Here is a 60,979-nt window from a genome sequence, read left to right as displayed (position 1 = left end):
GATATTCACAGATTCGGAAGGCAGACTTTTTGCAACCAACGTGTAAAATGGGACAAAAACTGCGTCGAGAAACTAAACAAACGCTGATATTAATATGTAGTGAGGGCAGTAGAGAGGGGAAGATGGTTATACCCCAAATAATAGTCCGACTACGCCACCCCATGGAAAGCTTATACCAGTAAGCCCCAGGGAATACTTAGTTTCAGTATACTGTTTTATATACTGTTATTCTCAGTTTAGACACAAAAGGCAAAAACATCGAATGCACGAGGCGACAGACGAGGATTCCAGCTCAAGAATGTTTATTGATAACTGAGGGAAAGGGGAGTGGGAGTAAAGAGGTGGATTGTGAAATAACCTGCAAACAAGACTCACCAGTTAGCAAGATACAAAAATAATATATTTATTGGATAGTATTTATGCCAGTAAGGTGTGTTCTGTAATTAATGTATATGAGTGATTTATGTGTATGATTGACTGCTGGTATCTCCTGGAGCAATAATTGTTTTATTTTCATTCATTTAGCAGTTGCTGGTATCTCCTGGTGCAATAATTGTTTTAGTTTTATTCATTTAGCAGTTGCTGGGTGCTTCCAGAGGGAGGCTAGGCACCTGGTGGTGGGCCCCTGTCACTGCATGTGGGTGTAACAAGCTGGTTAGTGTGCTGTGCTGTGGGTGTGCAGTGTGCCGTGTTGTGCTGTGTGTGCAGTGTGCTGTGGGTTGCTTGCCGTGGAATAGTTCACCTTACAACCACTTCTTTGAGTGTGTGTGTGTGCACGTGTGAGCGGTGTGGACCCAAGAGTACGCCGTCTGGTAGTCTGTCTTCCTCAGGTAAGTCCTACCTAGCACTGTCTATACTCCAGTCTATTATTTTCCCATGTTTCCCTGTTTTAGCCTTACTGGCATAAATAATATCCAATAAATATATGTTTGTATCTTGCTAACTGGTGAGTCTTGTTTGCAGGTTATTTCACAAATCAACCTCTTTACTTCCACTCCCCTTTCCTTCAGTTATCAATAAACATTCTTGAACTGGAATCCCCGTCTGTCGCCTCGTGCATTCAAACCTGTTTTTGCCTTTGTGTCTAAACTGAAATTAACAGTATAATAAACAGTATACTGAAAATTACTTTAAAGTATTCCCTGGGGCTTACTGGTGTAAGGTTTCCCTGAGGTGGCATAGTCGGACCATAACTTGGGGTATAACCATCTTCCCCTCTACTGCCCTCACTACATAGGCAAGCCATTCACACTGCACTATGGACTATTCTATGTCACTCATACACATATAAATACAAACAGTTTCACTTTTGCAATATTAGGGTGGGCTGGTAGAAATAAAAGGTGGGCAACTTCAGCAGTAGGTATAGCCCAGAGGTTAAAGACACGGACTAGTAGCCCCAAGGAATATGCGCAGTAGGCTATGTCAGTCATATATATCCATTTCTATCTATCTATCTATATATTAGAGCTGTGAAAAATAACGCGTTATGATTAAATTACAGGATTAATGCGTTCTTTTTTTTTTACGCATTTAACTCATGCGCAGAATGAGCTTCCAATATACCCACAATTCCACCCAATCTGCACTAGTCGCCGTTTCTAATGCAGTCAGACGGCAGCTGCGATCCAAACAAACAAACAACATGGATAATTCTGATGAACCTGAGGGCTTTCTGGATGGGAAGTTCGTGTTCCAAAAAAACAAAAATGGAACATTCAATAAAACCAAAGTGATATGTACACTCTGCGGGAAGACGTTATCGTTTCACCGTAGCAAATGCGTTGTTTGGCGAGGGGAGTTCAAGTGGAATGCGTCAAACCACCCTCACTTAACAACGTAGGCCCCTGACTAAATCTGCCTGTGACATGTTGACTAGCACTGCTGCCAAATTAATTGCAAAAAGCTGTAGACCGATTCATATTGTTGAGGACGAGGGGTTCACCGAAGTTTTGCGAGCATCAAAGCACTGCAAAGACGCACAATAATGACAAAAATCCACGAGCTGTATGAAGCTGAAAAAAAAAAAAAGGAAAATGACTTGGCTGCTACGAAACATGTGGCGCTGACAGGGGATCACTAGACCTCTGTGAGTAACGATAACTACCTGGGTGTAACGGTGCAAACCCATGACAGCGACGCGATACGCTTCCATCACTTTGAGTGGGCGTGTTGTAACGTGTGGAAATAGCATTTTCAAACTGTCAGAGACGACACCAAATATTCTGATTGGCCGCTGCGGGAAAAATCGCTCCTCATTTGCATAGGATTCAACATTTTTCAACTTTTATCGGTCGCGTCGCCCAAAAAGGTGGTCTACGTCACAATGGATTGGCTCCCGTTGAAATGCATGGGATTAGAATATCGCGTCGCTCGTAACGGTGTCATGGGTTTACACCGTAACTGCACATCTAATCACCGACGAATGGAAGTTAAAGTCGTTTACACTAACGTGCATGAAAACAGAAGAGCGCCACTTTGCAGAGGCATGTGCACAATAGTTCCAAATTGTTGCAAGCAATTGGGCAATTGAAGACAAAATGACCACTAGGGCCTTTAGAAGCATTAGATTGTGTCATGGTGTGGTTAATGGTTGTTTGACAAAAAAAAGAAACATTTTCATTTATCCTATAAAAACAATGGCTAAGAAGCCCAAATTCTGTTTAGGATAAAGATAATATTAATGTTCATATGCAATAGCAAAGATAACTGCTAAAGAACTGCTGAGATGCAGCACCATTGTTTTTGTTTTATGAATAAAAAAAGAAAACATGTTAAATGTATATATCCGTCTTTTGTCATAAATCTTTTTGTTCTCACAAAAATATACCGACAGAAACCTGTGATTAATTTGATTACAAATTGTAATCATTTCACAGCCCTACTATATATATATATAGATTATATAACAAAGCAAAAAATCTATTCATCCATGTCTAAGATAGTGTATTTTTATTGATAGGCCAAGATCACCAAATTCCTCTTTCTGACGTGCACCCACCCAGAACTAGACCCAGTCAAGGACAGAATATTGAGCCTAGTCTTGCCACAGCTACTAGAGCTTGCATTCGCTGGTCTCGCTGGCAGCTCCTGGAGGCGGGGGATCACAGCTCACTGCTGGTGAAGACAAGATGCTGCTGCCGGCGTCATCCGATGAGGCTTGTCAGACCCCGGAGTCGGGTATTGAACCCGGGTCGCTGGATTGGCAGACCAGCGATGAACCTTGTGAGCTAAGCAGGACCCATGTGTAAGATGTTGTTAGACTTGGTTTCTATATTTTTTGAAAATGGTATTCCAACAACGGTAATCCAAAAACACGGAAGATAATTCCAACAGCGGTAATTCCAAAACACAGAAGATATTTCTACAGGGCAAAAGACAAAAAACTAAGGAAGGTACAAAAAGGAGTAGCTAGCGCTCGGAAAGTGAAGGAACTGAAAACTAGAAAAAGGCAGGCTAGACTTTATGAAACAAACAAACCAAAACGGCTGAAAACAGCGCAACGAAAACCGACTTGAGACTTGAGACAAAATACTAGAGACTTTGAAGTTTAAGAGTAATCACTTGCCTTAATGGACGAACCAACGACGCAGTGATGAGTCTAGAAAATAGCCAGGTATACCCTGGCTAATAGGGTCAGGTGATCAATTAAACCACAAGTGATAAAAAACAGGTGAGAGAGCAACACAAAAACATAAGCACAAGTCCGGAATTCTGTCCCTTGGCCACCAGAGGCCGCCAATGTCACAAATTGTGACAGCCAATGTCCCAAATCGTGACAGAGGCAGCTTGCAGTGCAGCTACCACTGGAAGAGCAGTGCAGTCTCCCCACTGTAACGGCTGCCCTCTCTGTGTCAGTCGATGGCTATTGTAGTGAAGTCTTGAACGAATGTTGAGGGCATCATCGATGCGGGGTAAGGGGCAGGAATGTTTCTGGGTAACCTCATGGAGATGGCGGGTGCTGCCCGCTTGGCTAGGGGCAAATAGCAAAGGCATGCGTGTCTGAAGTCGATGAAGTGCTGGACCAGGCTGGTGCAAGTGCAGTCTTCGATTCTGGCAGCGAAAGTGTCCTGAAGTTATACACTTTAGCAAAACAAGAGGCTATGAATTCACAAGGTGTTTTGCCTTCCTTAAGAAATGCCCTGCCTAAATACTGCCACCTAGTGGACAGTACAAACGATGGAGGACGCACGGGTTTGGTTTTCCTTATATTGTTGAGTTGATATACCATGGGAGAACACGCTGATTTAGATTAAGCTGAATTCCTTTTTGAAGAGCCTTCTTTCACGCTCGAACTTTGGACATTATTTGTTTGTGAGTACATATGTTGTGTTGGTATATTTAATGCCGTTTAGAGAATTTGGAAATTATGTTGAATTTATGTTTCTAAATGTTATATGAGAATTTGCTATTTAGCAGCTAAACTATGCTAGCTCTCTTGGCATCATGCTACCCTTATGCCACATTATTTTACGTGATATTTATGTATCTCTTTATTTTGTCTGTTCCAGTTTTACAATAGTAAAACGTCCTGTATGGTGAAAACAGTAAACTCAAGAGAAGCAAGACTTGAAATTCATCATCTTTATTCACAAGGACAAGTGTTAGCTAGCTGTCTAGTCCTGCAAGGTAGCAAACACAGTATGAGGACAGCATACAAAGCTTACAAAAAACCACAAGGCCGGTGACTGGCGACTAGGAGACTGGAGACTAGGGAACTTGGAAACTCGAGATCAGGAAACTAGAGATCAGAAAACTCGAGATCAGAAAACTACAGACCAGAAAACAAAACGGCAGAAAACAATACGACAAAGACACAGCAAAGAACACGACAAAAAGCCAGGTATAAATACCCTAGCTAATTGGTCATGTTACCAATCAACCAACAGGTGACAAGACAATGGCGGGAAAACAGAAGCAGGAAGTAAACACGAGCACATGTACACACACAACAGGCATAGAGTATTTTGTTGGCGGCCTCTAGAGGCCCGAAGGTCCCAAATCATGACAGGACCCCCTTCTTTAGGAACCTCTCCTGACGTTTCCCAGACGATCAGGATGATCCTTGAGGTAGCCTTTAACCCTTAAGAGGCCCTGTTTGACTTTTTTAGGAAGTCTCACATGCCTTGATGTTTTTGTATATTTCCCCTAACTAAAAGTATTGATGCATAAGTGGCATATATGATTATGTTATAGAAGACATCAGCAATAACAACATTAGAGTAAAAGGAATGTAGTAAAATTAAATTGTATTTAAATCAAATGTAAAATCACCCTTACAAAAACCTTCATTCAGAGCTGCTCAGAATTTATACAAAAAAACATTGTAAAGATTTTTTAACTCTGAACCTTGTAAACATAGGTGTTGGCTATACATATGTGAGTTTAGCATTCAGAAAGTGTGTGTGGTTTCACTACTACATATTTATAATAGCAGAGTGACCTGTGCCTCTCCAAAATGTGTGTCCCTACAAATGCATATTGATGAGTTACCTGGGACACCTCAGACAAAGACAATGGCCATTACGTAATGGCCCTGGAATATCTTTGTGGCCCACTACCCCCACAGGTTTTCTCGCCACACTATGGCCCAATAGAGATCACTGAATCACCATTACTTATCATATGAATAGCTGTCATTTGCTAATGGGTGGATCCTTAGGAGCAGAAACCTCACTCACAGACTGAAATGTGCAAGAGATCAGCTCTTTTCTCCTTACAAAGTGCTTATTTATATTTTATTTTCGAACTGTATATAAAGTAAAGGGTTCAAGGTTGCTGTGGGTGTTCTTTTTATGTCTCTAGGACAAAAAATCACGGAGCTTTAACAACAAGAATTTTTTTCCCACCAGTGGGTAAGGGCCTCCTAAATGTAGAGACCAGAAGGTCCCAAATCACGACACCGTGAAGACTTGCTATATGTACAAAGCAGATTAAACCTAGTAACAGTTGGCAATTAGTTAAAACTAACAGTATGTTTGAAATGACCAAGATAGCAGTAATTTAAGCTACCGTTATCTAACTGGCTAGCAATATATGTCGTAACAAACGTGTTAGCACCATGACCAAAAATGACACTCATTGGCTAACATTAATGAAGAAGACCCTTTTTCATATCGACAATATGCCCCTTCATGCAGACTGGAATGGTTTTGCCATACATGCATAACCCTTAGCAATCTTGCTCCTACAATTGAAAGTGGAGGTCTTTCAACAATCCATTGCTCTTCCTGCAATACCTGGATCTAAAGACCTGCTTTTAGTATCTGAATTTGTGATGGTGAAAAGGTGCCTGTCTTATCTTTGGAAGACAGAACTGCATAATAGTTCCATACAATTAGTTGGTTATTGAAACTGTTGATGACATTATCAAATCCAAGTTAGCCATGTGGAGAGAACCCAAAGAGATGGCAGAGCCAAACAAAAACATAGCTAGGAGATGTAAAATATCAGAACTGCACATTTTAAATTAAATTTGTTGAAATCCCTCATATGTGATGCCTGTGCTTGACATGCAGTTTAGGATGAAGCCCTTCTAGTTCAGTATGCAAAATATGATCTCAAGGTTGGACGTTAGCAGACCTTCTCTGATGTGGAAACTGTTTACCAGTAAAGAGTTGCATGCATTGTCTGCTGCAGTGTTAGAATTCTGATGTAGTTCAACAGCTAAAGCAGTCTCATAGAAGTACCAAGGACTGTGATATGACTTGTGAATGTGGAATCTAATAGGTAAGATAGAGGCAGCTTCCTATAGAAAAAACTACAGTCCAGTTATCAAGTCATAGGAAAATTAGCCCCCTGACTAAAGTAAATGAATGAACTTGTGAAAAAAGACAAACATTCAGATTCATATTCAGATATGTAAATATTTATTAGGTAGTATGCATTGTTGGAATAATCACATTAACCAGGATTTCTTAATCCAGATGAAAGTGACATGGATTCAGAGGTTTTACTCTGCAGCCTCCTTGCCCTTTAAAAGAGAACAATTAACTAGATGACAAATAAAAATCAATGACACTTTCATTTTCAAAGTTTATTGGTGAAATAATTGTAATGTTTGTTCAGAAAACATTATCTTACCTTTCCGCCATCGCGGCTCTTGGCCCTGAGCTTGTTGACCTGGGACTCAGCAATGTCAGCACGCTCCTCAGCCTCCTCCAGCTCATGCTGAACCTTCCTGCACTTGGACAGGTGAGTATTGGCCTGTTCCTCCTGTTGTATATGAAATTGAGTGCAATTAATACAGAACAACAAAACAAGAGTCAATGGGCCTCATTCTCGAACGCAGTTAAGAAGAATTTAAGAGGAATTTAAGAGGAATTTAAGAGGAATTGGATTTAGGACAACATTTGGCATTCATGAAAGTTCTCTCATCTGGGATTTGCTCTGAACTTCAGAAGACTTTCCGAACTCGAAATAGCAGTCGTAACTCGGCCAGAGTTCTCAAATGCGATTCCTTAAAAAAACCACAAGATGGACCCGTGGGCCATCTTGTGGTTTTTTGAGGAATCGCATTTAAGAAAACTCTCCGTGTTAATTAATTTGTGAGAAATCGTTGGTGATTGCGTTCACATCAACTCTACAGATCCTCGGATTAAAGTATCATTAACAATTACGTTTCACATGTAGGCCTATAGTCATTATTCTACGAGGCACCGTGATGTCATAAAATAAATAAAAGGACTACACCGGAATGCTGCGCTCGTCTAGTGAGCGTCGTTTGGCACTGCCGTCTGTGCAAGTACGGCAATCCAGAATTTTCAAGTAGTTCCACGTTGGTGGAACGAACTGCCTAGCACTACCAGAGCAGGCGCGTCCCTCTCTACCTTTAAGAAGCTTTTGAAGACCCAACTCTTCAGAGAGCACCTCCCTTCCTAACTGGCACTTCGACTAGTGCTTAACTTGCACTTATAGCAGTTACATTCCTGCACTTCGTTTTTATTTCCTATTTCGTTTTTCTATTTCTTATGTAAAGTAGTATTTATTGTTACACTAGGTCTCTATTGCTCGTAGCTTGACTGTTCTATCCCTTGTACGTCGCTTTGGACAAAAGTTCTGCTAAATGACTAAATGTAATGTACACGAACACTGCAAATGTAAGTGAATAAATAAATAAGCACTAAACTCAATCACGTTGATATAGCTATAGTGGAATAGAATGGACACATCTACATCCTGCAACAGTCCATCTCTGCACCGTTCAAGTCATAGACATATATAGTTGAAGTTAGATCTGCGTTTACTCTTGTAGGCCTTGACCTTCAGCTGCAGCTTGTCAACCAGATCCTGCAGTCTGGTAACATTCTTCTTGTCTTCCTCAGTCTAAAGAGAAAAAAACTTTGTCAAGAAATGTCCTCCCCTCTTAGATTTTGCATTCAGTTCTAGAGGAAGAGGAGAGCTTTCTTACCTGGTAGGTGAGCTCCTTCACCCTCCTCTCGTATTTGCGGACACCCTTGACAGCATCAACACCACGTCTCTGTTCACCCTCAACCTCACCTTCCAGTTCACGAACCTTAACATGAAAAATATTTCCATTTCAGATACTGAGCCCTGTTTTGTTATGATGAGTTAAACATATTCATTCAGAGTCATATTGTGTTACCTACCCTGGACTCCAGTTTCTGGAGCTGTTTCTTGCCACCCTTCATGGCCAGATTCTCTGCCTCATCCAGGCGGTGCTGCAGATCCTTGACCGTGACTTCCAGGTTCTTCTTCATCCTCTCCAGATGAGAACTGGTGTCCTGCTCCTTCTTCAGCTCCTCTGCCATCATGGCTGCCTATATGATAGAATAGGGTATTTTTAAATAATAGAAATAACAGTACTTTAAAAAAAAAAACTTACATCAGTGATGGCTTTCTTGGCCTTGTCCTCAGCATTTCTTGCGCCCTGGACGATGTCATCAACTTCACCTTGGACCTGAAGGAAGTCAGCCTCAAGCTTCTTCTTGGTGTTTAGCAGACTTGTGTTCTAGTGTGGAGAAATAAATAACCTCAGTTATATTTTTAATGTTGGAACTGTTTGTTTAATGTATCGGTTTAAACAACCTTTTTTTATTCTCTACCTGGGAGTGCAGGAGGCCAACACGCTCACTGGCATCTACCAGCTCCTGCTCAGCCACTTTGCGGCCTCTCTCTGTCTGCTCCAGGGCAGCTCTAAGCTCCTCAATCTCAGCCACCATCAGATTGTTCCTGCGCTCCACCATGGCAGCCTGCTCCTTCATGTCTTCCTGTCCTCTGACAGCATCATCAAGGTGCAGTTGAGCATCCTGGTTGACAGAGAAATGTGTGGTGTTTGCTTCATTGGTATGAGCACTGTAATATCAAAACACTGAATATTTATACTACTGACCTTGAGCTGACCCTGGACGGTCCTCAGACTTTTCTGGGACTCAGCAGCCTGGCGGTTGGCGTGGCTCAGCTGAATCTCCATCTCATTAAGGTCTCCCTCTATCTTCTTCTTGATTCTCAGGGCATCATTCCTGCTCCTGACCTCAGAGTCCAGGGTGCTCTGCATGGAGTCAGTCACCCTCTGGCTATTCCTCTTAATCTGCTCCATCTCCTCATCCTTCTCTGCAAGCTTCCGGTCAACCTCACCCTTGACCTGGTTCAGCTCAAGCTGGACACGGAGAATCTTGCTCAAGAGTTCCCTATTTTTAAATAGAGTGTAAAACATAGAATTTTAAGATCTGACCAATTGCTTAATTTATTAAGATGTCCTATTGAATCTCTTCACTCCATCCTGTTGGATTTTGTATTTGTACCTCAGCCTCTTCCAGGGCAGTCTGGATCTCAGCCTTCTCAGTCTCAACAGTCTTCTTGGCCTTCTCCAGCTCATGAATGCTCTTTCCAGTCTCACCAAGCTGCTCCGTCAGGTCAGAGATCTCCTCTGCAACGAGACATTTAAAACCCTTAACACAAAGTCAGCATCTACCAATGTACTATTGATTTGTATTCCGGGATAAAACATTTTGTTTTTAGCTTCTCTTAACAAGCTTTGATTTGGAAGTATTTTAAGGCCATCTTGACTTACGTTGGAGATTCTTGTTCTCCCTCTTAAGAGTCTCCAGTTGGTCAAGAGCCTCCTCATAGGAGTTCTTCATCTTGAACAGCTCATTGCTGAGAGAGCGAGCCTCTTTCTGGGCACCCTCCAGCTCTGCCTGACCCTCTTCATATTTCTGCTTCCATTCTGCCAAAACCTTTGAAAAACAGTGTGTGTGGTTGGGTTAATTTCACATCTGAGACAATGCTACCAAAAATCCATATTATGTAATATGATTGCTAGTTTGTCCTACAACATCACAAACATTCCAGATAGAGGTATAACCTTGTCAAAGTTTCTCTGCTTCTTGTCAAGGTTGGCAGCCAGACCATTGGCTCTCCACATCCACCATGAGGTCCTCAACCTCACCCTGGAGTCTCTGCTTGGTTTTATCCAGAGAAGCACACTTGGAGTTGATAGCCTCAATTTGTTCCTCAGCCTCCTGTAGACGCTGGGCAAGCTTTTTCCTGATAATGCAATCGATTTAAGTTAGAGGACGTCGACAGGTTTTAGTAGACAACATAAGCATCAACAACATCAGCATCAATACTGACTCCTTGTCTCTTGTTCCATCCAAAACAGCAAGAAACCTCGGGGTCATTATTGATGACCAACTGACTTTCACGGACCACATTGCCTCTGTCTCTAGGTCCTGCCGCTTTGCGCTATTCAACATCCGCAAAATCAGGCCGTACCTAACCCAGTATGCCACCCAGCTGCTGGTGCAAACCTTGGTGAATTCACGCCTTGATTACTGCAACGCCCTCCTAACGGGCCTGCCGGCTTGCGTGGTGAAACCACTACAAATGATCCAGAACGCGGCGGCGCGTCTGGTATTCAACCAACCGAAGAGGGCACACGTCACCCCGCTACTCATTGAGCTCCACTGGCTGCCGGTAGCTGCTCGCATTAAGTTCAAGTCACTTATGCTTGCCTACAGAGTGCTCGATGGTTCTGCTCCCACCTACCTAAATGCTCTTGTAAGGGCAAATGTTACACCCAGGATGCTGCGCTCTTCTAGTGAGCGTCGTTTGGCACTGCCGTCTGTGCAAGTACGGCAGTCCAGACTATTCTCATTTGTAGTTCCACGTTGGTGGAATGAACTACCCAGCACTACCAGAGCAGGGGCGTCCCTCTCTACCTTTAAGAAGCTTTTGAAGACCCAACTCTTCAGAGAGCACTTCCCGTCCTAACTGGCACTTCGACTAGTGCGTAACTTGCAATTACAGCAGTTACACTTCTGCACTCCTTCCTTCTTTTTATTTCATTTTGTTATATTTCTAATGTAAAGTAGTATTTATTTATTGTTACACCAGGTTCTATTGCTCGTAGCTTGAATATTCTCTCCCTTGTACGTCGCTTTGGACAAAAGCGTCTGCTAAATGACTAAATGTAAATGTAAATGTAAACATAACAACCCACATTCTATGTGTTTCTTTGCCTGTTTGGTACATACTTGGACTCCTCAAGCTCTTCAGTGCGCTGGATGGCATCAGTTTCATACTTGGCCCTCCACTGAGCAACCTCGCTGTTGGCCTTGGACATGCCACGCTGCAGCTCAGTCTTTGCCTCCTGCTCCTCCTCAAACTGCTCCCTCAGAAGGTCGCAGTCGTGGCGTCAGTGTTAATTTTGGCAGCTATTTTAGATTTAGTCTTAGTCTTAAGACGAAAATGCATATTAGTTTTAGTCACTTTTAGTCATTTTTATCCTCCTTAGTTTTAGTCTAGTTTTCGTCGACGAAAACTCAGAACATTTTAGTCTAGTTTTAGTCGACGAAGTCTCATTACATTTTAGTCTAGTTTTAGTCACATTTAAAAGTCCATCTTATAGCCACATTAAACTCCTTTACTTCCCTTCTCAGGCCCGGGGACCCCTTGTGTTGTGTCTACAACTGCATAATAGTCAAGCTTGCAGTACTTAAACTGTGGATGCAATTAGTCTCTAAAATACAGATCTCCTGGTATATGCCTACAGCTGAATTCCAATGAATTCAACGTAAATAATAATTTAACAGTATTCTCATTAAAATATAAGAGAATATCAAGTCTAGATTTTGAAGATTCAAATGATGTGATAACACAATACAACTACTATGCCTACCTGGCCTTAGTTAAATCAACCACATATCCTCCATATGAATTGCTGTGCAATCTGATAACCAACATATTTAGCTAGACAGATAGTTTGAGAGTTGAAAGTAATGCCAATGATAATAACAATTGCATAAATAGACAAGGATATGTAAACCAATCACGTATTCATTTATTTTTTCTTGATTAATGTCATGCGTGGCCTGTCCTATAGTCCATTCTGCAATGCGTTTACTAGCTAGTTATCGATAGCTAGTATAACTTAGCTAGCAATCGATAGCTAGTATAACTTAGCTATGCTACCTCATAGTTAGCTAACGTTAGCTAGCTAAACGTTTTGGAACTCATTTGCCTAGCCAATAGGCCGCAAGGTGAACCACGAAAAGTCCTTTAGAAATCAAATCCCGCTCCACAGGCGTGCATCTACACAATATTTAGTTCAGAAAAAAGAAAGAGTCGTGCTTAGCTACCAAAAAAAAGTTCGTCGCTGACTTTCCAGTCGATTTTTGGTGCGTCTATGTTTTATGCCGAACTAGTTTCTTCAGAGCGTAATAGGATCTTGGTCGCGAGTGCCGGCACGTTTCGACACGTGATAATGTTACACCAATAAGGTAGCTGCTTTTTGTCAACAGAGTTGCAAGATGGCGTCCACCATGCCTTCATCGAGCAGTACGGAAGACGAAGAAAATACACCGGAATGTCTTAATAAATCAAAAAACAAACATTGTTTTATGCATATTACTTCAGTCAAGCACGAAGAGGTACATTATTTCACCACTACACGATGGAATACATACAGGACAAGCCTACAAACGTGGCTCGGCTCTGTAGGTGCAGTACCACAAAGGCTGTTATAATCAGTACACCAGGTTTTTTGACGAGGCCTGAAAAACCAGAGAAAGAACAGTAAGTTGTTTATTAAATTGCATTTCAAGGAGCTACTAACTTAACATTATATAAGTAAACATTCAATCTGCATTCTGTTGTATGTGCACACAATCACAACCCTTATTCATTTCTTTCCTTCTCATTTATATGTTCTAGGAATGAGCCCACGTTTGATGTCAGCTATAAATTATTCTGTGATAGGATCATTCGCCAAAGGCTGCTTGTCAACCAAGAGGTGCAGAGAATGGGCCAGCTGAGGAAGGCCTTCATTGAACTGGTGAAAGCAAATGAAGGTCTTGATGCTTCAAACTACAGGTAACTGCAATGCATTTTTCTCAAATCTTATTATTTGTCATGTGCAAGTCTAGCTTTACACAACATGTGTGTGACAGGCCTGAGAAACTGTTTTAAAGTCTTGCTGTTTTCACAGACATGTACCAGTTGGCAACAAAGAGAAGGTGTGTGTGTGTGTGTGTGTGTGTGTGTGTGTGTGTGTGTGTGTGTGTGTGTGTGTGTGTGTGTGTGTGTGTGTGCGTGCGTGTGTGTGGTGAGGTTTGTGATGTTGTGTGCCTTTCTTGGGCATCTTTGGTGTTAAATGTGCTGTATGGCAGATAGGTTCTAGACTGTAATGTCTTGTACCACCTTCACCACTCTCTGCTTTTCATGATACTCCTGTGACTCTTAATTGTCACTGTTTTGTTGTGTTGCAGACAGGATATGTTGAAGAAGAGGCTGACTCGTGATTTCCCCCATCAGTATCAAAAACCTAGAACAGTCATGTATAGAGCTGATGCAGGGTCACAACGCATGCAAATCTTTGGCCCGGATCAGAGGACCCCAACCCAATGGAAAAAGTTTCTCTCAGAAGGAACAAATAAGGAAGCACTTGCCGAATTCCTGTATGTTGTATGGAAAAATGCAGACCTTACAATAGTGGGCAAAAACCTCTGCTTGCACATACAAATCAATGTCACTGTGTGACTGTTAAGGAGGGTGTACAGTCTGTTTGTGTTGTTGAAGACCTGCAGTGTGATCATGAAGAATGTGACACAAGGGTGTTTTTACATGCACAACATGCTGCACGGGAGCATAAAGCTGTCATTATCAAGAGCTCTGACACTGATGTGGCAGTCATTGCTGTAAGTGTGCAGACAGATTTGCCATGCAGTTTATATGTTTTCACAGGGACTGGCAACAGGACACGTATCATTGACATTACCAAGGTGTCATCAGCTCTCGGAACCAGTGTGTGTTCAGCCTTGATCGGAATTCACACATTCTCTGGGTGTGACTCCACAAGTGCCTTTTATGGCAAAGGAAAAAGAAAGACATTTTCTGTTGCATGTGAGAAAGATGAGTACCTAAAGGCTTTTACAAGTTTAGGTACTAACTTTAACTTGGAGCAGTCAACATTTGCACTTCTTTGCCAGTATGTATGCCACTTATATGATCAGCCAGCTGCCGATAATGTAAATGAAGCTAGGTACAAGGCTTTCTGTATAGCATCATCAGCCTTGCCAGAATTATGCATTCCCCCTACTGCTGATGCCCTCCATCAGCATTGCAAAAGGGGAAACTACTAGGCTGCAATAATGAGGTCCTGTCTCAAACAAAATATAAGTGCTCCATCACCTGCTGGATATGGTTGGCAAATAGAGGATGGGACCTTGCACATCACCTGGATGACCAGAAACCCTGCCCCTGACTGCGGCTGCAAAGGTGCCTGTGAGACAGGCAGATGTTCCTGTTTTTCTGCAGGATTGTGTTGCACAGACTTATGTCGTTGCTGTAATTGTGCCAACACAAAAGAAACTGAGGAACTGGAAGATAACTGTCCTGACACTGACAGTGAGGACTGAGTGTCCTTAATCTGTTATTTCTTATTTAGTTTTGTACAGTTTTATATATCATATTTCATATTTTTCATAAAGATTGTTTTTATGGTTCATCAGTGTTGTTTTCATTTGTGAATGAATGAATGAACGAACGAACAAATGGTCATTGGTATAAGTACAATTACTGCCTTTTATTGATACAAACATACATAGAAATACTTACGTAAAGCATGTAGTGAAATTTCGTTTGGTGTTAAGCTTTTTCTGTGCGAGTGTGAAGAAAGAAAGATCAAGAAATATTTTTCATAAATAGCAAGAGGGAGTATTAAGTGCAGTGTGTGTACAGTCCATGTGCAAGTGTGAAAAAAAGTGTAATTGCTGTTTATATAGTCATTGTGTGTGTTCAGGATACGGAATGCTTGAGGAAAGAAGCTCCTTCTCAGTCTCTCTGTTCTGGTCTTGTAGCAGCAAAGACGTTTGCCTGACCTCAGTGTTTAGAAAAGTCCATGGTCAGGATGTTAGGAGTCTTTTACAATACTTTGGGCCCTGGTACGTAGGCTAGTCTTCTCTTGTAGGTCTGTAGGGAGAGGTGCTCTGATGATGCGGTACTGCTGTCACAGGCTGTACAGTTCCCATACCAAGTGATGATGCTGTCAGGACACACAGCTGATGGGTGCTGATGCTCTGAACTTCCTCAGCTGACGTAGGAAGTACAGTCTTTGCCTTGATTTCTTCAGTGTGTGCTGGGTGTTCACAGTCCATGTTAGATCGTCAGTAAGGTGTATTCCCAGGTATGTCAAACTTGATCTAAATGACTTAACATAAGCATAACATTATCGTATATTTGCCTCATTGTTCTTCTTGGACGCGGCTATGTATACAGCACTATTTAGAATCCATTTAGCCCACTTTTGAGGATGTTCGGGTGTTTTCCTCTTGATCGGTAACGTTGAATCTAACCACGGGAGCTGCCATCTTGCCATTCTGTTGACAAAAAGCAGCTACCTCATTGGTGTAGAACGATCACGTGTCGAAAAGTGCCAGCACTCGCGACCAAGATCCTATTACGCTCTGAAGAAACTAGTTCGGCATAAAACATAGACGCACCAAAAATTGACTGGAAAGTCAGCGACGAACTTTTTTTTGGTAGCTAAGCACGACTCGTTCTTTTTTATGAGCTAAAGATTGTGTAGATGCGCGACTGTGGAGCGGGTTGAAACAAAAACAGTGTTCACCTTACGGCCTACAAACGGGAGGTTTCAATCGAAAATGACTAGCTAGTTGTACAAGCTGACACAACATATACACTCGACTGCCCTTTTGAAGTTAACTTAACGTTGGCAAATATATTCTAATAACTAGTTAACATTAGCTAATTATCATTGACAGTTACTAGCTCATTTACCTTGGCATAAATGGCAGGGTTGTCTTGTGCGCTTTCAGGTGACTCTTGTTGTGTTCCTCCCACCTATTTTGAAGCCACAAGGTTTCTCTCCGGTTATTGCGGTGCATTGTGTTTTATTTTCTGTCAAGTTATAATTAAAGACTGTCCAGATATCTATTCTTATTTTTTTTCCAGTACCGAGTGCTTGAACTTCAGCCATCATAACGTCTGTTAGGGCGTCACTTGCATGTCGGGGCATCTCAGGGAGTGGAGGAGGGATAGATACAGGACCGGGCAACATTCAACCAATGATGTGCATACAAGTTTAGAAAAAAAAACAATTGTGACTTAGTCAACCACCAACATCTTCGTCTCGTCTCGTCTCGTCAACGAAAGTTAAAATAGATTTAGTCATAGTTTTTATTTATAAAGATCCGTTTTCGTCACGTCTTAGTCCCGGGAAAAAGGTCGTTAACGAATATTTTTCGTCATAGTTTTCGTCAACGAAATTAACACTGCGTGGCGTGCAGACTGAACAGCGTGGGCCAGGGCAATCTTGGCCTGTTTGGGAACAATGAATGGTGTTCATTTAGGGCTTCACAGAATGTGGGTTATGTACTCCAATTTCTTCATGTCATTCACAGGTATCAGTACCTTGACTTCCTCCTCATTTAGCCTCTTCAGCTCCTCAATTTGCTGAGTGAAAGCCTGTTTGCTTCTACTCAGCTGAGACACAAGAGCATCTTTCTCCTCAACCTGGCGGCCGAGTTCACCATTTTCAGTCTGAAGTCTTGCTCTCTGAGCACTGAGGTCGTTGACCTGGCGCGCACCCTCATCACTCTTGGACTTGATTTCACTGAGTTGGTCCTCAAGGGTACGGGACATCTTCTCAAGTTTTCCCTGTTTGTGAAAGTAAAATTAATAAGCAACACAAAAGTCAGAAATGTTTATGGCAATTATTACAATTTTACTTGACAACATTTAATACAAAACGTACAAGAATATGTAAGTTTTGTATCATTGTTTGCAGTATGATATTGTTTGAAGTTAGAGTCAGCTAGAGCATTAAGGTTTACATGTCACAAACCTTAGCTTTAGCGATTCCCTCCATGTTGCTGGAAAGATCATCAATCTCCATCTTGTATTCACTCTTCTCCTTCTCAAGTTTCTGCTTGACACGCTGTAGGTTGTCGATCTGCTCTCCCAGCTCGGCTACGCTATCAGCCTGCTTCTTACGGAGAGCTGCAGCAGTGGATTCATGCTGCAGAGTGGACTCTTCAAGGTCACGACGCAGCTTCTGGAACTCAGCCTCACGCTTCTTGTTCATCTCAATTTGAGCAGCAGTGGCACCACCAGCCTCCTCAAGCCTCTCACTGATCTCCTCAAGTTCCCTGGAGAGATCAGCTCTCTGCTTCTCAACCTTAGCACGAGCTGCACGCTCAGTCTCAATCTCTTCTTCCAATTCTTCAATGCGGGTCTATTGGTTGTTAAAAAGAAATAAATGATACTAAGAAAGAACAGGCAGATGATAGTAAACACTATTCGGTACTGAAGATGTGAAACAAACCTGAAGCTCCTTGATCTTTTTCTGGAGCTGAGCACCCAATGATTGTTCATCCTCAATCTTGCTAAGGAGCTGGCTTGTTTCAAAGTCCTTCCTGTATAATTTTAAATTAAAATAGTTGTTAACGGCTGCTTATACCAAAAAAGGACTAAAAAAGGAGTACATGTTTGCATGAATCATTAGTTGCTAATAGAATTCTACATTACTTCTTCATCTTCTCATCAGACTGCTGCTTGTCATTCTCCAGATCCATGACACTCTCCTGGGACAGTTTCAGGTCACCCTCAAGCTTTCTCTTAGCTCTCTCAAGGTCCATGCGGAGCTTCTTTTCTTGCTCCAGGGAACCCTCAAGCTGCAGATACAAAGCATAAAGTAATTAAGTAGCACAATGATATATGTGCATTTCTTTACACAGACAGGCCCTTAACTCACATCATCCACTTGCTGTTCAAGCTTAGTCTTGGCCTTGGTCAGAGTGTTGACTTTGTCTTCCTCTGCCTGGAGATCATCAAGAGTCTGCTGATGGGCCTCTTGGAGGGCTTTCTTCTCTTTTGTCAGCTTAGCAATGGACTCATCCTGAGAGGCCATCTCCTGTGTCAGGTTCTTGACCTACACATAGAATGTTTTATATCAATATCCAGTAAACCTCACGAAGACTTCTTGAAAGTAAAACATTATTCTTTTTTTTTTTTTAAAGAATATAAACCTTGTTCTCAGTGGCATGTTTCTCCTTCTCCACTTTGGCCAAGGTCAGCTCCAGATCATCAATGTCCTTCTTGAGCTCAGAGCACTCATCCTCCAGTTTCCTCTTCTTGGCAGTCAGCTCAGCATTCATTTCCTCTTCATCCTCCAGTCTCTCGGTTGTCTCCTTGAGTTTAGCTTCAAGCTGGATCTTACTCTTGATCAGACCCTCACACCTCTCCTCAGCATCGTTGAGAGTCTCAGAGCTCTACCGTAAATACAAGATGAAAGGATGAAATCTGATTGGTATTGAAATCATAAATCTCAGACAGGTTAGTGATTTGAATATTGCAATGATGTGAAGAATTGTTACCCGTTGTACAGTTATACACTTACAGATGCCATTTGCAGATGCAGGTCATTCCTCTCTTGCACAATAGACACCATCTTCTCCTCAAGCTCCTTCTTCTTGGCATCAACCTTTGCAAACATGTCTTTGAGTTTTGCATGGTCCTCCTTCAGGCTAACCAGCTCCTTCTCAGTTTCAGCACTCTTAAGCAGAGGCTTGATCTTGTAGTACACCTTCATCCATGGCCAGTGCTTACATTAATGAATGAGCGGACATTTATCTGGATAGTGAAGATTGCATCTCTGCAAAAGAGGTTGATTTGTTGATTAAACCGTGTTGAAGCTTACTGAATAGATCAGAGGGATTCTGTCAAACACTGACAGTGATTAGTCCAGTCTTTTATATACATCTGTGTTGATGGAAATGATCTCAGTTTTGTACGTTTGTACTTTAAATTATAAGAGATTGGCAATTAATTCAACACAACCTATTGTGTTACAATTAAAAAACCTGCAATGCTATATTTTATGGCAGATCATTTAGTTGAGCGTGATTCCACCAAATACATCACACATTACCTCCTTTCCATCATCGCGACAAACTCCCTCATCAGGTATGCACGGCACAGAGCCTGAGTCATTGTGACCAGGGAAACCAGTTTCTCATCTCGCATCTTCTCAAGGGTACCAAGCAGACCAGCTTTGAAGAACACCTAAAAGAGAAGAACAAAATATTATGAGGTGTGTGATTGAAAGCAGAAATGGACACGCTGTATGTAATTCAATATTTATCCATAATAACAGATATAAGATAGAAACATTCTCCACCTTAGTGTGTCCAAACTTGTACTCATCGTGATTAAGATTAACATCGATGGATCCCAAGAGCTTCTCAGCCGCCTTCTTGTTATCAATGAACTGACCCTCAGGAATAACACTGGCATTCAGTACTTTGTATCTGTTGTCAATAATAAGAAAAACATTATTTTCCCCATATATTACATATATGAAGTGTGTATTATAAGTTATTGTTGTATATTGTTGTATGTTTACCTCTGCTTGAAGTCAGCATACATGATTCTGCTTGGGAAACCCTTTCTACAGATTCTGATACCCTCCAGTACACCATTACACCTGAGCTGGTGGATGACCAGGAGGTTCTGCATATAACCTGTGAAAATACAGAGATGTAAAATTTTCAAGCAAATACAAGGTGTTGAATAATGGACGTGTCTTAATTTACTAAAAGCCCTTTACCTGGTTTCTTAATTTCATTTGGAATCAGACAACGCACAAAGTGAGGATGGGTGGACCTCAGGTTGGTCATCAGTTTACCCAAGTTCTCCTGTTGAGGCAAGAATGTATACAATTTTAATCATACAGTTAACTGTGCTGGGAAAGTTATTGATTGATTGATCATTTTCTTCTTGATATTAAAACACATACCCTGAATTGTGAGGACACAGTCTGCATGGAGCCACCCTTCTTCTTACCACCCTTCTTAGCACCACCAGTCTCTGTTGACATACAAATAATGAATCGGATAATTGAGTTATATACATAGAATCTAATATAATTACTCTTTGTGTATTAGCCTTTTGACTTGAACAGGTTATTACCCTCAACAGCAGCTGGATACAGGACAGGCAAAAGTTTGACTGATGACTTCTGGTACAGCTGCACAACAGTGTCATTCAGTGGATCCTTGTTCTTGTCCAACCATCCAGTAACATTGTAGTCCACAATGCCGGCATAGTGCACCAGGGAGAAGTGAGCTTCAGCTTTGCCTTTGGCAGGCTTGGGCTTCGCAAAGGCTTGGTTCTTTCCAAGATGCTGGGCATACAGCTTGTCCTTGAAAGTGGTGCCAGAGGCCTTGGGGACAATGTGTAGAGGGGCCAGGGAATGATCAGAGTTTCACTTGTCGACTACGCCACCCAGAGGAGTTATGCTCCCCTTAGGAACTAGAATTAGACCACTGCTAACTGAAAGTCCTCAATGCACATGATCATTCAGTGGCATATGCATACACAGCACACAGGTTCGTGCAAGGATGAAGCAGAGACAGGATTCTATTACAAAAATAACATATTTCTTTATTGCATAAATTAGGTTACATGGGTTTTCTTTTATCTACGGGAAAAATTCTCCGCTGGTCATCACACACACAATGACACGATAGACACCACAAAACATAGGCAGGAGAGGGGCTTACCAGAGGGGGGCAATCTGTCTAGGAGGGGGGTCCAAGGGACCACACGTGAACACACTGCACTGCACACCCGGGTGACCCTACACTGCAAAGATAGTCAGACACACATGCGGATACCCACCACCAGGTGCCAAGGCCTCCCTGCTGATGTAACCGGACAGGTTGAAACGTTAGACCCTTGAATACACAACAATACCAACAATGTATTCATGAAAAGGTTTTATTGGTATTAACAACGTTTAAAACAGGACGGTCATCCTATAAAATACTAGCAGAGGAAACACAAAAAGACAACTCATCAATTCACAATTTGAACAGGGTGGCTAGACTAGGCGCCGACAGTGGGAATGGATATTATCTGCAAACCTGTAAAGAGGGCTATAGCAATCTAACCGACCATGTGGTAACCCTATAGTGGTGAACGTCAAGATGTGCAAACTTTAAGCAGTGATCCCCACTGAGATCAGTCTGTGCAAAACATGCAAACACTACAACACGGCAGTCATTATGTGCAAATTACAAGGAAGGTCAACACTGTAACTGTATGTACAAACGTGTAAACAATGACACTGCAAACGTACGTGCAAAAATGCAAACAATCTGGCACTATAATAGCATGTGCAACATACAAACAGCTGGAAGCTAAATGAGCCAACGGGTAAGATCACCACATAGTATTATAACACAGAGCCCTAGGTATGAAGATAATCAACATCAATATGGTGACACTGCGGGCAGCCAGTGGAAAGTCTAACCACAATTTAAAATACACAATTCCCTACTTTAACGGGGGAACGGATTCGAAGGCCAATCACCTTTCGACAGTACTCACGGCCCAACCCACGGCCTAGCCAACCGAAGTCCAGGAGGAGGTTGAGGGACAGATGCGAGCCTGTCGGCCACGCCTACGAGGCACTGACGTTGTTCCCCCGTGCGTTAGCAGCCCAGCTCAGGCTGGGGAAGCAGGAAACTATAATCCACACCAACAATAGTTCGTCTCGGAGTAGTCGTCCACACTGCGGATGGCGTCTGCTTCTTCTGTGTGCTGGGGAAGTGCAGGAGGTGTATAATCAAACGCAACAAAATGTAATGATCACGGTTGAAGTTGTCCTTACACACATAAAGCAATAGCGGGGCTACTTCCCTTTATGGCGTGGCGTTGAGTGCGTTGAACAATCTGGTGAGGCTTGGAGGCACCGTGCTGACCAATCATCCAGGACTCGGGGAAGAGGGCGGCTGGCTCCGGATCTCGCCTCCGTGTGTAGAAACCGTTGTCGCCCGTAGTCGGGTGCGAGCCTTGAGAGGAGATCTTGGTTTGTTCTTATGCCTTTACCCAGCCAATCCCGTAGGTGGTCAAATCAGCCCGCAGATAAGGAACACCTGTAGAGAGATGTCACACAAACACAGCAAACATACAGAACGATATCGGCTGTCCCGCCCCCAAACATGTGTTCAAATGAATGACATTTGCTCCCGTTACAATTCCCCCCCACATTAACAGTGGTCGTCCCGAGCACTGCAACAATGCCTTCATTGTGTCCAAGTGGCAATTCCCCCCCTCGTTTACAGTGGTCGTCCCGAGCACTACTGTCTGGTTCAATCCTCAGGGCGGTACCGTGCTGGAGGTTGACCCCGATTGTGGCGAGCTGGGTACCTTGGTGGGGTACCCGTTACAGTTCCTTGATGGTGTGTAGGGGTTGGGCCATGATCTACAGGTACATTAAGAGGAACTACTAGATCGTATACAGGGGCTTCAGGGGCCGGGGCGACTGGAGCAATGGCAGGAGGTGGCGTTGCTGTGGAGGCCGTTGGCGCTGCGGCCGGTCTCAGCGGTGCGGCTGTGGGTTCCTGCTGCTGTTGTGGCATCAGTTGGTGGCGTGCCAGTGGGATGTATGGCCAAACCGGTTCTGGTTGCCAGGTGTCGTTTCTATGTGGGTTCGCAGGGGTGTGGTTGGTTGGTGGTGGATCACCAGGACAGGATCTCAAGTTGTTACGATGGATTGTTCGAATAGGACCATCTTTACCCTCTGGCCGTATAGCAAATACTGGCCGGTCCTGGTAAGGCTGGGAGACGACTACAAAGGGTAATGGGAGCCACTGAGGGGCCAATTTACCTTGAGCCCGACGGCGAACATTTCTGATTAGCACCCTCTCTCCAGGTAGCAGCGGCAAGGTACGGGCATTGCGGTCATACCGTTTTTGGTTCCAGTTTACACGACGCTCCGCATTTCCCCGTACTGAGTCATAAGCTTGTAGAAGTGAGTGATAGTGCGTTCGGACCCACCCGTCTAGATCAGCTCTTTGTTGAGGTGGTGCGACTTCATGTAGCATGTCCACTGGAAGCCTGGCGTGGCGGCCAAACACGACGTAGTGTGGTGTCATCCCGGTGCTAGCGTGGGAGGAATTGTTGTATGCTTGCAGGAGGGCTGGAAGATGAACTGGCCACTGGGCCTGGTGCTTAACCTCGATTGTGCTCAACAGGGACAGAACTGTGCGGTTAAACCTTTCGCAGGCCCCGTTGCCCTGTGGGTGGTACGGGTTAGTATGTACCTTCCTGCAGCCATACATGGCACATAGTTGTTGCATTAGGGCCGACTCAAATGCTCCCCCTCGGTCGGTGAGGATCCGTTCTGGGCAGCCAAATGGGAGGATGAGAGCAGTCCACAGTGCCTTCACCGTTGTAGCGGCCGTCTGATCCTTAGTGGGCACGGCCAGTGCGTAGCGTGAGAACAGATCCGTGATGACCAAAATATATTGGTAAGGGTCCGCGGGCCTTCCGAGTGATAAAAAGTCCAGGGCCACAGTTTCAAATGGAAAGCTGGAAGGAATGGGGCACAGGGGGGCTTTTGGTTGTTGCCCCCGCTTTCCTACCACACATGTGGTACATTCGGTGGTCCATGCCCGGGCACTTGCACTCATTCCCACCCAGAAGAACCTCCTCCTAAGCAAGGACATCATCTTGTCGCCGTGAGCGTGACCTGCCGCTCTGTGGTATTCCTCCCATATCGATCGAGCTTGGCCCTCATGATGACAATTTGTTTTACTGGGGCCCCAGTGTCAGGTTCAGTGACGTGCCTCACCAAGGCTCCATCTTGAAGCTCCAGATGGTCCCACTCTTGAAGCAGGCGACGGAGTTGTGGGGACAAGGCCGAACGGTTACCGGTGACTGGAGGTTCTGCCTCTAGCCTCCAGGCCTGGAGGAGTCGTAGGTCTGGGTCCTCTATTTGACGCGTCGCCCATAGGTTTGAGCCAGGGCAGGGTTCTACTGAAGTCGTGCATGCTGTCGGTAGCGTACTTCGTACGAGTAGTTGGCCAGTTGGGCCACCCATCGTTGTTCGGTTGCCCCCAGTCGTGCAGTCTGCAGGTGGACTAGCGGGTTGTTGTCTGTGAACACAGTGACTTGGGCCCCCCACAAGTAGTCTTTGAATTTGTCTGTAATTGCCCACTTCAAGGCCAAGAGATCCAGCTTGAACGAGCTGTAATTTTTGTCGTTGCGCTCAGCCGGAGCGAGGCTATGGCTTGCGTATGCTATGACCCGCTCTTTTCCATCCTGGACTTGGGCCAGGACCGCTCCTAAGCCATCCAGGCTGGCGTCTGTGTACAGCTTGAAAGGCAATTGGAAGTCCGCAAAAGCTAGTATGGGGGCACTAAGAAGAGCCTGTTTCAGGTTGTCAAAAGCAACTTGGCAGTCAGCTGTCCACTGGATTGGGGCAGAAGGTCTATTAGCCTGGCCTTGTAGGAGCTGGTGAAGTGGAGCGGCGACTTTGGAGAAAGCAGGGATAAATCGCCTGTAGTACCCAGCGAAGCCTAAAAATGACCTCACTTGCTTGACGGTCGTGGGCGCAGCCCTATCGCGGACAATGGCCGTCTTGTCTGGGTCGGTTGCCACACCCTGACTGCTAACCACATGCCCCAGGTAGACCACTTGCTTCTGTAACAGATGACACTTACGTGGTTGTAGTTTCAGGCCATGTTCTTGAAGGCGGGGAAAATACCTGTTCTAGGTGTTGTAAGTGGGTGGGGAAGTCCGGCGAATAGACTATGACGTCATCGAGATAAATCAAGAGGTGATCGTACACTTGTGAGCCGAGGCAACGTTGCATTAATCTCTGAAACGTAGCTGGCGCATTGCAGAGTCCAAAAGGCATACGTTCAAAGTGGTAGAGGCCAAAAGGTGTAGTGAACGCAGTCTTCTCCTGGTCCTCTGGTGCGACATCCACTTGCCAGTATCCGCTCGCCAAGTCGAGCGTGGAGTACCATTTGGCTTGGGTTAGGCTCGTGAGGGACTCCTCAATGCGCGGCAGGGGAAAGGAGTCTTTGTGAGTCACGGAATTAAGCTTGCGGTAGTCCACACAGAATCTCCACGACCCGTCTTTCTTTTTTGCCAGGACCACTGGAGCTGCCCACGGACTCGAGCTTTCTTTCACCACCCCACTGTCAAGCATGCCCTGCAATAAGGCCCTCAACTCTGGGTAGAGGTTTGGAGCGACAGGGCGGTAGCGTTCTCTTATTGGGGGTGCTGTGCCAGTGGGTATCTGGTGGGTGACCACTGAGGTCCTTCCAAAATCTTCATCGTGTGCAGCGAATATGTGTGACCACTTCTGCAGGAGGGCCTTCAGTTGTGCTTGTTGATAGTCATTCAATTCCTCCCCACGTAGTGCCAGTGCCGGGTGCTCCTCGGTTGAAGTCTGCCCTACGTGCTGTACATCGACCTCAACTATCTGGGGACCAGTATTGCGCAGCACCAACTTCGACCGCCCTTGTACGTCTCTGGGGTCAACCTGGGTTACTGTAGCCAGGGGGCGTCGTTGAGGTAGTTCCAGCGGGAAAGGATTAGGGTTGCAGATGCGCAGGGGGACCCTCCCACCACGGGTCCAGCTCAACGATCTGGCCACTCTCCATTCGTGCCCATGGTCTTCTAGGTCTTCAACCAGGACCAGGCAATCCTGTAGGCCAGCTGCTTGTGGAACTTGTGCCCAGATAATAGTCTCTGTGGTAGGAGGTAACCTCACTGGGGACTGCCGCTGGAGTCTAGCCACCCCTTGTAGCTCCATCTGGCCCATCGACGTATCCGCTTTCTGGCAAGCGGCAAAAGCTGCATCCCAAGCCTTCTCTGCATGAGGAGAGAACACAGATTTAAATGCCGTCACTCCTGGATGCCCCCTACGGAATACCTCTGTCCAACAATCCGCCACCACATTCATTCCAAGGAGGCCATATTCTGTGTTTATACAATCATCCCTCACAATAACCACACCCTTTTTCTTAATGTCTATTCCCCCAATACTAAAATCCAAGACAGCATAACCCACATAAGGAATACGAAGACCATTGGCCGCTTTCAAGGTTAGCCATGGTATACCACTGGGATCTTGTATGCACTCCCCCCCAAAATAGTGCTGGAACAGTGTTTGGCTGAACATGGTGACTTGGGAGCCAGTGTCAAGTATAAATGGAACCCGTTGCCCTTGAACAAACACTTCCACTTCAGGGCATTTGCCCACCATTGAGGGCCTTTGTGGGGGTGCGATCTGGGGCCCCTCCCGGTTCACTCGCCCTGCTGTGACCGGGGATACCGAAAACCCGGCTGGTGCGGGCGTCGCCGTGGGCAAAACCTCTGAATATGCCCAGCCTCCCCGCAGTCGCGGCAAATGGCTCTCCCTTGGCCATCCCATTGGTAAGACGTATTATCCGGGGGGGCAGACCCTAGCCTCTGTCGTCTCGGGTCATGTTCTTGACGCCAAGCCTGTTGGGGGTTTGCACCCATGGCCGGCAGTGCTGTAGTACCGGTGGCTGGTGTGATGTTTAAACGCCCTTGCAGCTGTTCGACGATGGATTTACTTAGGAGGCTCACCTGTTCTGTCAACTCTTGACGCAATTCGGCTCGGAGGGCTTCCTTCATTTGCTGCCAATCGGAGGTGACCGTTGAGGGCCTCTTGGATGTTGTGGCAACAGTTGGGCAAACTTGGGTTTCTTCTGTGTGGCCCAGTTCACGCTCCAATGCTTTTGCCTCTGCACAGACCTGGACAAACGTAAGCGTTGTGACCCTTCTGAGCTGTCTTTGCAGTTCTTGTTTGGCTAATCCCTGCCTCAGGCCCATGGAAAACTGGGTGCGCAGCAGTTCGTCATCCGAGCCCGCGTCCTGGGGATCTCTTGCTCTCCACCTGTGATGCAGCTCCCGCAGCCGAAGAGTGAACGTGCCCACATCCTCTCCAGGTTCTTGTTTACAGTTAAAGAACTGTACTCGCAGCAGGGCTACTGGTTGCTGGCCCCCATACAGCCCTGCCAGGGCATCCAGAATCTTTACATCCGTATTTCGATCAGCCTCTGCCAACAGCGCCACCCTTCATTCCCTTCCAATACGCTCAACAAAAAGTCTACCCGCCGTTCGTCATTTAGCCCCTGGGCCCGAATAAAAGCCTCAATTTGGGTTCGCCAATCTAGAAATTTGGATGGTTCTCCTTCCCCGCTATACTTTGGCACCCATGGCCCACTCATGAACCATGGCATCATTGTGGGCACTACTTGGGGTTGTGCCCCCGCTACTATTGGCTGCCCGCCATTATTCATAATGCTGTGTACGTCAAGGGTCCTGCCGCACTACGCCAAATTTGTAACCGGACAGGTTGAAACGTTAGACCCTTGAATACACAACAATACCAACAATGTATTCATGAAAAGGTTTTATTGGTATTAACAACGTTTAAAACAGGACGGTCATCCTATAAAATACTAGCAGAGGAAACAACACAAAAAGACAACTCATCAATTCACAATTTGAACAGGGTGGCTAGACTAGGCGCCGACAGTGGGAATGGATATTATCTGCAAACCTGTAAAGAGGGCTATAGCAATCTAACCGACCATGTGGTAACCCTATAGTGGTACGTCAAGATGTGCAAACTTTAAGCAGTGATCCCCACTGAGATCAGTCTGTGCAAAACATGCAAACACTACAACACGGTAGTCATTATGTGCAAATTACAAGGAAGGTCAACACTGTAACTGTATGTACAAACGTGTAAACAATGACACTGCAAACGTACGTGCAAAAATGCAAACAATCTGGCACTATAATAGCATGTGCAACATACAAACAGCTGGAGGCCAACCCACGGCCTAGCCAACCGAAGTCCAGGAGGAGGTTGAGGGACAGATGGGAGCCTGTCGGCCACGCCTACGAGGCACTGACGTTGTTCCCCCGTGCGTTAGCAGCCCAGCTCAGGCTGGGGAAGCAGGAAACCATAATCCACACCAACAATAGTTCGTCTCGGAGTAGTCGTCCACACTGCGGATGGCGTCTGCTTCTTCTGTGTGCTGGGGAAGTGCAGGAGGTGTATAATCAAACGCAACAAAATGTAATGATCACGGTTGAAGTTGTCCTTACACACATAAAGCAATAGCAGGGCTACTTCCCTTTATGGCGTGGCGTTGAGTGCGTTGAACAATCTGGTGAGGCTTGGAGGCACCGTGCTGACCAATCATCCAGGACTCGGGGAAGAGGGCGGCTGGCTCCGGATCTCGCCTCCGTGTGTAGAAACCGTTGTCGCCCGTAGTCGGGTGCGAGCCTTGAGAGGAGATCTTGGTTTGTTCTTATGCCTTTACCCAGCCAATCCCGTAGGTGGTCAAATCAGCCCGCAGATAAGGAACACCTGTAGAGAGATGTCACACGAACACCGACACAGCAAACATACAGAACGATATCGGCTGTCCCGCCCCCAAACATGTGTTCAAATGAATGACATTTGCTCCCGTTACACTGACAGTACCCAACTCCTGCAACAAAAAGGACAACCAGAAAACAAACACACACACGTTCAACTAGTACACAAATCAAGCCTCTGGAGACCAACAGACGTCCCACCCCGTCGGACTCATTGGGCAGTAAAGGAATGTGAAGTAGCACAGTCAAGCACAGCAAAACATTACACCCCAAATGGGCACTACAAGCACCTTAAAATAAGAGCACTGCAAATAACAACTAGCCACAGTGTTAGGTGCCCAGTCACAGGGGTAAGTTCGCCACTGGTGGGGTTTTACAGCAGGCAGAGAGGACAAGGAAACAAACAACAAAACATGCAGACAATGGAGACTTACAAACATTAAAAGGAAAGCAAAATAATCCTCACCGACACTCCTCAACACCTGCACGCACACCCGCAGGTTACCATGAGCTGGCAGCACGCACGCAGTGCAACAATGGTCAGTAATCAATGGACAAACATATAACAAAAAGGAACTTTAAGTAGAAACAAAACAGCAGCTGGTGACGGAAGGCAGCCTCAATTTCTTGCCGTCAGCCGACAATCTGCGGGAAGCATAAAATACCAGAGGCATATATTAAATGCATCTGTATTTAGACCACGCTAAAGAACAGGTTAAAAGAGTGACCTACCACAGCCAGGGATTAACCGGAACTTCACGTGAAGTGGAATGTACTGCCGAAACCACCAAGCAGCCTAATGAGAGCAAGTAACACGAATAAAAACAAAGCCACCTAACATAGCTACAGCCAGCCGAGCAGGCAGCTACGTACCAGTAAAGGGAAAAGCAGCCGCACAGCGGCCTTGGGCTTGCAACGCTCGTGGTTGCCCACGAAGGAAAATGCCACGATAAACGAACCAACGGACACAAATAGATGATCCAAAATCAGTCCTGCCGCTTACTTGGCTATCACCAGCGCAGTGCTTTTAAAGAAGTTCCGAGACTGATAATTGATGCATCAGCGTCGCATTGAGTGACGTCAGTCAGGTGTAGCACAAGACAGCTCGGGCTTAAAGGTACAGGCACCTTCATTCCAACCCACTACAAATGCACTCCTCTTCAAGGATGGCAAAGATACCCATGGGCTGTTGAAAAATAAGATTGCTTAGTTATAAAAGTGGACATCATGAAACTATACAAATCTAACTGTGCTAGTTGGATTGATTGAAACTGACCCTTTCAATCAGCTCAATGCAGGCGGCCAAATCCATGCCAAAGTCAATGAACGCCCAAACAATGCCCTCTTTCTTGTACTCCTCTTGCTCCAGGACAAACATGGTGTGGTTGAAGAACTGTTGCAGTTTTTCATTGGTGAAGTTGATACACAGCTGCTCCATGCTGTTGTACTGTGTTGGATACATATTCAAACATTATTTGAGAGTGGCACTCTTAAGTCACTAGAAACAAATAATGTTAGTGAAGAATCTTATAATTTTGTCCTCACATCGAAAATCTCAAATCCAGCAATGTCCAGCACACCAATGTAGAACTGACTTGACTGCTTGGTGTCCAGCATCTGGTTGATACGAATGACCATCCACAAGAACATCCTCTCATAGATAGACTTGGACAAGGCTGACACTGAGTTGTTGACCTAAAACAATATGTATGAATTACTACTTACTTACTATGATGAGAAAAGGCAGGGTTTCCACTGTCATGGAAATCCTGGAAAAGTCATGGAGTTTTAAAATCCCATTTTCCAGGGCTAGGAAAGTCATGGAATTCAGTTAAGTCACTGAAAGTTCTGGAAAAGTCAAGAAATAATTATTTTGTTGAATGTAGGTCTAATGAAATTAATTATGTTATTGTACTCTTTCATGGATAATGGTTTTGTTGTGCCTGATGCAGTCTCTACTTGAATTGACATAGCCTGTCTAATGGAAAAGTAATGGAAAAGGTTGTTATTTACTTTTCTTTCAAGTTAAAATATATTCAGAGTTTAGGCCCAATCTGTGCTGTAAAGTATATAATTCTGTTTATTTATTAGCTTGTGAATATTCATGGAGATTTCATTAAAGGTCCTTGAAAAGTTTTGAAATGTTGTCAATGATAACGGGTGTGAACCCTGAGAAAGAAAATACCGGCAGTACAATTCTTGTCAAACAATGTAAAAATCCTTGTGGTCTTTAGTCAACCTTGTATGTGAGATACCTGTGGCACAGTCTGACCCTTGGTGACATACTCAGTTCCGACTTTCACCCTTGGGTAGCACAGAGCCTTCACACTGTAAAAAATGACACTGCAATTTAGTTGTTTCAAGTGTGTTTGTTATGTTGATATAACTAAAGTCTATTGGATTTGTCCAAACAAAAAGAAATACTAAGTTTTTTACTGACTCAACTTCATTCTAAGTTAAATGAACAAGCATGTAGTTGTTTTCACAAAAAAAAGCAATTTAACACAACTTGGCCTACGCATGCACTATACTGCCACCTATCGCCAGTTCTGTTCACCACGTCACCACCTGCTTGTTCAAAGGAAAGCACACGGAGGAAGATGAGCTTGCATCAATTCCTTAACCATCCAACGCTGTGGTGAGTAAACTTAAGAACCACTAATGAATAGAACTATTTTATATTATTAAATAACGGTTGGATTCGTGGATATTATTGCTGAGCGAAATATTTAATAGTATAATCAAAGGATAGCTAGGATAGCTAGTCCATGGCAGCAAAAGCTAGCTATCAACTGACATCTTAGATGTTGTAATATAGTCTTAAAGAAAACATTTCCTCTAGCCTTTATAGTTATTCATCCTCATGTGTCCTACAAAAACAGTTTCGGAGGCGTTGTTTTTTGCTTAAGCCGAGTTATTCAAATGGTTATGTTCAATGGGTAGCTAACTTATGCTTGCCTTGACCATCAGCCAGTTAGTTCTTCCTCCCCAACACTGACAACCATAGACATATATACATAGACGCCCCGTTGGCCCTTGGCTCGCGTGTCAACTCGCCGCCATCTTGGGGAGGTAATGACTGGCCAGTAAACACATGCAAGTGAATGGGGGAGCTCCTGCTTTTCTGGATAAAAAGCACTATAGCGTTTACATTTCTCAACCGATTTCATTGATTCGTTTATATATTGAATGGTTTATGATCTACGAGGAATAAAAAAAAAGTTTTTGTCTCCATGTTACTTAGAATCTTGATAGTAAGGCTATAAATCGCCACAGGCATATGTACATACATCATATATGTCTATGATAATCGCTGCTAGACGCTCACTGTTCTTGTGCTCCCACAGCTCATTCACTTTGAAATACGGAAACGAAATCTAAATGATCGAAATAGTGCTTCTTTAACTACTAATATTGAATTTGACCATCATTGAGAAAAACGGAACAGAATCTGCAAATAGCCTAGCATAGCATACTCAAACTACTGACAGAGGCAAATGTAAACAACCATCAAACACCTGCTTTCTATATTTTTATAGCAGTGAAATACACACATTCAAATATACACATTTTTGTACATATACACAATTTGATATAAGCATGACCAAGACCATGCATAGTTTTCTTGCCCTCCGTTATCCTCCTTATCCGTACATTCGGTGTGCTGCATATCAGAAATGGCCAACAGAAAAGCGAAGACGGAGACGGCTCCTGTTACCATGGAAACAATAACGAACCTAGCCTTTAGTATCTACCATAGCTACTGCATATCAGAAATGGCTAACAGAAAAGTTTTGAAAAGGTACGATAACGGAGGCAAAGAAAACTATGCATGGTCTTGGTCATGCTTATATCAAATTGTGTATATGTACGAAAATGTGTATATTTGAATGTGTGTATTTCACTGCTATAAAATATAGAAAGCAGGTGTTGATGGTTGTTTACATTTGCCTCCTCTGTCAGTAGTTTGAGTATGCTATGCTAGGCTATTTGCAGATTCTGTTCCGTTTTTCTCAATGATAGTCAAATTCAATATTAGTAGTTAAAGAAGCACTATTTCGATCATTTAGATTTCGTTTCCGTTATTTCAAAGTGAATGAGCTGTGGGAGCACAAGAACAGTGAGCGTCTAGCAGCGATTATCATAGACATATATGATGTATGTACATATGCCTGTGGCGATTTATAGCCTTACTATCAAGATTCTAAGTAACATGGAGACAAAACTTTTTTTGTATTCCTCGTAGATCATAGACCAATTCAATATATAAACGAATCAATGAAATCGGTTGAGAAATGTAAACGCTATAGTGCTTTTTATCCAGAAAAGCAGGAGCTCCCCATTCACTTGCATGTGTTTACTGGCCAGTCATTACCTCCCCAAGATGGCGGCGAGTTGGCACGTCGCAGCAACGTTCTGAAGCAGACAATGGGGCGTCTATGTATATATGTCTATGCTGACAACTGTCTAACAACTTAAAATTGAATCAAATAAATTATCAGGAGAGGTGATATATATTCGTTTACATAGTTCCAGGCAGAAGCTTAGGTTTCCTTACATAGAAATGGTAGCACATTCAGTAAGAAAACGGAAAAAAAATGAAATGTGCGCTGCTGGCTATTATTTAATGTTGTATTCTTGTGACACTATTAAGAATTATCAACGACTACCAAATTTATTCTCATCATGTTTAATGTAGGTTATTAAAGAAACCTAGATCTAGATAGCCTACCTAGTTCATCATAATGTATGCTGTATTAATGCTTTACATATATCTCAGATATATTATATATATTTTTCTATGTTACAGATGATGATGCGTATTCATGAAGTGGACTTGTAAATTGTGCCCATTTTCAACCTACAATCAGAGAAACATCAGAAGGCATTACACTCTGAAGCACGGACACCACAGCCGTTTTTGCCCTTGCCTTGCATCTTTACTGACTGTTTTTTCACATTCCGAAGGCAAGTTGACCTTAACAGACATTTATTCAAGCAACATGGAAAACAGCAGGAGAAAGGGTCTTCAGATCCACTGACTTTTCAAATACTCTGTGCATTGTGCAGCTTTTGTGAACATTGTAACCTTAAACAGTATTTATCACATTTGCGTAGCCATCTGAAAAATAAGGAAACCGTGAAGTGCCCTTACCAGGATTGCTCATTTCAATCAACTGTATATTCCACCTTTACAGGACATCTTAGTCGTTATCACAGTTCTGCTGGCATAAAGAATTTAAGACTTGAGTTGGTACGCAACCATTATGTGAGAATGGTGAGGAAGCTCAGGACAATACAGATTTGCTTAGTTTTCAATGAGCCTGTTGCAGATGTTTTAGAAAATGTTGAAATTACTGATGAGGTGTGTTTGCAGCGTAAATTGGCATCCCTTTTCTTGGCGCATGCAAACGCTTCTTCACGTTTCAAAGACAGCCACTCAGGAAATCATTGATGAGTTTTATGAGGTTAGTGTGCTCACTGGGGAACTAAGCAAGAAGTCCATAGAACAAGTACTTTCCCAGCACAACATCAGTTTAGAGCCATCAACATTTACACTAATAGCGGATACATTGGATAAGTCAGTGCCACTTTCATTCTTGTCAAAATCTGGTGAATTGGGCACAGAACATAAGAGAGCTTCTTTTTTCAGGCAAAATTTTAAGATTATTGAGCCAGTGGAGTACTTTTTGGATTCAGCAAAGGGCAGGAAAGAGGTTCATGTTCCGCTTTTACCTGTTCTGACAGAGCTGTTAAATAGGGATGATGTCCTTGACTAGGCCTTAGACGAAGATGTTGGGTCAAATTGTGGATTCTATAAAAGTTTTCGTGATGGGAAATATTTCCAAGAAAACATTTTTTTCTCTGCAGGTGTGTTCCGAATTGCCTTAGGGCTATATATTGATGATTTTGAGGTGTGTAACCCTTTAGGTACTTCAAAGAAAAAACATAAGATTTGTGCTGTTTACTGGGTTTTGGCAAACCTATCCCTTCTTTATAGGTCATCCTTAACATCAATCAATCTTGCTCTGTTGTGTCATACTTCTGATGTGAAAACATATGGATATTCTGCTGTTCTAGAGCCACTTCTTAGAGACATTGAGCAACTAGAAACCAAAGGTGTATACATAGAAAGATTAGGGGGCTGTGTTCAGGGTACAGTTGCTTTTGTATCAGCAGATACTTAGCAGCTCATTCACGTGGCTGGTTTCCAAGAATGCTTCATTGTTGATAAATGCTGTAGGTTTTGTTCAGGAAGCCGGAAGGATTTTCAGACCAGTCAAGTGAAAGATGGGTCATTCACGCTTCGTACAAGAGCATCAGTGGACGAAAATGTTTTGGCTCTGAGTAGGGATAAAAAGCTGAAGAGCGTTGTGGGTGTAAAGGCTAACTGTGTTTTAAACAATTTAAAACACTTTCATTCAGCAACAGGGTTCCCCACCCGACGTTCTACATGACCTTTTAGAGGGGGTGGTTCCTAGTTGAGCTCAGTTTGTGTTTGGTCTGATTTAATTGGCAGGGGCTGTTTTTCTCTTGATGACCTTAATTATGCCATCCAAAACTTTCCATACAGGTTTTAAAGACAAAACCAACCGTGCCACAGAAAAATACAAGAAAGGTTTAAAACAACTGGCTCAATTGGAGGTTAACGGACACGAAAATTTGTCACTACTCAGATTACTTCCCCTTATGGTTGGTCATTTAGTTCCTGAAATGATAAGACATGGGGTATCATTTTGGATTTGAAATTGATTGTTGAACTTATTTCCTTATCTGTATTCACTACCCCAACCATATGCTTTTTGGAATCCAAGATATCTGATCACAGGAATCTGTTGTTAGAGGTGTTCCCTAACTTCACATTGAAACCAAAACACCATTACTCGAACATTATCCAAATCTCATTCATTGTTTTGGTCCCTTTCTTGAACTTCTGTACATCCGTTTTGAGGGTAAACACAGCTTTTTTTTAAAAGTTGTGCGTGATGTGAACAATTTCAAAAACATTTTATTGACATTAGCCAAGAGACACCAACTTATGTTTGGCTACTACCTTGAGCTGCCCAGCCTTTTCAAGCCAAACCTTGAGGTTTCACAGTTCTTCTACTCTCTGTACTGATATTTTGGACAACAGTATAAAGCAGGCACTTAAGAGGAAGTACACAAATGTTATGTCTGTTTGTCTGACAACAACAATTACTCGACATGGGACCACATATTCTGAAGGAATGTTTGTCTCATTTGGCAGCACAAGTGGACTACCTGATTTTGGAAAGATTGTCAAACTACTCATTGTGGCTGATAAGGCAATGTTCATCATTGAACCTTTTCAATCTGTGTATATTGAGCATTTAGGCTCTTTTGAACTGTTTAGAGCACTTTCTGCAGGTTTTCTTCTGGTTGAACCTGAAGATTTGAACCACTACGAACCATTATATTGCTACACCATTCAAGGAAGACAGCTGGTCACAGCAAAAGCCTTTTTGCTTCATTAAGGTATGCCGGACATATTTTAACTTAATATAATGTTATTCCTACCATGTCTACTTGCTCACTCCATGGACTTTGGTTAACTGCAGTCATTATGTCTTGTTGTTTTCTTTTTTTAATCATTCTTTGATTTCACATTTCAGAATGTTGCTCAGAGTTGTTTTGGCACCAGATGACATCAGGAGGCTGTTGATAGAAGAAATCCCAGAGACTCTGGAGGGCTTCAAGTTGATTCTGAGGACTAAGCTAAATCTGGGTTATGAGTTTGTAATACAGTATGAAGATCCGGACTTCCAGAATGAGTTGATAAACCTCAACTGTCCCACAGAATTGCCCAAGGATAAAGCAACCCTCAAAATAATCCAGAAGATGCCACCTGACCAACACTTGGTGACAGTTAGTGACAGCAGTACCCTTGACACTGCCAGCCTGTCATCTGCTTCATCATCTACAGAAACCAGCCCACCTGATATGATGAAGAACTGGTCTGAGCCCTTTAGCATTCCAACTTTCTCTTATGATGTGGAACTGAAGCTGAAGAGAGGAAATGAAGCATATGCCAAAGATGGTTCCCGGATAGAGGTCCTCAAGGGCCTCAAGAGTGAAATCTTGGACAGACTTGTTGGAGAGATGTTCAGAATCGATGCATATCCATCACAGGTACAAATTGAAGAAGTTGCCAAAGCATTGGTAGAAAAGCATCCCTGTTTAAGAGAGGTAGGGTCCACAGATGGCTGGTACTGCTGGAAGTACAGTTTGAATTTTAAAATGGGCAATTATCGGCACAAGTTACGTGCTGCCGGGTGTACAGCAGTGTTGGTGAACAAGACTCGAATGTTTGAAGATGGGAAAACTAAGCGGAAGATCAAGAAGCCAAGGCGATCTGAAACCAACTTCCTTCCAGATATACCTGATGAAGACACCTTTACTTCCCTTGAAGAGGACAGGAAGACACTTCTGATGGAATTTAAAAAGGTGAATCCCAACAACAAGATAATTGATGCAGCCATGGCAAACACTTATGCTTTGAGAAGAAAGGAGATCGTTGATGATGAGCCTCTTGTGAGTATGGTCAAATCCAGATGGCCTGCACTGTTCTCGGAGAGACAGGTATTATGCTTCCCACTCTCCCACTGCTTTTATTCAAAGTGTCAGACAACATTATAATACCAATTAACAGTAGCAGTTAACACAGGAAAAACTAAAAGCACTGTTCATAGGAAAACTAAAAATTGTTACATTGCTGTACTGTTAGTTGTTATTGTTTCATAGTGTCACCAGGTACTACCAGTATGACCTGTTGAGCGTATACAATTAAATCATTGTTAATTCTGCATCAAGATCCTTGCGGAATTCAGCCGTCTGATGTCTACTGATCTCCTGAGCTCCTTCTTTGGTGGACTTGATGAATATCTGCCCAGGTTTCTTGACCTTTTCAGAAAAAAGGATCACATTGCAGAGCTCCAAGACATTGTTAGATGGCTGGACGCTCATGTAAGTATTGCACATGTATCTTTCATTTTGTGATGAGAAAATAGCCTTTTCTCTTTTTAACACTGTCTGTGTGTTTGCATGTGTCGGTGTTTGCTTTTGCATTTCAGGATTCCAATCAGAATAAGCGAACAGCAGTCTTACTTGGCATGCCGCATTTCCTTCGTGAAGAGCCCTCAAGCTTTCTTAAGACCTGTGAGGTAGGTTTAAAGCTTCCTCAAATGACTTGACGTGTGATTTGGAACCACTGTTTGAATTGAAGGATAGATTCAAACCAAAGATGGAAAAAGCAGCATGAATAGCATGAGACACTGAAATACTGTATTTGTATTCCAAACTGCAATATAATAAAAGCATTTCCTGGTTATCAGTTTAATATTTAGCTTCATGGTGATTTTGTTTTTCAGCCAACTGATCCAGTTGAAGATACCTTGAAAGGAACCAGTGTCGGGATCCTGATTGTGTCTGAAGAGATCGGCAGATATGTGGTCCCAATCGAGACCAATGACATTTGTCTCGTCTTGGAGGAACAGCTGGCTGTCATGAATATTTCTGATATTCCCAAGGCATTCGGACTAATGATGGGTCTGATGTATGCGCTCAATGTTGACTACCCAAAGCATCTCAAATATACGTTTGAAGTAATGCAAAAGCTTTTCTTGAATGTCGGAGGGTGTAGCTGCTCTTCACGTGTTAATGGTCTCCGTAACAGGCTGCTTTACAAAAAGTTGTAGTGCAGAAATCTCCCCTAGCATTTGGACTTGGTCTTCAGATATTTTTTTTGCTTTCATATTTGGACTTTGAAAGTGGAAACTGTTTGCCCCTTTAAATGGCTCTTGGCAACTTGTTTTTCTGTTTTATGCAATGTAGCACATGGGTTTGGTCCCGAAAGTGAAGGTTTTCTTTATTCACTTTTGTATTGTTTTGTGCCCTTTGCTCCCATGTGTGGACTTTGAGAATGTTATCTATGCTTAAAAGGGCATATTTTTTTTTACAGTGTACCACCTGAAAGCAGGTTGGAGGGGGGGGGGGATGCGTGCGCGTGTTAAAAACAAAAAAACTGTCTTCATTTGCCAGGAGGATGTTTTGTGTTCACCAGAGGTTGCAAGCAGTAGGGTGTCCCCTAATAGTCCTGTTCCACCGAAGGCCCTCTGATGATTGTACGTCGTGCGTGCGTGCGTGCGTGTGCGTGCGTGCGTGCATGTATGTGTGTTGCTGGGAGAATACAGATTCATGAAAACTTGTTTAGTTCATGTGGCAAATGGCTCTAGTACTGGCCAAGTACAAAAAACATCATTTTATCTGAAAGTAGTAACAAATAATCAACAGTAACATCTCACTGTTTACACATTCAGACATGTTATTGAAAACTATTGAAAACTGAACTGAATCTGCTGTATGCTCTTTAGTACTACGTCCACAGTAGCCTAGTTGGTTAAGATTGTATAGCATTCCTCTTCACAAAATGAGAAACACAATTTTTCTCCACTGCCTGGTATTTGAGTTCAATGTATTCAGTGCAAAATACCTCTGCATTTACCCCCACTGTTTCTAAGTAGGTTTGTTTTACAGGCTGGTATGATGAATGCAGCTACATAAACAAATCTGTGCTAAACTTCAAAAAGTCAACATAAACCACAGTGCACAATGCATTATGTGTCGCTTAGAAAATACTGCATCAGGCTCAACTTTCTGGACGCATGCAATCTGTAGCATCACTCTAAAAGCTCTCTGGGAGTATAAGCTGCAGTGCGGCTGCATAGGTTGTTCCATCCTCAGATCAGAAATTTTGAGAATGTGTGTACTAATATGTTGTACTTGGTTTATTTCCAAAACGCATTCAAAATACACATTTGTCAAACTTGTTATGCCGTCAAAGCCTTGAGCATGTTGTCTACAACAATGGCATAACAAGTTGGACAAATGTGTATTTTGAATGCGTTTTGGAAGTAAACCAGCAAAACCTAAAATGATTTTTTTGAATACTTCAAGCTGACTTTTTTGTTGCCTTTTTACACTCATTTATTGTACAGGGGTTCAGACTACACAGACACTTTTGTATTGTTTTGTGCCCTTTGCTCCCATGTGTGGACTTTGAGAATGTTGGTATCTGTTTTTTTTTACTGTTTATTACAGTGTTCATAGCTCCCTGTCACTGAAATTTTTATAATTTCCCTTGTTTAAACTACATGGAAGAGGCAGTGAATGTTAATAAATATGGAAAAGAAAAGAAATGTGTCTCATCATAGTATTTAATTCAACTAGTGTTCTTATTTTGAACCAGTATGCAAGTTAGTCAAGTTAACTTTCTTACCTTTTTTGACACAACAAGTTTTAAGTATTTAATTAAACTAGTGTTCTTATTCTGAAACAACATGCAAGTTAGTCAAGTTAACTTACTTACCTTTTTTTGACACAACAAGAGCTGAAGCAATTTTTTGTTGACTTGACTAAGTACGGAAAGTTATTTCAAAATACGTTTTATTGTCAAGTTAACTCAAAAATGTAAGGCAGCGCGGTAACAAACCTTTTTAAGTTAAAAGGGCATATTTTTTTTTTACAGTGCAGCATATCAGCAGAGTTCAGGCCCAGGAGGTAAGGCCTTTGTCAGCATCTTAAAACAACAAAGCGTTTAAGTGAGTTATTTATATCAATATTTTACCCAGGAAAGTCATTCTTAACCTAAATTGAGACGCCACTAAAAAATATCTAATGAATGACATTGTAGATATATTTACAGGCTTCTGTTGTACACTGCAAAAAGTGAAATCTTAGTAAGATGAAATATCTTCAATCAAGGCAATATATGCTTGTTTTGTCTGACAAGATATTTCTTCTTACCAGGCATTTTTTATGTTAGAGCATTTCACTTGCTTCAAGTGTTTCAGTCCTTAATTATCTTAATAAGGTTTTATTACTTGTTACTGAGATTTTATTACTGGTTCTGAGCACGTTAATGCTTGAAACTAGAATTGCCATAATTATAAGGCATTATAAGTACAAAACTGCTTTGTCAAAGTCAGAATTTCTTATTTCAAGCATCTTGTCCTTCTGATCTCTAAATATATAAAAAAATGTTTTACAGCACAGCACAGCACAGCAATTATGTATTCCTGTAGACAAAATACTATACAGTGCAAAGACAGTATTAAACTAAGTCAAACTTTTGCTTTAAGAACCGACTTTATCATCCTTCAGCAGGTTAAAGTGAATGAGGAAAACGTGCTTATATTCAGCAAATGCTAGCACCATCATCTTGAAATGAGTCTAAATGCCAGGCTATTTATCTTGAAATCTGTAAAGCAACATTAATAACAAGTATATTTGCCTAAATACAAAAAAAAATGTAAGAATTATTTACTCAAAATGTAGAAAAATGTAATTATATTCAGCAAATGCTAGGACCATGATCTCGAAATGAGGCTATATGCTAGGCAATTTATCTTGAAATCAGTACATCTACACTAAAAACTAGTACATTTGCCTATATACCCAAAAGATTTAAGAATTCTTTTCTCAATAAGTAGGAATATGTGCTTAAATTCAGCAAATGCTAGCACTATCATCTTGAAATGAGTCTACGTGCCAGGCAATTTATCTTGAAATCTGTAAAGCAATATTAATAACAAGTATATTTGCCTAAATACAAAGAAATGTAAGAATTATTTTCTCAAAATGTAGAAAAATGTAGTTATATTCAGCAAATGCTAGGACCATCATCTTGAAATGAAGCTATATGCTAGGCAATTTAGCTTGAAATCAGTACAGCTACACTAAAACAAGTACATTTGCCTTTATACCCAAAAGATTTAAGAATTATTTTCTCAATATGTAGGAAAATGTGCTTAAATTCAGCAAATCCTAGCACCATCATCTTGAAATAAGGCTATATGCTAGGCAATTTATCTTGAAATCAGTAAAGCTACACTAAAAACAAGTATATTTGCCTAAATACAAAGAAATATAAGAATTATTTTCTCAAAATGTAGAAAAATGTAATTATATTCAGCAAATGCTAGGACCATCATCTTGAAATGAAGCTATATGCTAGGCAATTTAGCTTGAAATCAGTACAGCTACACTAAAAACAAGCACATATGCCTCAATAAAAAAAAACTTAAGAATTATTTTCCCGAAATGTAGAAAAATGTGCTTATATTCAGCAAATGATAGTTCCATCATCTTGAAATGAGGCTATATGCTAGGCAATTTATCTTGCAATCAGTAAAGCTACTCTAAAAACAAGTACATTTGCCTAAATACAAAAAAAATTCAGAATTATTTTCTCGAAATGTAGATAATGTGTTAGGCAATTTATCTTGAAATCAGTAAAGCTACACTAATAACAAGAACATTTGCTTAGATACCGTAAGAATTATTTTCTCAATATCTAGGACAATTTGCTGAAATTCAGCGATTTTTTTTGCTCAGAACCAGTAATAAAATCTCAGTATCAAGTTATAGTACCTTATTAAGATACACCATCTTAGTAAGATGAAATATCTTAAATCAAGGCAATATATACTTGTTTTTTTGTCTGACAAGATATTTCTTCCTACACTGCAAAAAATCAGCCTTCAAAAACAAGAAAAAAAAGTTAAAAAAAATGGGGCATATATCACTTAAAATAAGCTAAATTATCTGCCAACAGAACAGGAAGATTTGACTTACCAAGAGTTTGTAAAACAAGTACAAATATCTAGCCTCAAAGAACCCAAACATATCTTAAAACTAGTGTGGCCAGACTAAAAACAAGTACATTTGTCAAAATATTTTAGAATAATTTTCTCAATATGTTGGAAAATGGGCTTTTATTCAGCAAATGCTAGCACCATCATCTTGAAATAAGGCTATATGTTAGGCAATTTATCCTGAAATCAGTAAAGCTACCCTAAAAACAAGTACATTTGCCTAGATACGGTAAAAAAAAAATCTCAATATCTAGGACAAATTGCTTTAATTTAGTTTTTTTATTTTTAAGATTTATTTTTTCGGCTTTTTTGCCTTTACTCAGATAGAACAGTAGGTAGAGACAGGAAGCGAGCTGGAGGGAGGGATTGAGAAATGACCGCAAGTCAGACTCGAACCTGAAGTCTATGTGTTCCCATCTTGCCCATTCATGGTGCAGGGTTGCTGCCGCTTGCGCCACAGCTCCATCCCTAAAACAGTCATCTGTTGAGGATATTGCCATTTGTTTTGGAGAGTTTTTAAGTCAAATGCTCTTACCCGGTAGGAAGAAATATCTTGTCAAACAAAAAACAAGTATATACTGCCTTGATTTAAGATATTTCATCTTACTAAGATGGTGTATCTTAATACGGTACTATAACCTGTTACTGATATTTTATTATTGGTTCTGAGCAAGTTAGTGCGTGGAACTAGTGTCATCACCACTGGCAAGTACAAAACTGCTTTGTCAAAGTCAGAATCAAGACAAATGTACTTGAATTTTAGCTTAGATGCCCATTGTTTAAAGAAACAATGTTAAGACTCGAACCACATACACATATGTCTGACCATTGGACCCAATGATTTGATCTCTGATGGCAAATGAATCACATAATGCTGTTTAGGTGTAACACTGCGGTCTCTATTATCTCAATGATCAATTGCACATATGCATTGACTTCAAAACTCTCCAAAACAAATGGCAATATCCTCAACAGATGACTGTTTTAGGGATGGAGCTGTGGCACAAGCGGCAGCAACCCTGCACCATGAATGGGTAAGATGGGGATACAGGTAAGTTCAGGTTCGAGTCCGACTTGCGGTCATTTCTCAATCCCTCCCTCCAGCTCGCTTCCTGTCTCGCTCTACTGTCCTATCTGAGTAAAGGCAAAAAAGCCGAAAAAATAAAGCTTGAAAAATAATAATTAGAAATAAAAAAGATCGCTGAATTTAAGCAAATTGTCCTAGATATTGAGAAAATAATTCTTACAGTATCTAGGCAAATGCACTTGTTTTTATTGTAGCTTTACTGATTTCAAGATAAATTGCCTAACATATAGCCTTATTTCAAGATGATGGTGCTAGCATTTGCTGAATATAAGCACATTTTCCAACATATTGAGAAAATAATTCTTATATATTTTGGGCATCTAGGCAAATGTACTTGTTTTAAGTGTAGCTGTACTGATTTCAAGATAAATTGCCTAGCATATAGCATCATTTCAAGATGATGGTGCTAGCATCTGCTAAATATAAGCACATTTTTCTACATTTCGAGAAAATAATTCTTAATTTTTTTTGTATTTAGGCAAATGCACTTGTTTTTAGAGTAGCTTTACTGATTTCAAGATAAATTGCCTAGCATATAGCCTCATTTCAAGATGATGGTGCTATCATTTGCTGAATATAAGCAATTTTTTTTACATTTTGAGAAAATAATTCTTACATTTTTTTGTATTTAGGCAAATGTACTTGTTTTAGTGTAGCTGTACTGATTTCAAGATAAATTGCCTAGTATGTAGACTCATTTCAAGATGATGGTGCTAGCATCTGCTGAATTTAAGCACCTTTTTCTACATATTGAGAAAATAATTCTTAAATATTTTGGGTATATAGGCAAATGTACTTGTTTTAGTGTAGCTGTACTGATTTCAAGATAAATTGCCTAGCATGTAGACTCATTTCAAGATGATGGTGCTAGCATCTGCTGAATATAAGAACCTTTTTCTACATATTGAGAAAATAATTCTTAAATATTTTGGGTATATAGGCAAATGTACTTGTTTTAGTGTAACTGTACTGATTTCAAGATAAATTGCCTAGCATGTTGACTCATTTCAAGATGATGGTGCTATCATTTGCTGAATATAATCACATTTTCCTACATATTTAGAAAATAATTCTTAAATATTTTGGTATATAGGCAAATGTACTTGTTTTTGGTGTAGCTGTACTGATTTCAAGATACATTGCCTAGCATGTAGCCTCATTTCAATATGATGGTGCTAGCATTTAGTGAATATAAGCACGTTTTCCTACATATTGAGAAAATTATTCTTAAATATTTTGACAAATGTACTTGTCTTTAGTCTGGCCACACTAGTTTTAAGATATATTTGGGTTATTTGAGGCTAGATATTTTTGCCTTTTTTACAAAGTCTTGGTAAGTCAAATCTTCCTGTTCTGTTGGCAGATAATTTAGCTTATTTTAAGTGATATATACACCATTTTTTTACTTTTTTTTCTTGTTTTTGAAGGCTGATTTTTTGCAGTGTAGGTAATAAATATAATATATTAATAACTATAATCAGAGGAAAAGTACAACTTGAAGTTAATATACAGGCTGATCTATCTTTTAAAGAAATTACTTCAATAAATAAGACTACCTAGTAGTTATCACTAGAACTGACCCTGTCAGGTTCCTGCGGAGCTCCGCTCCGGCCACGCCCCCTTCAGCTCATTAACTCTCCCAGCTGCACGCTCATCAGCTGCATTCAGAATCAGAATCAGAATCAGAATCAGAAAGGTTTTTACTGCCAAGTAGGTTTTCACCTACGAGGAATTCTTTGTGGTACAATGGTGCAAACAATAAACATACACAATAAACAATAAACAATACACATATTAGGTTACAGCAGGAGTGTGCAAAAAAGGGATTAGAGTCCGTGTTGGGGGGCGGGGGTCCCGGGCCTTGTTGATGAGGCCAACCGCAGACGGGAAGAAGCTGCTCAGGTGGCGTGAGGTTTTGGTCCTGATGGACCGCAGCCTTCTGCCGGAGGGGAGTGGCACAAGGAGTTTGTGTCCAGGGTGGGAGGGATCAGCCATAATCTTCCCTGCACGCCTCAGGGTCCTGGATGCATACAAATCCTGGAGAGATGGCAAATTGCAGCCAATCACCTTCTCCGCAGAATGAATGACACGCTGCAGTCTGCTTTTGTCTTTGGCAGTGGCAGCAGCGTACCAGATGGTGATGGAGGAGGTGAGGATGGACTCAATGATGGAGGTGTAAAAGTTCATCATCATTGCCTTTGGCAGGTTGAATTTCTTCAGCTGCCGCAGGAAGTACATCCTCTGATGTGCCTTTTTGGTGAGGGAGATGATGTTTAGCTCCCACTTGAGGTCCTGGGAGATGATGGTGCCCAGGAAGCGGATGGACTCCACACTGTCAACTGGGGCGTCACTCAGGGTGATGGGGTTGGGAGGGGCTGGGTTCTTCCTGAAATCGACAACCATCTCCACTGTTTTCAGTGCGTTGAGCTCCAGATTGTTCTGTCCACACCAGGTCACCAGATGGTCAATCTCCCACCTGTAGGCAGACTCATCACCACCAGAGATGAGCCCAATGAGGGTGGTGTCGTCCGCGAACTTGAGGAGCTTGACGGACTGGTGACTGGAGGTGCAGCTGTTGGTGTACAGGGAGAAGAGAAGAGGGGAAAGAACGCAGCCTTGAGGGGAACCGGTGCTGATGGTCCGGGGGTCAGAGACATGTTTTCCCAGCCGCACGTGCTGCCTCCGGTCAGACAGGAAGTCTGTGATCCACCTGCAGATGGAGTCAGGCACACTCAGCCGGAGAAGCTTGTCCTGTAGCAGAGCCGGGATGATAGTATTGAAGGCAGAGCTGAAGTCCACAAACAGGATCCTGGCATAGGTTCCTGAGGTGTCCAGGTGCTGGAGGATGGAGTGAAGGGCCATGTTTACTGCATCGTCTACAGACCTGTTAGCTCTGTAGGCAAACTGGAGGGGATCCAGTAGAGGGTCAGTGATGGCTTTGAGATGCCGCAACACAAGCCGCTCAAATGACTTCATCACAACAGAGGTCAGAGCAACGGGTCTGTAGTCATTAAGTCCACTGATCTTTGTTTTTTTGGGGACGGGGATGATGGTCGAGGTTTTGAAACAGGCTGGTACGTGGCATGACTTCAGTGAGGAGTTAAAAATGTCTGTAAACACCGGTGACAGCTGTTCAGCACAGTGCTTTAGGATGGATGGAGAGACAGAGTCTGGCCCGGTTGCTTTGCGGGGGTTCTGTCTCCTAAAGAGTCTGAAGACGTCCCTCTCCATAATGGATAGAGTCGTCACTGTGGTGGGGGAGAAGGGGGGGTGCTCTGAGGTGGGCAGCTGTGGAGAGGCGTAGGCCTCTGTTGTGGTGGGGAAGGTGAAGCTGATGGGCTGGAGCTGGTGGGTGGTGTCACAGGGGATGGTATCAGGACTGTCCCATTGTCTTTCGAAGCGACAGTAAAACTCGTTCAAGTCATTGGCCAGGCGTGGGTCGTTAGTGGAGTGGGGGGCTCTAGGCTTAAAGTTTGTTATCTGCCTAAGCCCTTTCCAGACAGAAGCAGAGTCGTTGGCTGAGAACTGGTGTTGGAGTTTCTCAGAGTAAAGACGTTTAGCATCTCGCACCTCCTTGCTAAACATGTATTTTGTGTCAATAAACCTGTCTCTGTCCCCACTCCTGAATGCCTCTTCCTTCTCCAACCTTAACTTTCTGAGTTTAGCTGTGAACCAGGGTTTGTCGTTGTTATAACTCACCCTGGTGCGTGATGGTAAACAGCTGTCCTCACAGAAGCTGATATATGATGTCACAGCTTCTGTGTACTCATCCAGACTGTTGGTAGCGGTCCTGAAGACATCCCAATCAGTACAGTCCAAGCACGCCTGAAGATCCTCCACAGCTTCACTGGTCCACTGCTTAGATGTCCTCACAACAGGTTTGCAGAGTTTTAATTTCTGCCTGTATGCAGGGATCAAATGGACCATGACGTGGTCAGAGTGTCCCAGTGCAGCCCGGGGGACGGCATGATAGGCACTGCTAACTGTGGTGTAGCAGTGATCCAGAATGTTCTCCTCTCTGGTCGGGCATTTAATATATTGTCTGTATTTGGGGAGTTCGCGGGTGAGATTTCCTTTGTTAAAGTCGCCGAGGACAATAACTAAGGAGTCCGGGTTAGTCCTCTCCACACACAGTATCTGGTCGGCGAGCATGCGCTGTGCAACCTGCACGTTGGCTTGCGGTGGAATGTAAACACCGACCAGAATGAATGAAACGAACTCACGGGGGGAGTAGAATGGTTTACAGTTGATAAAAAAAGATTCCAGATCAGGAGAACAGTACTCTTGAATCACTGTCACATCCTTGCACCAGCCACTGTTAGTGTAGAAACAGATTCCTCCACCTTTCGTCTTGCCGGAAAGTTCTGTGTGGCGGTCCGCTCTGAAGAGTTGGAAGCCTGCCAGCTGCAGCGCAGAGTCCGGTATTAATCCACACAGCCACGTCTCCGTGAAGCACAAAACGGAAGAAAGGGAAAAGTCCCTGCTAGACCTGATGAGAAGGCACAGTTCATCCATTTTGTTGCTAAGTGAGCGGACGTTGGAGAGGAGTATACTCGGTAGAGGCGACCGAATGCCTCTCCTCCTAAAGCGCACCAGGGCTCCAGCGCGTTTACCTCTCCGTCTCCGTCTCACTGTGTGTCCAAGGCCTTTGATTTGTAGGTCTGATAAATCCACGGAAGAGGCGAGAAAGTTGGGACATAAAACAGATGGTGTTGAGTCCCTGATATTTAGTAGCTCTTCTCTCGTGAAAATAATCCGCGATATTATTATTATCGCCATAGCAACACAATAACAAAATAAGAAAATAAGGAAAAAAATCCAAGTTGAGTCGTAATAAACAGAATTAAAGACTCAAAACAATACAGTGGCTGACAATACAACACAATAATCCGAGTTGATTCGCAAAAAAACAGAATTAAATATTAATTAGAGACTAAAAACAAACATAGAAGTGTGCACCAACACACCTAGGCAGCCATACGAGGCGCCATCACCATAACAACCATGGTCCCCAATTACACAAGCACATACACCTGTTCCACTCTCTCGCTTCACTCACCGGAATACTGATCACGTACACCTGTAGCCTCACTCACCTGCACCGCGTTTACATTCACCAGGTTCATAATCACCCACACCTGTCACAGCCCTTACATATACCTCACACTCCCTTCACTCAGGTGTCTGGTATCGCACTTCAACGGAAGCACTTACATTGGATTTCCCGCGACCTGACTTTCCGAAGGATTACGTTCTCTTCCGTCATTGTTTGTTTCAGTTTAGTTACTCTCCTTAGTTCCTGTTTTGAGTATAAACTTAGTTCTAGTTTGGTTAAGTGTCTTGCCGAGTGTGACTCGTGTTTTGTTTGCCGCAACGGCTTGTTCTTTTATAGTTTGTTCGTTCAGAGGTTGCCTCTGCTTTATTTAGTTCGGCGATTAGATCGCGAGTGCCACCAGTGCCCAGCAGAGCTACGCGCCTGCGCCCTTCCGAGGGCTGAGACTGTGTTGTTGAGGATTCTCCCGCAGCCTCTCTGTGTTCGTATCAGCATCTCTGTGTCTGCAACCTGTTGTCTGTCCTGTGTGTTCCTGGCTGTCTCCGTTTGCAATAAACTCTGTTCCAAGTATCCAAATCTTGAAGTCTGTTTGTTCCGTGACAGACCCAAGTTCAGTAGAGTTTTTAAACCTACCCTCAGTGCCATCAGGCTCAGCCTGCTCCTCACGCTGCTTCTGCTTGAATTTCAAATTGCCATGATGGAGCACAGCACCAGTCAGTTTGTAAATGGTGACTTTCTCCTCTGCAGTGAAACCCAGGATGTCAATGGCATCCTGCAACTACATGCATAAATGAAGTTTAAGCGCATCATTATTTTTAATCATTAGTGTTTTTAAGAATGTCATTATCATTGTATTCATTGTCCAGAAGAAAAACTCATGGATATCTCACATCTGTGGCGTCCAACTCTTCATTGTCATCAATGCTGGCCACAGTGATCTGACCCTGACTGCACATGGGAAAGTCATAGGGGTTGCTTGTGATGAGGCACATTTCTGTAGAGGGGGAAAACAATAATTTGTTGTTGCAAATTAATAATGACATGTAATGTTTTTTGATTGTTGGTTGAAAATAATAACCCTACCAATAATCTCAGGCTTGTGGTTGGTCATCATCTGGAAGAAGATGTGGTAGCCTCTCTCATCAGGAAGCTGGAATGTTTAGGTGGGGAAGAATATATTTTAACTTGAAAAAATGAAGGCAGCAATAATGTAAAATTTGTATATACACAGGATAATTATACTTACAAGTCTCAATATCAGCTTTAGCCAGTTTTCCAGTTGTGCCAAAGTGAATTCTGATGAATTTTCCCTGTTTTAGACAAAATTATATCCTAAGTAATTGTATCTTATTAATAACCACAGAACTGAGGCCAGAGTTTAAATAAGAAGTTAACTTACAAAATGGGAAGAGTTGTCATTCCTCACAGTCTTGGCATTACCATAAGCCTCCAACAGTGGGTTAGCAGCAATAATCTGGTCTTCAAGAGAGCCCTGCAAGTAGAAGAAACATTCAAAGAATATGTTGTTATGAAGAGAATGTTTGTGTTGCTTTATGATAATTAGCACATAAATGTGTAAGGGGTCTGACCTGCATCTTTCCAGGCACTGCCTCCTTTTTCTTGTCACCACCACTGACTGCAATTGTTGCAAAGTACTGGATGACCGTTTGGTGTTCACAGTCTTGCCAGCACCAGATTCTCCGCTAGATTAAACATAAGATATTGAAATTTTTCGGATAAGAATTGTGTGTGCCACTAGGTAACAGAGAAAATGATGCAAAGTTTCAACTCATGCATTGACACTTACGTAATCAGAACAGACTGGTTCTCCCTGTCTGTGGGACAAATGCAATTTTAGATAAATCACTTTTTTTAATTAGTTCATGAACAAATATGTAATTCAATCTTATTATTTAGTGGCTTTTAAATTGAATGCTTACCTTGGAGCATGAACTGAAAGGCATTGTCAGAGACAGAGAAAATGTGGGGTGGGGCCTCCATACGCTTTTTGCCTCTGTAGGCCTCCACCACTGCTTGGTCATACACAGGGAGCCACTTGTAGGGGTTCACAGTGGCACAGAAAAGTCCAGAGTAGGTCTAGAATGAGGAAATAAAGGGGATTGGTATTACAGCTGTTTTATTTTTAACATAGTTTTTATCTCTGAGAAAGCATAAAGCTTACGTAGATCATCCATGCAGCATAACGCTCTTTGAGGTTATACAGGACAGAGGCTTCATTGAGGTGGGTCATCATGGCCATGTCCTCAATCTTGTCAAACTTGGGAGGATTCATGGGGTGGACATCCTCCTCCTTGACGACTCTTTCCTAAAACAAATGGACAATATAGAGAGATATAGTCAAGAACCTTTCTGTTTAATGGAACTAGTCAATAATGTTCTTAACTAAGAGCCTTGCTAACATACCTCCTTGGATTCAAGCAGTTCAACGGTGACTTTGGCACCATCTTTACTCTTGATTTTAGCCTTCAGGTACAACTCCTCCTTGTCAACTACATAACAAGCTGACTTTGCATCAAAGGGCTTGGTTTGGGCCTCAAGCCTCTCCCTCTCAGGCTTACGGAGGTAAATGGCAGCCTTGCCATAAGTGGCCATGTCGCTGTCCCCCATGGTTGAGGTTTACTGTTGGAAGAAGAGGCATGAACATGTAATTTTGTAATAAGAAAGATTACAACCACGGACTGTAAGAAACATAATTCATCCTTGCAACATAGCATATCTGAAATAAGTAAACAAACTAACAACACAACTGGATGTTTGTTTTTTGTTTTTTTGTAGTGACTGTGTATGAGGCAGTCAAGAGCAACCGTAAATATTTACAATGTATCTAATGTGGGAAACAGGTAATCATATTAAACCATGGGTATCTTGCTATTCAAAATGCACCCTACGGGCGTGGGGTAGTGAAGTAAATAAATAAAAGTGTGTTGGATTATTATTTAGCGGATTTAAAATGTTGTCTTTGTCTTTCATCAAGATGTATGTGTGAGTGCAGTCTTTTTCAAAAAATCCAAAAAAGGAAGAAAGACATATACGCAGATCTGAAAGTAGGTATCAAAAATGTTTAAGCTGAGTGCATTGTCTCTTCTCTTATAGTATTTTTTTTATTTTAAGTGATGTCTTCATAGGACCTCACTGAAGCCTGGTCAAAGGAGATTTAACCTTTGAATAAAAGTAGCTACAAAGCCAGAATAGGTGATAACTGTCCAGCTAAAGACTGTGTACAGCCCATAGATTTGGATTTAAGGACCAAATGTGGAAAATATGCATACCTATGCAACCCCATTTGATTGAAAAAGAATGTTTTGACTGAACTGGAAAGGGTATTCAGAACTATAGGCATATGTTTTCTTTGGTAGCCGTTTGGCTTGCTTGCTATTATTTGAAAAGGTAATTTAAGTTACTGAATAGATAGTCGGTTACAAAAGCAGATAAACCTACCTGTTCTTTCCAGGACCAGATGAAATGTCCAGAACCGTCAAATAGTCTAAAATGATGGGAGTAAGAGGTCAGACAATATATTATATATAAATGCAAATAGTAAAAACTTTACAGATTTCACGGCCAAGCCGATCCAGCTCTCCCATGTTTCAGAGAATATTAGAGTTCATCATGCAGTTGCTGTACAGCTCCTCCCTGATTAATCAAGCAGGAAACAACTTACTGTGCACTGGAACCCCCTAGTCTCTGTGAACCTCTCTGTTCCTCCAGGTCCTTATATTGTGACCATCTGCAAACTAAGCAGGATCCAAATAAGGAAGGATTGGAATGGTTTGATATATTTAAACATCACGTCAAGCATGCCATCCATGTTATTAAATGAGCAGCACCCCTACTTTAATTATGTGATGTAGATCTAACTTGTGATACTTTTGAGTCTACCTAATTTGGTCCTTTATGGTATTGACCTATTTATTAATAGTATTAAATATATTATATTATTAACCTGTAATATTGATTATATTGGTGCATTGCTTCCAAAAATTAGGCAAACTCTGATGTATATTTTAGCTGTTGATTAGGACTTGTGTCATTTTGTTTTTACACATTGATAAACTAACAAGTTTACTTATACATGTTATTAAATGAGCAGCACCCATACGTTAATTATGTGATTTAAATCTAACTTGTGATACTTTTGAGTCTACCTAATCTGGTCCATTTATGTAGGTAGGCCTGCATATTCTTTAATTAAAAAAAGAATACCCTTACAACTGTTAATGTACTGTATTATTTTATACCACACACACATACATGACATGGTCAAGGCCTTTTTGGCAGGGGCAGAGCTATTCAATTTCAGGGCAACTTTCCAAAGTGGCTGGAGGCACTGTGGCGCAAGCATTAGCCCCGAGCATATACAGGCTTGAACTCCCACGGGGACAGGCCCGAATCCAACCCGCTGTCATTTCCCGATCCCACTCCCCACCTCTTCTCTCCTACTCATTTCCTGTCCAAACCTTCACGGTCCTATCTGATTAAAGGCAAAAAGCCCAAAAACAAATCTTTTTAAAAAAAAAACTTTCCAAAGTGGTGTACTGACATTTGTGTTATAATTTCCTTCAAATCTTGTTTACTAATCCACATTTTTAGCTTGTCCAAGAAATTAAAAACACAAGCTATAGGCTCCTACACTGAAAAGATTAAATATTTAAAAAGAAGAAATCAAATACAAAAAACTAAACAAATTCCCCACCTTCACTTCACTGTCATGGCCTCGTGACACTATTTATACACTATTTATATTTTACCTTCACCGGGGAAAGCCTTTCAGGCAGTTGCCGTTTTTATTGCTTGTATTTGTATGTGTCGCACAGGTTTATTGAGCTGTTGACATATTGCAATAAATCACGTGATGTTTAGAGTGTTGTTACATTTAATTAACCTTATAATGGTTAATGGAATTGTCACAGGAATTTTGGTCCTGGCTGGGAAAAAAATTCTGGATGACGTAACAATACAGTTCCAATAAGCTGTTCAGCGTCGTTGCTACACTTATCGCTGTGAAAGATATCTGGTGAGCGCTCGCAATTAAAATTCAGTTCTTCAAGTTTCACCTTTTCACCTCAGACCAGCCAGAGAGCGACTTTGGCTTTCTTTGGGAGACCTAGAACCTGTTCAATGTCTTCTTAAATGAAGAAAAGGGTGCAGCCAATCGCTCTTCACACCATTTAGGCCTATGTTAGGGAACACCTTCTGTGACTTCCTGACCCACAGAATGTATCAGACCAAAGACGTTTTGTGCACATCATGGTTATGGATATAGTATTTAGCAGACACTTTTGACTAACACAATATTAAAAAGATATTAGAAAACAGACAAATATAAAAAAAAAACTATAAAAAAGGCAGTAATACTAGCCTAACAGGTTAATTAATTAATGAATTAATTAGACAGACAGAAACGTTTTTAACCTGTAAGCGCAGAGAGGTATTTTTGACAATTTACACCTGTTTCCACACGACAAAGACAGCAACTGCTCATCAGAGTAGTGAAGTGGTCAAGAGTGGGAATCGAGCTGAACCAAAGCTTTTAAATAGGATGGTGCCGTTCCAGTGGCTGTCCTATTGGCCAGACTGAGGGATTTAAATGAAATTCTAGCAGCTATAGGGAACCAGTGAAGGGTGACCAGCAGAGGATCTATGGTTGTTCAAAGACCATTCCTCTATGGTTGATCAAAGACCATTCCTCTATTCTGACCATTCCTCTATTCTGAATCATCTGCAACAATCTCAATATACATGCAGGCAGGCCGGTTAAAATTGAATTACAATAGTCTAGTTTAGACATAACCAAGGCCTGCACAATAAGTTGTATAGAATATTGAGTGAGATAGGGTCTGATCTTCCGAATTTTATAGAGTGTGAACTGGCAAGACTACATGCTTAGAGAAATTCAGTTGGTCATCAAATATAACTCCAAGGTTTTGTGCATATTTAGTTGGGTTCAATGAAGATGAACCAAGCTGGATGTTAATATTTTGTGGGATAGCTGGGAATACGAGGAGCTCATCATACATTCAGTAATATAGACAATGGCAATAATTTACTTTGTTGCAAAACACTACATGCCTACGAACATGCAAGCAACCTTTGCTTTCGTGTACAGCATACATTCCTTAACCTGCTGTCTCTCATCATTATCATCTCATCATAACGTGCGCACACTCATTATTTTGACATGACACTTTGGAAGTGATTATTAACTTTTGAGTTAATAGGCTTGGCTACTTATGTGATATGATTTCCTACAAGCCTGTATATTGTATAATGTTTGTGAATGAGTCTGGTTGACGTACCATGGTGTTGAATATTCCACAGTAGGCCTGGGTCTGCTGTCAAGCTTATTTTGCACTTACATTTGGGTGGGGCGGGGGCATCCTGCATCCTATGTAGGCAAAAAGAGGTGGAAGCAGCATGTCAAGGTGCGCTCTTCAGGTCGGGTGGTCTTCCAACAGTGCTGTGATTCCTGTGGCACCTGAAGACTTGTGGAAAGGCAGCAGTAGTCCATAGGTCAACTGTGTATGAGGGGTAGGGTGAAAACTTCCAAGCACCCATTGATTTATGATCATATTACTTGTATATTCTACTGGTGATTAACTCATTGATGAAATGTAAATTGTCTTTATTGAGATTTCACTTTTTTAATCAGCGATGTAGTGATACGTGCAGTGGTAATGTGATGATGTGATCGCTTGTCAGGTCATCGGAGGCGTACCTGTAAAACTGTGTGAGGGACCCTGTGAGGGACCGGACGGTCACCCCACGTTCTTTTAGGGATGAGGCGACTGGACTTGGTGATGTAGTGCAGTGTTTCTCAAACTTTTTCAGACCAAGGACCACTTAGCCAATAAAAAAAAACTCACGGACCATCTAACTAAATAGTATATCCCCGGAACAACAGGCCTCCTACCCAGAACTGGCGCCAGACAAGTATTAGCGGCACATGATTTTCGCGGGTGGGCTCTCCTTTTTTACTTACCGGTAGGCTAGTTATAGATATGACAATGCGCTAGGCAAAGCATCTGGAACCCTGCTCCATGCGTGACTTGGTTATGTTACAAACTATAGTTCGCTCACAGCCTCATACTCCCATCACACACTCAGACACACCAATGTATCACACAACACAACCAATAAACACAACGATGCGCATACCTACCATGTGACCGCAGTAATTCACTACCAACAGTAGGCTAGCCGACTGGCATTAATATAGCCATCCTAGTAGTCAACTTTTCATAATTAAGAGTTGTCATTATCCAACGTCACACAACACAGAATATAGTTATCATCTTGCTGTCTCTGTAGCCGGAGAAAAAAACGCTGTTTGATGCGGCTGAACCATCTCGCCGTTGCACCTTCTCGTTGTCTGTGTCAGAGGCTTTCTCATTTAATTTTCTTTTCATTGTCCCTGTCTTAAGCCACCAATCCATGACCTTGTTAATAGATTAGGCAACTCTTTAATAGATTAGGCTACTACTGACTGTGTTCTCTTCGTTCGGAGTTGTATGTTAGAATTGTCGCAATAATATACTTTTGGCCGTCGCGGACCATTACGGGGCACTGGCGGACCACACTTTGAGAATGACTGGTGTAGTGGAAATACAGTGCAGGAGATGGTGGTTTTGATAAAAAATATATATACTATATATTTATTTACAGGGGGACTGTCAACCCCAACACAGTGCACACAACATAAACACATATAAATCAAACAGATCACAGATACAGGCCGTACTCACCGGGACTTAAGTAACCTGGCAGCCTAGGCACCTGCTTGGCCGATTAGGCCCAAATTCCGGCACCCTCTCAAGGCCCAAGCCAGGCCCCAAACTAGGCCCAGGCAATAAGCCCGAAGCTAAGTACATATACTAGCCGTACCAAACAAAGCAAACAAAACAAGCACACAAAAACAGACCCAATATACAAGACACACCAACAAAGCACAAAGACACAGTGTCCACACAACTAGACACAAAACCCTTCCTTCACACCGGTAAACAGGGAAGTGTTTTATCTTCATACCTCTCTTTGTCAGTGCTCTCCTGCCTCTAACAAACAGTCTCTCTCCCACATAAAAATGAGGCACCCTTTAAATAGGGCACAGCCACTTGGGCTTAATTAGGTCTACCATGGACACAGGGGAGCCCAGACCCAACCATTATGGTGGGGGAGTCCAAAAGTCTTAAAGGGCACCATCCCTTCTTGCCACGGTGAGGAGGGGGAGAATTCACCTTCTCACAGAACCCCAGGTAGGTTGACCCCTGTGTGGGGCTCTCTGGATGGGAGAAGTACAGTTGGTGGATGTGCGAGGAATACCTGTGTGCGTGAAGCGCAAGGGTGCGCTTCTCGAAGGTGAGGTCAGTGTGACGATGTGCCAGGCTCGATGGCATGGCAGTCAGAGCACATACTCATCTGTAGTGACAATCAATGGGTGAAGCACCTGTGTGTGTGATCGTCACTACAGATGAGTATGTGCTCTGACTGCCATGCCATCTCTAAGTTGAGTTCATTTTTAAACACATTTACTTATCATCAGCAACAGTCAAACTTGTTCATACACTGAGCAAGAATCATCATAACCACTAAAGAAACATGAAAACACAGTCTCTACAGTATGGAAAAATCATTTAGAGTTAGTCCAATGTCTCCAAACAAATGTGGATGAATTTCAAAGACAAAGACGCTAATACACGAGGAAAATACACAAGGCATTACACATAACACACAGACTCCTAATCGCTAACAAAAGATACACGCTGACCATAACATATAAATACATTACACCCTATAGCTACTACACACTCAGAGTTATGGGTGAACCCACCATACCTGAAACACAACAGCCCTGCATACCACACAGATCACCGTCCCTCTCTGTTATGTGTCCCTTAGGGTTGTGGGGAGACGACCAAGACAAGTCGCTCCCAGCACCACCACAAACCCAGCACTTGTCACAAGCTCATGGCATGGTGGAGAGCAGAGGATACAGTCCTTTCAGGAGCAACTGTCTCTGAAACGTTTAGGCTGGAATGTGCTGGTAGGGCTGTGGCCTCCTGACCCTAAGGCGAGCAGCAGGAATGCCATTGCAGCAGGAAAGAGAGCCCCGACTGTCAGTAACGATGCAGTGGACTCCGGGCTGTCATGGCAATGCCGCAGCCCCCTCTGGTCAGTGGCAGCAATATGGAAGACCCCCGGGCATCAGTGGCCCCCACTGGGTGGCTGCAATGGTGATGTGGCGACCTCTCTGGCTGGCAGCCCTGAGGCAGAGACCCCTGGCTGTGAATCGGTGGTGTAGCAGTCCGTCTAGTGTGCAGGAAACATTGCAGGAAGGATGCGAAGACCCGTCTGGTTGGCAGAAACAATGCAAAGACTCTTCTGATTGGCAGGAACTATACACAGACATGCCTGGCCGTATGGGCGTCGCCACAATATAACTTGGGAGGGTCACGTCCCCCTCACTTTAAAAAAAAAGTCGTTTGGACCCCGCCACATTTGCCATCAAAATATTAGTGCATGACTGGTCTACTAGTCCAGCGTTCTTTCCATTGCTTCACAATCAAATCCGTTTTAAATCCCACTTTATCAGTAGGGGGAAATATAGCAATAGAAATCCACTCCGCGTTTTCCTGGTTTCCTACACATAACATACAGCCTCATCACGCACCAGATTCAACTCCCATACTCTTTGATCAAAGTGTCGCACTAGCTGTTCCACAGACGAGATGGACATAAGGAGGGTTTTTTCGAGGAAGAGGAAAGTAAGTCAGAGTTGCCCAAGTTTTCCCTTTAGTGGCCAAAGCACCCTTATGAGACATTCTCTGGCTATAATAGCAAGTCACAAAGATCATTCTGCAAACATTATGATTATAGCTAGATAAGCAAGCTATTTACCTACAACTACAAGTGGAACAGCATTTGTTGATTTCTTATTCTGGGTCTGAAATATGTTGTGCTTTTGGCCGTGTTCAGACCTAGGCGTCTGTTTCGGGCAGAAAGCGATGACCAGGATTATTTTTTCAAGTAGCTACAAAAACAATGAAGGTGGTTTATTTTTTAACAACCGTGAGCTAATCTGGCGTTAACGTTAGCTAACATGCTAGTTTTTCTAACGACTGTCCTCTGTGCACCAAATTCAAATTACACCAAAACATTATCCTGGCTATCACCAGACCAAGCTCAAATCTTATTTAAGATTGCAGATCAGGCTGGGTTTACCCAGTCTACCCGGACATAATAGTAGTCAGACCATGCCGACCAAGGAAAAACAATGAAAGAGAGAGATCATGTTTTACCTAAAAATGCACCAGAATGCGGGAAATTGCATCTACATCTTTAAAAAATGTTTGGTGTCCTCGGTGTGCTGAGCTGGGGCAGGCTGTAGCAGATGTATCGATCTAGCTAAAAGCCAACAGACATGCATCGCAAACACCGAATAAAGCACACTTGGCAGGCACTGATAAAAGCTATCTAGCTGTTAACTTTAAATATGGATGGCATGCTTTAGTGAGCTTATTTGCTATGATTGATTAGACCGAGGTCACCAAAAATAGTCATTATTTAAGCAATATAGTACGAGTGCGAGTGGGGTAGGTAAGAGATATTCCCACGGGTGGTGTTCGGCCGTAGCCACGAGGCCGGAGGCCGAGTGGCGCAGGCAACAACACCCGTGGGAATATCCCTTACCTACCCCACTTGCACTCGTACTATATTGCTTTTATAAAACAATTTTATAGTCAACCAATTAACATTTAAACACGAAGTTATTGATTAAAACATGTTTATTTCGCCATTGTTTCTCCGCAACAAAAAAATAGTTCCATTGTCAACGTCTTTTGGAATTATAAGAACTTTGAATTAACGGTTATCGCTTAATTGTATCAACGTGCTATAGAATGTTTCATCGCGGAGTGATTTATTATTAGCTGTGAAAAGTCCGAGTTGGGATGTCCTGGGATATTCCAACTCATGGAACGTCTCTCGTCCAATCAGAAACAGCCAAATAATTCAATAGAACCCAATTGTTTTATAAACAAAAATAACAGACCTGCGAATGTTGGGGTGGCCCATTCAAATCAACGGAACTTTTTGGAACATTCTGAAGAGCCATATAATAATAACTACTTACTAACCGAGAGTGAGGTCATGCCGGGAAATATCAGACTGAGGCTGTAACGTATCGACCGAGCGATGACCGGCATGACCGAACGGTCGAGGTTAGTAAGTTGTTTATTATACAGCATTTTTAGCTCCTTTCATTTTGAAAATGAAAAGAAATGGTAATTGTAAATAGAAGACATGTCGTTTTGTTCAGCTCTCAAGACGCAGTTTGTTTCAGGCGTTGCCTAACAACCAATTACTTGCTAACTTCAAGTTACAATGATAAATAGAAAACGGTTCAGCTAAAATGGCTTTTTAAGAAGAAGAGTCTAGAGGAAGAATGTTGCGCATAACCCCTATTTACAGTAAAGTAACAACACAAGTGATTCAAACTATAGTAGTCTAGTCTTCATCATCACTTTCAAAAACACATCTTCGCTGCTTCTGAATTTCCTCATGGCTTTTGATGTCTTTTATTTTTATTTTTTTCCTTTGGCACATTTTCGCTGCTTCTGAATTTCCTTTGGCTTTTTTGTTTGTTTTATGTCTATCAATATCGCACATTTTTAAGATGACGTCAGAGGAGGGCAATAAGAATACTTATCAGACCGGCAGACCGGCGAGGAGGTCAATACACGGCGCGTCGGGGTGCTGTTCGCCCTGTCGGGATTTATTTTTGGATAATGACCTCCAGACAATACATTATCCCTTCTGCAGTGGCGTAACGTAGTAACGACGGGCCCAGGTGCAAGATATTATGACGGGCCCCCCTAGTGAACGCAAAAAAAAAAAAATCGTAGTGTTCCCTACTTCCGCAACCGCGTCTAAAAAAACCCGCTAATCAAAGGTGTTTGTTATCGATATAAATAGTGTTTAATGAATCAACCTTACTTATTTCAGAAGCGATGGGTGTGTACACAATGAACTAAGTCTTGTTTGACTCTCAGCAGGAACATTTCTTACCGTAAAAATATTTAGAAAAGTAATAATAATAGCGACCACTATTTACCCAAATTGTAGCCTAGTAATCCTGCCCTACCTTAATGTATGTAGGCTATAACGTGTCTTGAAATGTATATCTATCACATTAGCCGTAAGTTACCTGTTGCATGGTTGCTGACACACCACTGAGGGCAGAAGCAGCGATGCTGATCCCTGATGACTCAATGGGCTCGCGACTAGTTGACGCCCCAGGTCTAGTTAAAAAGCCGAATTGGTTTAACTATAGTGTATTGTATTGTCACATGATCAAATAGAGACAAATAGAGAACATACATATTACCCAGCAATCATCATTGCTAATCACAAAAATACCAAAGAAAATAAGAACGTATTCATTTC

General features: G+C 42.3%; 1 protein-coding gene, 1 long non-coding RNA gene and 2 pseudogenes across 3 annotated transcripts; 1 reads left to right on the top strand and 3 right to left on the bottom strand.

The window, feature by feature from the left end:
- Positions 1-8,246: 8,246 nt before the first annotated feature.
- Positions 8,247-49,524, bottom strand: LOC122130530 (annotated as a pseudogene).
- LOC122130531 lies at positions 28,473-29,820 on the bottom strand. Its single transcript, XR_006151916.1, has 3 exons — positions 29,578-29,820; positions 29,437-29,500; positions 28,473-29,349 (listed from the first exon to the last, which is right to left on the bottom strand). It is a non-coding gene; the product is annotated as an uncharacterized LOC122130531 (long non-coding RNA).
- Positions 35,310-39,428, top strand: LOC116219342. 2 transcript variants are annotated; one of them, XM_042705239.1, is made up of 6 exons: positions 35,310-35,349; positions 36,094-36,201; positions 36,339-37,305; positions 37,537-37,689; positions 37,797-37,886; positions 38,094-39,428. In XM_042705239.1, the coding sequence occupies exons 3-6, from the start codon at positions 36,340-36,342 to the stop codon at positions 38,418-38,420; spliced, it is 1,536 nt and encodes a 511-aa protein (XP_042561173.1). In that variant the 5' UTR covers positions 35,310-35,349; positions 36,094-36,201; position 36,339; the 3' UTR covers positions 38,421-39,428. The 2 variants fall into 2 exon arrangements, with proteins under 2 accessions (XP_042561173.1, XP_042561172.1); XM_042705238.1 differs by lacking the exon at positions 35,310-35,349 and having other exon boundaries at positions 35,803-36,201.
- A 135-nt stretch (positions 49,525-49,659) lies between the features above and the next one.
- On the bottom strand, positions 49,660-51,255 carry LOC122130529 (annotated as a pseudogene).
- Between the last annotated feature and the right edge of the window lie 9,724 nt (positions 51,256-60,979).

The sequence above is a fragment of the Clupea harengus genome, unplaced genomic scaffold (assembly GCF_900700415.2).
Source record: "Clupea harengus unplaced genomic scaffold, Ch_v2.0.2, whole genome shotgun sequence".
NCBI lineage: Eukaryota > Metazoa > Chordata > Actinopteri > Clupeiformes > Clupeidae > Clupea > Clupea harengus.
This window is presented reverse-complemented; position numbering and strand designations above follow the sequence as displayed.

What these genes read in the sequence shown, in the direction of transcription:
- LOC116219342 (XM_042705239.1), top strand. Translation starts at nt 36,340, where the DNA reads ATGTTGCTCAGAGTTGTTTTGGCACCAGATGACATCAGGAGGCTGTTG. An exon ending in TTAGATGGCTGGACGCTCAT is followed by an intron (nt 37,690 to 37,796) that starts GTAAGTATTGCA and finishes TTTGCATTTCAG; the next exon opens with GATTCCAATCAGAATAAGCG. An exon ending in GCTTTCTTAAGACCTGTGAG is followed by an intron (nt 37,887 to 38,093) that starts GTAGGTTTAAAG and finishes TTTGTTTTTCAG; the next exon opens with CCAACTGATCCAGTTGAAGA.